The sequence below is a fragment of the Sebastes fasciatus genome, chromosome 14, assembly GCF_043250625.1.
Source record: "Sebastes fasciatus isolate fSebFas1 chromosome 14, fSebFas1.pri, whole genome shotgun sequence".
Taxonomy (NCBI): Eukaryota; Metazoa; Chordata; class Actinopteri; order Perciformes; family Sebastidae; genus Sebastes; species Sebastes fasciatus.
In genome coordinates this window covers 30,827,947-30,898,992 of record NC_133808.1, presented here as the reverse complement: position 1 = coordinate 30,898,992, position 71,046 = coordinate 30,827,947, and the positions used below count along the sequence as shown (strand labels likewise).

The 71,046-nt window shown below is 41.6% G+C and overlaps 4 protein-coding genes across 7 annotated transcripts; 2 read left to right on the top strand and 2 right to left on the bottom strand.

Annotated features, from left to right (window-relative positions):
- Positions 1-18,547: 18,547 nt before the first annotated feature.
- Positions 18,548-43,866, top strand: rnf17 (ring finger protein 17). Of its 2 annotated transcripts, none has more exons than XM_074657853.1 (38): positions 18,548-18,704; positions 20,653-20,765; positions 20,924-21,021; positions 21,155-21,239; positions 22,125-22,214; positions 22,360-22,463; positions 23,038-23,209; positions 23,394-23,470; positions 23,772-23,846; positions 24,553-24,842; positions 24,934-25,023; positions 25,697-25,855; positions 26,282-26,453; positions 26,805-26,946; positions 28,332-28,519; positions 28,627-28,756; positions 28,974-29,136; positions 30,502-30,617; positions 30,941-31,058; positions 31,340-31,478; positions 31,663-31,899; positions 32,140-32,287; positions 32,595-32,707; positions 34,856-34,946; positions 35,167-35,288; positions 35,614-35,800; positions 36,769-36,880; positions 36,994-37,157; positions 38,022-38,141; positions 38,247-38,327; positions 38,423-38,545; positions 38,636-38,692; positions 39,957-40,067; positions 40,233-40,356; positions 41,316-41,451; positions 41,666-41,852; positions 42,970-43,101; positions 43,700-43,866. In XM_074657853.1, the coding sequence occupies exons 1-37, from the start codon at positions 18,638-18,640 to the stop codon at positions 43,063-43,065; spliced, it is 4,797 nt and encodes a 1,598-aa protein (XP_074513954.1). In that variant the 5' UTR covers positions 18,548-18,637; the 3' UTR covers positions 43,066-43,101; positions 43,700-43,866. The 2 variants fall into 2 exon arrangements, with proteins under 2 accessions (XP_074513954.1, XP_074513953.1); XM_074657852.1 differs by having other exon boundaries at positions 43,633-43,866.
- On the bottom strand, positions 33,217-34,249 carry LOC141781906 (uncharacterized). The gene has a single exon (XM_074657876.1). The coding sequence runs from the start codon at positions 34,160-34,162 to the stop codon at positions 33,251-33,253; it is 912 nt and encodes a 303-aa protein (XP_074513977.1). The 5' UTR covers positions 34,163-34,249; the 3' UTR covers positions 33,217-33,250.
- Positions 43,867-43,941: 75 nt separating the features above from the next.
- cpap (centrosome assembly and centriole elongation protein) lies at positions 43,942-56,975 on the bottom strand. Of its 2 annotated transcripts, none has more exons than XM_074657858.1 (19): positions 56,841-56,975; positions 55,310-55,739; positions 54,314-54,440; positions 53,968-54,192; positions 53,716-53,839; positions 53,423-53,528; positions 51,544-52,284; positions 50,654-51,440; positions 50,238-50,370; positions 49,963-50,128; positions 49,620-49,751; positions 49,166-49,303; positions 48,910-49,000; positions 47,411-47,574; positions 47,165-47,257; positions 46,767-46,907; positions 46,012-46,096; positions 45,296-45,416; positions 43,942-44,527 (listed from the first exon to the last, which is right to left on the bottom strand). In XM_074657858.1, exons 2-19 carry the CDS (start codon positions 55,706-55,708, stop codon positions 44,335-44,337), a joined length of 3,966 nt encoding a protein of 1,321 aa, XP_074513959.1. In that variant the 5' UTR covers positions 55,709-55,739; positions 56,841-56,975; the 3' UTR covers positions 43,942-44,334. The 2 variants fall into 2 exon arrangements, with proteins under 2 accessions (XP_074513959.1, XP_074513958.1); XM_074657857.1 differs by having other exon boundaries at positions 55,310-55,695; positions 56,841-56,956.
- Positions 56,976-57,621: 646 nt separating this feature from the next.
- On the top strand, positions 57,622-70,092 carry ttf2 (transcription termination factor, RNA polymerase II). Of its 2 annotated transcripts, none has more exons than XM_074657861.1 (23): positions 57,622-57,767; positions 58,418-58,523; positions 59,021-59,107; positions 59,497-59,566; positions 60,010-60,906; positions 61,436-61,556; positions 61,715-61,897; positions 62,531-62,688; positions 62,864-62,945; positions 63,151-63,273; positions 63,379-63,529; positions 63,920-64,025; positions 64,186-64,370; positions 64,704-64,857; positions 64,989-65,080; positions 65,184-65,269; positions 65,368-65,507; positions 65,614-65,796; positions 66,393-66,451; positions 67,026-67,179; positions 67,424-67,506; positions 68,748-68,822; positions 68,956-70,092. In XM_074657861.1, exons 1-23 carry the CDS (start codon positions 57,740-57,742, stop codon positions 69,098-69,100), a joined length of 3,468 nt encoding a protein of 1,155 aa, XP_074513962.1. In that variant the 5' UTR covers positions 57,622-57,739; the 3' UTR covers positions 69,101-70,092. The 2 variants fall into 2 exon arrangements, with proteins under 2 accessions (XP_074513962.1, XP_074513961.1); XM_074657860.1 differs by having other exon boundaries at positions 65,365-65,507.
- Positions 70,093-71,046: the final 954 nt, after the last annotated feature.

The window sequence follows — 71,046 nt, the reverse complement described above, 5'->3', positions numbered from 1 at the left end:
ATGTATAACAGAGCGTTGCTATGTATAACAGACCGTTGCTATGTATAACAGACCGTTGCTATGTATAGCAGACCGTTGCTACATATAACAGACTGTTGCTATGTATAGTAGACCGTTACTATGTATAACAGACTGTTGCTATGTATAGTAGACCGTTACTATGTATAACAGAGCGTTGCTATGTATAACAGACTGTTGCTATGTATAGTAGACCGTTGCTATGAATAACAGACCGTTGCTATGTATAACAGAGCGTTGCTATTTATAACAGACCGTTGCTATGTATAACAGACTGTTGCTATGTATAGTAGACCGTTACTATGTATAACAGAGCGTTGCTATTTATAACAGACCGTTGCTATGTATAACAGACCGTTGCTATGTATAACAGACCGTTGCTTTTTGTGTCAAATAATTGATTTCTTCAGTAGGTAGCCGTGTAATAAGCGGGATAATGTACAGCTAGCAGGGCATTGTTGTGAAATGAAACCCCTTCAGGGGTGCCTTAAGCATCGGTATCTAACGCCGGCCGACGGCTGCGACAAAGCATCAGTATTTGACGCCTTGGGATTGAGAACGGACTGAAAGGAATGGAGGTGAAGGAAAGGAGCAAGCCTGGTTAAGAGGAAGGGAGTTAAAGGAGGAGGGAGGAAGAAAAGAGCAGAGTTCAAGGGAGGGTAAGACCAGGGGAGGTAAGGAGGAGGAAGAGGAAAAGCTAGTCCGGTTCTATTTTGGACTGAGACCCGGTGTGATCTCAGTTCGGTTCCAGCCAGCACCAGTCACCCCCGGTTAATCACCACCCGTCTGGACGCCGGCTGGCACTCAGAAAGGCCCGGAAGCAATCTGTGCCGGTCCACTGATCCGTCCACCCACAACTCCCCAACTTCTCCCCTCTCCACCCCCAAAGTCTGGGCAGCCCTCCGGGATGACTCGCCCATGTCAGACCTCATCTCGAGGTCTACATCCTGTGGCGTTTGCTCCGCCGTCGACTCACCTTAACATCACTACTGTTGCTCCGACGCGGTGCCGTGACTCGGCGGAATCCCTCTTTTCAACCCCGATCCATATCTCTGTATTTACAGCAGAGTTAAGCATTAAACGCACATGAGGGGTCAGCTCAGGAATGCCTATTGTGTTCCTGTTGATCAGGTGTGTTGTAATCCCGCGCTATCAACAATCAGACCCAGCTCTTGACGCTTGTTATCAACAGAGCTCACAGCCAAAGTCAACTCCTTTTGTGTGTGAAATTCCTCTCTGTGTGCAGCATGCCACTTGCATCATTACTGTACAAAGATCCTCCAGACAATGAGCGGGTGAAAGATGAAGTCATCTTTAATTTTGAAACATGCCAGGCATGCATCTGGGGTTTTATTGTCATCTTGAAATGGGGGATTAAGGAACGTGAGGCGTCGAGGAATGTGGTGGCGAAGGCACCGATCGGGGCAAAAGGAGTGTTTGTATTTCACTCTGTGAAACGAGTCATTCCCTGACCTACATTTAGCGAGACGGTACGAAGATCTGACGTTCCACACGGTAAAGCAAAGTAAAGACACACCAGGAAAAAGCCACACTGTGCTCAAATATTTACAGTCTGATTCAAACAGAGAGCTGGGGAGATTTTACGATAGCCACCACGCAGTGTTTTTCCAAAGCAACTCTTTTTTTTCCTGTTGTCTTTACAGGGTAAATATACTAAACCAGTCCAGTGATGTTGTACTGGTAGTTTGACAGGAATAAACCTTAATACACATTAATACTTAAGCCTCGTTAAATCTGTCTCTAAACCGTTTTCTTGGCACGTGCAACGTGATATCTGCAACATCTTCCTAAAGAAAAAGTTTATTTTATGAAGTTTACTTAAGTAAAGTTCAAGTATATATTCCCCATGTAGAATTTATGCAGTAAATATACTAATATTAATGTACTAGAAGTATACGTATAAGCGTACTGCTCTTCTTGGGACTAAATTGTCCCACTTTTTAGTGTATAAAAGTATACTTTAAAGTATACTTTAAAGTATACTTTAAAGTATACTTTAAGTGTAAGAATAGTAAACTTTGGCTACACAACTAGTTTACATTTAAGTCTTATTTTGTACTGCATCTATAATATACAGACATATACTTGTAGGTGTACTACTTCAATACTTCTTGGGACTAAATAAGCCCAGTTTTTAGTTTATTAAAGTATACTCTTTAAGTGTAAGTATTGTACTGATAGTTTACTAGTTTTATACTTCTAGCCCACTTTTTAGTTTATGAAAGTACACTTATACTCTCAGTAAACTACTAGTTTAATAGTTTTTATACTGCAAGTATACTTGTATATACTTGTAGCCCACTTTATAGTTTATTCAGTAAACTACTAGTAAAGTACTTTTCTTGATCAAAAGATTAAGTACAAGTATAAACCAAGTATACTTAGACTTTTCTCTACACTTGTCAGTATGAGCCAAGTATACTTAAGTATACTTTTGTTAAGTATATCTCTAATAAGAGGAACTATAAGATAAGAAGTATACTAATAGCTCACTTAGATAAACTTCTCTTTGGTAAGGGCATGCTGCAGGAATAAACCTTAATACGCATTAATACTTTAGGCTCATTAAATCTGTCTCTAAACAGTTTTCCTGGCACGTGCACGCTGATATCTGCAACATGTCCCGTTGTGACACAAGCTTTTAACAAAAGTCCAGTAATAGCGTTTACAGACAAGGCCGGGCCAAGACAAATACAAATCTATTCCTGGATCACGTGCACGTGCGAAAAAAACACCGACGTCATCCTTACATCCTTGGCCCCGTGCACTCTCTTTTCAGTGCACTTATAATCAACTCCATGTACTGTATGTCTCCCAACACCACCTGTTGCCGTAGTAACAGATAGTTTTACAGGATGATGCTGGCGGAGCGAGGCAGCAGGCGTGCACAGATAGAATGTGTTCCATGTGTGGATGTCGGTGGCGATGGTGGTGGTGGTGGTGTTGGTGGTGGCGGCGCCGCAGCGAGGGACGAGTCATTAGTGTCAGTGTAAACAGGGAGGGTGTGGGCCCGATGTTGCCCGGCTCATGCTTCTCCTCAGACTAACACACAGTGAAGGCTCTGGAAAGAAATGAAGGAGAATTCATGATGGATTAACTAATGCTAGAACTCCAGCTGATTTTGCACGCTGGACTCCATTAATCCAAAAATAACACGACGCCGCTGTCGAGGCTCCCCATCAGGTCCAAGGTCAACATCAAGAATCAAGTGGTTGTTCAGTAAACAGTGTTTGGTTAACCACGCTCAACAATACCGTCTCTTTTTTATATGTTTATATGGTTAGTATTAGGGATGCAAAACCGAACCATTGCAATGACGTACAAACCGAACCGTTGCACCACTATTAAACACAGACCTGCTAATTATCTGATGAGGTGCCAGAGTCATAGAAGAAGTAGTTATCTTCAGTTGAGCAGAGATGTTTGACAGGTTTTGATGCACATGAAATATATAATTTCAGTGTTTAATTGTACAGATCTTTTCATGTACTGATTATCCTGTGAAGCAACACGCTGTAAATGAGTCAGGAATGACTGACCTGACAGGCGTCTCATCAAACAGACAGCAGCGTCTGTTTACCCCACCGAGTATCTTTTCATTATACTGACATCCATCCCTCTGAGTCAAATGTACAAGTACTCACATGCTTCGCTATATGTGCATCGGTGCTTGTTGTCACACTGCAGAGCAATGTGCCTCCTCTTCGTCTGCGTGCTTCAGCACTAATAATGTAGCTAATGTCAACGTAGAGCCTCAAGCTGAGAGCTACACACTGGAGTTAACAAGAGGGGACGTCTAATGAGCCGTTATTATGAAGGCCCATTTATGGGAACATATGAAACGTGACTGGCAGCGAGCAGCAGCAGCTCTGGGAAGGGACAGACAGACAGACAGACAGAAAGACAGAGGGGGGAAGGAAGGTCAACTAAGAGCCTGGAGAAACCAGAGAGAAGAGATGGAAAAGAAAAAGAGAGGCGATGCAGAGAAATGTGAGGGCTCGTACAGCAGGCGGAGGGAAGATCTCTCTACTGTCTATTGAATAAAGGCCCCCCCTATAATAACTAATATGTAAAGAAGGATTATTGTAGCCTGGAAGGTGTTCTGTGCAAATGAATGCATCAGTTGTGAAAGCTGTCTGACGGCCTTCAGCAACATTTATCAACATCATGCAAACAAATTATTTCCTGGATAAGAAGATGTTTTAAATTCTCTGGCTGTAAATCACTCAGTCTTCAGTGACACCAAGTAAAAAGTGAGATCAGGTGTCACACACACACACACACACACACACACACACAAACACACACACACACACACACACACACAAACACACACACACACACACACACACACACACTGCTCCGATACATAACTGGAATTCTGTTGTTCTCCGCTGTCATCTCAAACATCCTTTTGTTTTTCAGCTCTCTTCCTCCTCCTCCTCCTCCTCTCTTCACTGGCAGACAGTGAGTCTCTATTATCACCCTCCTCTCTCTCTCTCTCTCTCTCTCTCTCTCTCTGTGCGTCACCGTAGACAGACAATGACAGCAATGCCATCAGCTGCCAAAACCAACAACCATAATTATAGCCCTCACAGCGTGCCGGGCCGTCCTCCTTGTCAGTCAGAGCCACAGTAAACCGTGACAGTGGCCGCAGAGGAACACCTGGGTGAATGTCTCGGAGGTGACGAAAGGCTAATGCGGTGGTGAAGTGTGGCGCCGTGCCACGAGCTCATCATGCACTCGTGGCCCTGTAATCTGGGGAAGCTGGAAGGAAATGAGTGACAGAATGACTTCCTGAAATGTTAGATCTGCAGTTACACAATCAGAAACGGAGTCGTCTCCTCTCACAGGGCGGGATGGGTCAGACGGTCTGAGCAGAAAGGATTCAGAGAGGATTGTTTTCACTGTTAATGTCTCTAAAACATTGGTGATGGAATATTAAAATACTTGAATAATAACAAATGCTCTCATCTGTGATTTTTGCACTTGTTTCCTCCAAATCTCCGTTAATCTCATAACGATAAAGCAACAAACATTGATAAAATGTTTTGCATATTTGTGCACTGATCTTCCGACCTGTCACTCATTCTCTTCTTTTTAATGAATGAACTCTTTCCAGGAACAGCTCACAGCTCACTTACAAAGGCATGTATAGTATGTAAAGCTATTATGTAAACATGACAGCTTGTTTTCCTCTTCTTTGCCCAATTTGTCTTTTTTGTCACTAACTTGTGACATAATTGTTAAAAGACAGTTCAAAGCTGACTGATGGAAGTGTGTCTCTTGTTTTCTAGTTCAACATGACTGAGGCACATTATGTCCAACCCAGTCGCACTGACATTGTATGTATTGATTTGTGTACATAGACACGACATTTCACAGAGTCAAACTTTCTTTTAATAAATCAACTTTCTTTAACTCGTCAGTGTCTTCCTTTGTGTGAGGAAAGGAGGACAGCAAATGCGTTTTTGAAAGGCTAAACGCCAACAAAATATGGATTGAAGCAGAATTCACAAATCATGTTGTGAACTTTGGGAATGATTACATCTACCTTTTTTGCAATAAATCTTTGACTTTTGGACTTTACAACGCTCTGGAGTTATTAGAAATGTTTGTTGGAAGTCAATTGGCCAAAATGGGTTTCCTCAGGAGGGTGGCTGGCGTCTCCCTTAGAGATAGGATGAGAAGCTCAGTCATCCGTGAGGGACTCGGAGTAGAGCCGTTGCTCCTTTGCGTTGAAAGAAGCCAGCTGAGGTGGTTCAGGAATCCAGTAAGGATGCCCCCCCCTGGTGTTCTAGGCACGACCAGCTGGGAGGAGGCCACGGGGAAGACCCAGGACTAGGTGGAGAGATTATATCTCCACACTGGCCTGGGAACGCCTCGGGATCCCCCAGTCAGAGCTGGTTAATGTGGCCCGGGAAAGGGAAGTTTGGGGTCCGCTGCTGGAGCTGTTGCCCCCCGCGACCCGACCCCGGATAAGCGGTTGAAGATGAGTGATGAGTGAGTGGCCCTTACAATGGCACGTAGACCAGGGTTGCAGCATCAGTCACACTAAATTTCTGACATTGTCATAATTTTTCCGATGCAGGCTCTCATAACTTTGTAATGTCATTTGGGGGAAAACCCAGTTATTAATCTCTGAGCCTGAAGGATCAGTACCGAGAAGCCTCTTTCACAATCCCCCCTCTGCACACACAATATATTTCATGCTGCCTGCGAGGAAGCCAGAGAAGACGCTGCTTTAAAATCCCTCCTGAGCCTTTTGGACTCGCTGCTCAGACACAACGCCAACTTTCCTTTCATTTGTCTCATCCGTCCTGGCTGAAAGTATCACTACACTCCTGCCTCTGGACCAGGTGTGTGTGTGTCACTGTAAATACTGTAAATCCCATCTTATTTAAACACAACATGCCTGATGATTAACAGTATCTGTGGTTTTACTTCACGGCAAAGCACATCTTAACACATAAATTGTGGTTTAAACAGCCTCCTCTGGTGAACCTGTCAGCTCACCACTCTACCGGGAAATGAATTAAGAACAGCTGATTCCTGCCAACGAGCCCAGGTGTTTGCCCCCCTGCAGTTCCCAGGGAAGACAGGTGAATCTGTGATTCAGGATTATGACGTGTGAGTGTTGATGTGGCTATGGGGAAAGAACCGGTCCCCATTTTTGAACTCCAGTAATCCAACAGCTCCAGCACGCATTGGTGCTTCTTCATTTGATACCTGTCGCTTTAAATAAATCAAGTTTTCACCGCCTTAAGATACATTTTTAGAACAATAACCAATCTGCAAACTAAATAGTTTCCTCTACTAAGTACGTGCATAAACTAGAATGGCACTCGGAGAGCGCAGACCTCCTTTCACCTAGTTTAATGTGAAAAAACACAGAATCTATAGGTGTGCAATAAGTACGCCTGTCTTGATTTCTTTGTGTCATTTGTACGCCATGTAGTCTGTACTGACTGCAGTGTAAACGCATCTGCGTATAAATGCTACGGTAAGAGTTAGCGATGTAGTATAAAAAGAGAGAAAGACCACACATTGAGGTAGACGGGTCCAACAATCACCGTACTTTTAACCAGGAGGCCGCTCTTGACCAGCATTTTGTTTTGTAAGTTATGTTAATGACGTTTGAAATGTGACGTTTGTCACGTGTTTCTGTAGTTCAGTCAGGACCACTTTAGTCAAAGAACTTTATTTACATGCAGTAATATATACATTTATATTTGGCGGTATGGCTCTGCTCTGGGATCTCCCTGCCCATCCACGCGCATACGTGGATCTACGAGCCTACGTGGTAGCATGAGACAAGGAGAGCACTCCTCCTTGCCCTTCCATGTGCACACATGGAAAGCCAAAGGCAGGGAGAGCAGCAGCAAAGACCCCCCCGGGTGCAGAACAGAGCCAGCATCAATAACACAGAATGATATTGGTTTAGTCACACACATTATTAAAGGAGGTGGTGGGGTGGAGGTGGGTTGCGAGCGGCTTTGTAGAAGAAGCAGCACAGGTGGCCAGGTTGAAGGAGCTTAAATAAGGCGCCCTGTATGAAATTTGCCAATGAATGCCTAGAAGGGAATCAGCTGATCTGTCAGATGATGCGTCAGCTGATTGGCCGGCCTAAGATCGGCCGCCATCAGCCGACAGCTGTCACATGAGCAGCGCTTGACTTCATGGCCTGCCTGAACTAACGCTACGCTCGATTTGTGTTATGTTGTTTCCGTGTGTTATGTGTTTCCATATTTTACGTAGTTTACATACTTTTTTTAAGCTCAACGATGACGTTTTCCCTTACCTTAACTAGGTGGTTTTCTTGCCTGAACCTAGCTGTGGATGTTTGCGTGGCGTACAAACGACATGCGGAAAGGCTAAAATGCGTTATCATGACGCAGAATATCCGTGTAATTCCTGTCAGATCGGGTTGGAATATTCAATATGTACTCCTCTGTGGTACTGCTGGAAACAGTTCTTTAGTCTAGAATCTAAATTATTCAATAAATACTTTAAAGGTGCAGTGTGCAGGATCTGGCGCCATCTAACGGTGAGGTTGCAGATTGCAACCAACTGAAACCTTTCCTGTGTGCCAAGCGTGTTGGAGAACTACGGTGGCTGACCCGTAAACATGAAAACGTGAATGTCCATGTCTAGAGCCAGTGTTTGGTTTGTCCGTTCTGGGCTACTGTAGAAACATGGCGTAATCCGTGAAGAGGATCTGCTCCCTATGTAGATATAAAGATAACAAAAACACAACGGTTCTTGTTTTCAGATGATTATACACTGAAGAAAACATACTTATTAATACGCACACTGCTCCTTTAAAATACCCTTCAATTAGGCCACATTTAAATAAAAGACAAACGTGAACATGAAGAACATGATTCCTCCTGCGTCATGGGGCGTTCCAACATAAAATCAGACGCATGTACATAAATCAAAGTTTCAGCTATAAACAACACTGTCATCATATTTCAGCTCACGGTGAAGGAAGACCTGAGTCTCTTTCTCTTTCTTCTGCCAAAGTTTTAAATTCCAGTTGAGTCACCCGAGCATCTGTTCCTCCGTCTGATTCATGCATTAATGATGAAGGTGGGAGAGCGGTTCAGCGCCTCGGTGGATGCCAGAGACCCGATGGTGGAGGAATGCGTCCCGGCCGAATCATGTCTCCTGACAGATGTCACCTCTTGACAAAAAGAAATCTGTCAGCGGTACGTTTTACCATCAGTCAGACGACACAGAAAGACATTCTGCTCTGCAGAGAGGAGACGTTTTTCCTTTTGTGTCTCAACGTGGACGTAATAACTCCTGCTGTGTCCATCAGCAGCTGGAATATTTCACTAATTACCAAGTTTATTTGTCTAAAGTCAAAATATCTCATAACATTTAATATAAGATACAATCACCTAACAAGTAGCATTTCAGCGAGATATATGTAGGGACTTGTTTTTGAGTATCCCGTTAAGTGAACAAATACTACTTTTGAACATTACAGGCTTATTATGACACAAAACTCCCTAAAAGCAGTGAAATATAGTTCAAAATGAGTTTACAAGCTAATTTCAAGATCTCTTTTTTATCTCTAAAGGCCTAAATATTACATCTGATTTCAAGAAATCTTACCAAGCTCATTTTTACTTTTTCCACTGGCAGATTTTTTTTTACTTGTTACAAGCAAAAACACCTTTTATTTGTTTGTTTGTTTATTTATTTGTTTGTTTGTTTATTTGTTTATTTATTTGTTTGTTTGTTTATTTGTTTGTTTGTTTGTTTATGTATTTATTTATTTATTTATTTTTTAAGTGTCTTTTTACAGTGTAGTTTCTCGAAGGTTTTCATTTAAAGGACCAGCGTTTAGGGGGATCTTTTGGCAGAAATGGAATATAATATTCATAACTATGTTTTCATTAGTGTATAATCACTTGAAACTAAGAATTGTTGTGTTCTCGTTAGCTTAGAATGAGTCCTTCATATCTACATAGGGAGCGGATCCTCTTCACGGAGTCCGCCATGTTACACCGCCATGTTTCTACAGAACGGACAAACCAAACTGGCTCTAGAGAGAGACTTCAACGTTTCCTGAAGGCCACCGTAGTTCTTGGAAAGGGAGGAGTGAGCGGTGGGATATTCAGTTGGTTGCAATCTGCAGCCTCACCACTAGATGCCACTAAATCCTACACACTGGTCCTACAAATAAATGTCTGTAAAGTCACTATCTATCACCGAATGAGGTATGGAGCCTTTATGGCCCACTGATGAAAGCGCTTGCATTTGCAGTTTTTTACGAACTGGGAGTCTGTGGTGACGATCTCTGGGAAGTGAGATCCAAAAACACAGCTGCAATTACCGCTTATCGCCATAAGGGCCGCCAAAGACAATGAAACAGAGATCACTGTAACTTTAATTTTGTCATATGGTGGCCATACAAAACGTATTACAAATTATCTTTCATATAATTCAGCATCTCAGATATGTTTCTCCTGAATGTATTCTTACAGTATGAATGTGTCCTACTTCTAAAAGACTGTGGGTGTGTGTTTGGGTCTTTGGGTCTTGTGATAAGGTAAATCAGCCAACACTAACTTTGCCTTCCCTCCTTCACCCCTTCCTATCGCCCACCCAGGAAGGACGAGGCTCTCACGGCCTCGGTCCAACCGCAGGGCAGCTGACAGGTAAGAAAAACACACACACACACACACACACACACACACACAAACACACTATCACACTTATACATGTTCTTTCTCACACACACGGTCAAAAGTGTCTCTCTTTCACACACACACTCCCACGTAGATCTGAGCCCTCTGTGCCGACCCCCACCTCGCCCTGAGAAATGTGCCATATCGATGCTGAGAAGCAGGTCAAGCATTCTGGAAGTGCAGCAAAGTGAGATAATTGCAACAGAGACTGCTCTCGGCTTACTATTAAAAACACCCCCAACTCCCCCCCCGAAACCACCCAGGCTCCGCCCCCTTTAGACGCAACCCTTCTCAACATACAAAACAACCTGCTCTTCCAAAGGCGGCGGCCTCTGGTGTAAAAGGCCGAGCGGCGGTGGTGGTGCTGAGCTGATCATTTTGAGGATGGACGGGTCACGAGATGCTAAGCGACAGAGCGATACGTGAGCCCCGGCTAACGAGCTGCCCGATTGGTCTGATCTCTCGCTCTCTCCCGATCCTTCCCCTTGATGTGGATCCGTGTGATGTTCGGCGGGTTTTAGGTCACAGAGCCGGTCTTAAAAACGTACAGAATGACTGGCACCTCGTCCTCTAACCGCCACCGCCACCTCCGCCCTCTGACTATGCCTTTGAGGGGATGAAGAGTTGAGTGTGCAAGGAAGTGTGACCAAGCACATGTGAATGAATGTGAATGTACGGGAGGATGTGAGTCAGGAGGGAGGGTGACTGAAGGTACAGAGGGTTCTTTGGGTTGTTTTTAATGAGGGCTTGTTGGAGCTACTGTGGCCTCTCTTTAGGTGGGATGTACGCTGCAGGCACCGGTTTGTTGTAGGATTAATTCCACAGACTCGGATGTACACAATCCTGAAATAAATACTACCTGTGTGACAGACCATTTCACATTTAATTCCCACGTATGTAAATACGTTACAGAGTTTATTGGGAACACAACTCTTCAAGTGTATAAAGCCTCGGTTATACTTTACAAAAGGACATGAGCTGACGTGGAATTGTGACGAGGAAACGTTTGGATCTTTTATACTCCGTGTCGGTTCTCCTCGTGGCAAACCATCATTCTCAAAGCTCCTTAAAGTTCTGTATTTTCTACGCCCATCCGCATCAACGTAGTTACAAAAATCAGGATGTGCACAGACAGGCAAAAACCTACTGCACAAAACCCCTGAAAAAGGGCCATGTCTGATGGCGTGACGTCTGTTTGGCCACGCGGACACTCGCAACTCTCGCGGGTACAGCAAGCATACATCATGCTTTAGTAAGGTCATATTTTGCCGCAGCCATCTTGACGCAGAAGGTTTGTGTGTGCTTAATGTTGTGAATCGTGGCGGTTAGGTTTGGACAACAAAACCACTTGGTTAGGGTTAGATAAAACGTCATGGTTTGACTTAAAATAGGTACGCATGTTATGGAACTTAAGCTACAGACATAGCGTCATGTGACGTTACGTTGATGTTGATGACGTTGATATTGATGACGTTGATGTTGATGACGTTGATGTTGATGACGTTGATGTTGATGACGTTGATGTCATGACGTCATCAGTCAAAATAACTTGGTTTCACACGGGACACCTGTCCAAGACAGCGTGTATTTGGACAGACTACAGTAGGTTAGAGAGACCTCAAAAGGCCCCGAGCCTTATAAATCACTCAGGGCTGTATATTGGAAATCTGTAACCTCTGGATATAATGGGTTCATTTTGAGTGAACAAATATGAAACATCCCCCCACCCCTCCCAATATCAACATCATTGTGCGTCACTTCACATTAAAAAAAGAGCAGTCCTGTGTGTGTTTGTGACAGCTGACCTGGATCTAATTATAACCTCCACTCTCAGGCAGACGTCCGCCAATCAACAACAAAACAGAGACGTAAAAAATGATGTAAAAATGTGTGAAACTATGTGAATGAAATTAAAGGAATTAGACTGAATTATACAGCCAGATGTTACTCTGGTTGTTATTGCCTCTTCATTCTCAGATGTGCTTCTTCTTTGTGTGACGGCAGGTCTTTCTCTGACCAGACAAAGAGATCAGGGAAGCTACAAAGCAACCGTTATTTGCCGTCGCCCCTGCTCTCTTAATGCTGCGACCAAGTGGCCTGCGGGCGGGGCAACCACTTAAAGCCAATCCATGAGTCTCCTGGGCCTCGCACGTCTCCTGACCTTTTCTTGTTTTTCTTCAACCTGAAAAGAGGGCAGAGGTTGTTACTGCACCATGCTCCCAAAGCTAGTGGGTCAGTGGGGCGTCTTCGGAGATTCAAAGGGAAATAAAAGGTTCCTTAAATGGAGAAAAACTAAATCCATGATGCTTCCTCGGAAGAAAATCTACGTGCTGACAATCGATTGGAGGAATCGGGTCCAAAATCAGCTTTATTCTTGTGTAATGTGTACCCGGCATTATGCAACAAAACTACTTAGTTGGTTTCGGAAAAGATCGCGGTTTGGGTTTAAATAACACTGGAAGTGGCGTAACTTAAGTGCGGAAGTTACGTAACAAATAAATCTACGCTGACTTCTTCTTTCACACAGGAAACCAGCAGCGGTCTGCTGGGTGAAAGCCTGGTGTTTTTTGACCCACCCATCCACCCGACCTCCTCCCTACACGGCGTTCTCTATACTTCTCGGTTCCTATTTCATTTTGTGCTGACCATAACAAAAAAAGTGTAATCCATGTCGATGTACACGAATCAATACATTACATTTCGTGTGATTATTTCACAAACAGCTGTGCGACTGGGCGGTGCGACCTTTTGGAGGGAAACAAAGGAACAGGAGGGAGGTTGTGTGTTTTTTTAATAAGACCTTTGAGGTCCACACAGATAGACGGCGTCCTATAGACATCATCCCCTGTCACCAGAGATCAGCCCCCGATAAGTGATTCAGGAAATAGCTGGATGATAACAATGAAGCGGACGGATGGTTGTACAATGTGAGACATCAGGAGGGAGCTAACGAGACCACGCTGCTTAATTAAGAGCATCGTTAAGTGACTTGATAAGGGTTATAGGGGTGGGGGGGGGTTATTGTTCCTACGGAAGCACGAGGGAAATCACCCGAGGATGGGAAGTGACCCACATTTGGGAAGATGGGGGGCGACCCCCCATTCCCCTAACCGGCACCCCCTCATCCCCCCCTGGGCGGCCTGCTGATTGGTTCATTACCCAGTAAACACGTCTACGACCCCCCACCCTGGTACACACGCACGCACACACACCCTGCCCCCCCTTCCAGTCGATCATCCGATGGCCAGATTCCTTCAGATTCATACATAACTCCACATTCGCTCCATCTGCTGGAATCCAGACGAGAAGATGGAGGGAATATTCTTTTGTTTGACAGAAAATTTAACAAAAACCTGTTGACAGACACGGAAAGAACAGATCTACAGTACTTTATCAATCTAAAGCAAGTTTTACAGGTTGTTTTCATTGATTAGATTCTTTTACACAAGCTGTAAATTAAAAAGAAAAACAGGTTCAAAGATGATTTTGTTCACAGAGGTGAAGTTAATTCATTCATTCATTCAGCCTTTAGAGATTTACGATGACATCTAGTCAATTACAAAAACAAAGAAAACAACAATGAGATATACAAACTAGGTCAATCAATTAAATATATAATCGTGATTAATCACATGATTGTCCATAGTTAATCACAGTTAATCTTGCATACAAAAGTACCGGAAAACAGACAAACAAAATCAAGTATAAAAAGATAATCCCCATAATAATAATAATAATAATAATAATAATAATAATAAATAAATAAATAACAATAATAAATACAAATATATATTATAATAATATAAAACTGACATTTAAACAAAAAAACAATAAAAGACAAGGTGGCGGTTTAGAGTAAACAAATTCTATAGCAAATGATGAAAACAAGCCGTACTGCAATCTCACAGCTGCTCACTTGTTATTTTCCTAATAAAGACAGACGCAATGTCAGATTCATTAGCAGTGTTAAACCTCCCTGGGCCAGAGTGTTAACTGATCTGGGATGTGTTTCTGCCTCCTATTAGCACACAGGTGTATTTTTATACCTGCAAGCATTGGGACACCCCTTACCAAGGTGGTCTACTTTCACCTCAGATCAACGCCAGCAGCTGTATTCATTCGGACACTTATGCAGAGGTGGGAGTTGTTCTGTTAAATCACATGTATCTCAAGTTGTATCTTTGGGGCTGCATCCTGCCAGCTCCAAAAGAACAGACCTCCCGTGATGCGCTGCACTTTCATCCCCCCATCCCTGCAGGGATTTGGTCTGAACGTTCTCTGAAGGTTAAAGTTTTGGTTCGAGTTGCATACTAGATGATTTTACCTTTACCATCTGATGTCTGTGCCTCTCTGCTCCCCATCGGTTGTCACTTCCTGTTACTGCTGCCTCGCTGGGTGGCTGGCCGTTGTCCTCCGGCGGCGGTGCTGCTGCTGCTGGAAGAGACGTGCTGCCATTAGATGGAGTCTCGCTATTGGTTCAAAAGGAAACAAAAGAATATATCACAACATACAAGAGGATTGTGATACATAAAAGAGATGATAAAACGGATAAGAACATACAAAAAGTAAAAACTAGGGCTGTCAATCTATTAAAATATTCAATCGGGACATTTTTTATCTGTTCTAAATGAACCTTAAAGGGAGATTTGTCAAGTATTTAATCCTCTTATCAACATAGGAGTGGACAAAAAATGCTGCTTTATGCAAAATATATGTATATATTTATTATTGTAAATCAATTAACAACACGACACAATGTCAGATATTGATCCAGAAACCCTCACAGGTACTGCATTTAGCATAAAACAATATGCTCCCATCATAACATGGCAAACTGCAGCCCAACAGGCAACAACAGCTGTCAGTGTGTCAGTGTGCTGACTTGACTATGACTTGCCCCAAACTGCATGTGATTATCATAAAGTGGGCATGTCTGTAAAGGGGAGACTCGTGGGTACCCATAGAACCCATTTACATTCACACATCTGGAGGTCAGAGGTCAAGGGACCCCTTTGAAAATGGCCATGACAGTTTTTCCTCGCCAAAATTTAGTGCAAGTTTGGAGCGTTATTTAACCTCCTTCAAGCTACAAGCTATGTTGCGTTAATGCGTTATTACCGCGTTAACTTTGACAGCCCTAGTAAAAACACAATAGGTTAAAAACATGGTTAAATGATGCAAGTTCATACTGTTAATTCCACACCAGACACTTAAATGAGGCTTTCCTTGCATACGTAAGCATCTAATATCTGTACACCATCACCTATAACCAGAGATCCAAAGACAAAGAGATGTCAAATTGGATATTTCCAACAAGTGGAGATGTTATGTGATGCCAGAGAGATGCATATTTACCGTTTTTCAGGCTGTCTCACATAGTATCTTTCAAAAAAAACAAAAAACATAAAGTGAATATTTGCACGTGAGGAGCTCTATAGGGTATAATTTTCCATGTGGCCTTTGTGAACCCATCATCTCACACAGCACCTGTGTGACTGCCTTAGTCTCTGTTGCCCCCAGGTGGCCACAGAAAAGAGTACACTGTTGAAAATAATGACATTATTAGCTGTTTTTACTGTCTCATTTCTATTTATGTTGCCATAACTGATATCAATACTCTCACCTAATGAAAACAACAGATTATGTCTTAGCTATAGATATTATTAGAAACAAACAACAGATGGACAAAATTGTATAATTGTTGGTATTTTTTTAATGAACTGCTTTTTTGGGGGTTGTCCCATATATTATTATTAATATGTAATTTAACACTGAACTTTGTAGTAACCTCAATACAATAAAGTGAATTTCATCAGTGATTAGTATGATGACAAAATGAGGGTCAGGTATATTTTTCAACAGATCAATCAATTAAATTAAATTAAATTAAATTAAATTAAATTAAATTAAATCAAATTAAATTAATTAATTCAATTTAATTTAATTTAATGTAATATTTTTAAACACATTCAGACACGCTTACCTGTTTCTCCTTCTATTTATTAATCATTTGACAGTTTATGTAGGAATACTGTTCTTGCAGACCAAGCTTATAAATAGCTGTGAAAGTTGGTGGAACAAGATAAGACCTACAAAGACTTCACATCTAGTGACACAATGCATGCCCATACTCATGCACACGTCACCAGCATGTCAATAGAGCTACAGGGAGAATATTACCTGATGCAATAAGGCAAGACACATTAAAGTGCATTTAAAGTAAATGACTGAGCTATTAAAGCCAGAAAGGCAACGTAATTAGTTTGGTAATTAAAACACATTATTCTTCATTAGTCAAGGTTAACTCTCATGTGAACTGGGCCCTGAACGCACCTTCCTGGTCACGCGACAAACACTGGCCTGTCTAGAAGGGGAACCAGCAAACTGGGAAAACTCTCGCGAGATTATTAAGGTTTGGCATTGATCTTGAATAGTTAAGATTAGGATAGGTCAGGGGTCAGCAACCTTTACTACCAAAAGAGCCATTTTAGGCAAAAAGTCGGAATCTGACAAGAATAAAGTCATAACTTTACGAGAAAAAAAGATAGATAGATAGATAGTAACTTTATTGATCCCGAGGGAAATTCAAGTCGTAATATTTCGAAAATAAAGTCATAACTTTACGAGAAAAAAAGTTGTAATATTAAGAGAATAAAATCATAACTTTACGAGAAAAAAAGTCGTAATATTAAGAGAATAAAATCATAACTTTACGAGAAAATAACACGTAAAATTACTAGAATAAAATCATAACTTTACGAGAAAAAAGTTGTAATATTAAGAGAATAAATCCATAACTTTACGAGAAAAAAAGTCGTAATATTAAGAGAATAAAATCATAACTTTACGAGAAAATAACACGTAAAATTACTAGAATAAAATCATAACTTTACGAGAAAAAAGTTGTAATATTAAGAGAATAAAACCATAACTTTACGAGAAAAAGTCGTAATATTAAGAGAATAAAATCATAACTTTACGAGAAAATAACACGTAAAATTACTAGAATAAAATCATAACTTTACGAGAAAAAAGTTGTAATATTAAGAGAATAAAACCATAACTTTACGAGAAAATAACACGTAAAATTACTAGAATAAAATCATAACTTTACGAGAAAAAAGTTGTAATATTAAGAGAATAAAACCATAACTTTACGAGAAAAAAAGTCGTAATATTAAGAGAATAAAATCATAACTTTACGAGAAAATAACACGTAAAATTACTAGAATAAAATCATAACTTTACGAGAAAAAAGTTGTAATATTAAGAGAATAAAACCATAACTTTACGAGAAAAAAAGTCGTAATATTAAGAGAATAAAATCATAACTTTACGAGAAAATAACACGTAAAATTACTAGAATAAAATCATAACTTTACGAGAAAAAAGTTGTAATATTAAGAGAATAAAACCATAACTTTACGAGAAAAAAAGTCGTAATATTAAGAGAATAAAATCATAACTTTACGAGAAAATAACACGTAAAATTACTAGAATAAAATCATAACTTTACGAGAAAAAAGTTGTAATATTAAGAGAATAAAACCATAACTTTACGAGAAAATAACACGTAAAATTACTAGAATAAAATCATAACTTTACGAGAAAAAAGTTGTAATATTAAGAGAATAAAACCATAACTTTACGAGAAAAAAAGTCGTAATATTAAGAGAATAAAATCATAACTTTACGAGAAAATAACACGTAAAATTACTAGAATAAAATCATAACTTTACGAGAAAAAAGTTGTAATATTAAGAGAATAAAACCATAACTTTACGAGAAAAAAAGTCGTAATATTAAGAGAATAAAATCATAACTTTACGAGAAAATAACACGTAAAATTACTAGAATAAAATCATAACTTTACGAGAAAAAAGTTGTAATATTAAGAGAATAAAACCATAACTTTACGAGAAAAAAAGTCGTAATATTAAGAGAATAAAATCATAACTTTACGAGAAAATAACACGTAAAATTACTAGAATAAAATCATAACTTTACGAGAAAAAAAGTCGGAATCTGACGAGAATAGAGTCATAATTTTACGAGAAAATAACACGTAAAATTACGACTTTTTTCTCGTTATATTACGACTTTATTCTCTAAATCTCAGATTTATTTTTCATACCGTCATACCATAGACCAACAACAATGATAAATCAAAATGAAAATGTAAACAAAAAAACAGTTATTCATTTCCATGTTTAAACATCCACAGGGAGCCACTGGAGAGGGACTGAAGAGCTGCAGGTTGCTGACCTCTGGGATAAGTCGTCGGGAAGCAAGTCTCGCGAGATTTTGCAGTTTGCGGGATCCCTTCTAGACACCTGCCGCACCTTGCCGGTTGAGAGGCAGAAACTCCCCAAAGAAAGACATTAAAGACATTAAAGATGGACCGAGGAGACAAGCCCAGCGCTGGGATCTGCAGGTTCTGTGGAGAAGCATTCACTCTGCCTGGTAGGACATTTACATCCATTTAAATACACTTTAACGCTCCGTTATATCGAGTTTTATGATCACTGAACTTACCGAAATACGTCCATGAACTTCTGATAGCATGCTAGGTGGTAGCAGCTAGCAGCCGTTACAGTCCAGGCAGGTGAGGGTCAGGGATTAGGGGTCAGGGGTCAAGGGTCAGGGTGAGCAGCTCATTCAAAGTCCTGAAGTCAGTAGCTGAAATAAAACGAGTTAAATACAATTAATAATCATATAAGCTATTGATTTGTTTCAACCTCGCTGGAGGTTGTTGATTTCCTCTGCGATGTGCTAAGCTAACGTTAGCTAACAGAACTTCAGCTCCACGCTGCATCGAGAACTTCACATTACAACATGGCATAGTACAGAACAGTTCACAACTACAAGGGAACAGACACGCCTGGGAATTGGTGTACCGTACATAAGAAAAAAAACACAAAAAAAAACTATTTTCCAGACTTTTTTTTTTTTCTTTTTTTGGACTTTTTTACAGGACATTTTTCAAACTTTTTTTTAACCGGATTTTTTTCGGACTTTTTTTTCGGACATTTTTCAGACTTTTTTTACCGGATAATTTAAAAAATAAATAAAAATATATACATTTGGAAAAATTAAACAGAAGACTAAATAAATAAGGGAATTAATACAATGATAAATGAATGAAGAAGCAAATTAAAACAGAAATATCAATTTATGTCACATTTTATCAATTAATTAATGGCTATATTTATTTTTAATATTTTTGCTGCATTTAATGACTTATTTATTGAGTCATTTATTTATTTATTAATTTATTTTAGATTTTGGCAGGTTCCGAAAAAAACAAAACTATTTTTCAGACTTTTTTTTTTATTTTACATTTTTCAGATTTTTTTTTTCATTTTTTGGACTTTTTTTTTTTTTTCCAGACTTTTTTAAATCGGACATTTTTCGGACTTTTTTTACCCGACATTTTTCAGACTTTTTTTTTTTTTTCATTTTTTGGACTTTTTTACCAGACATTTTTCAAACGTTTTTTTTTTTTTTAAGACTTTTTTTAATCGGACATTTTTCAGACTTTTTTTACCGGAAATTTTTCAGACTTTCTTTTTTTTTTTTTTAATCGGACATTTTTCAGACTTTTTTTTTTTTTTTTTTTCAGACTTTTTTTCCGGACATTTTTCAGATTTTTTTATCACACATTTAAAAAATAAATAAAAATATATACATTTGAAAATAATAAAAATAAATAAGGGAAAATTAAACAGAAGACTAAAAAATAAGGGAATTAATACAATGATAAATCAATAAAGAAGCAAATAAAAAAAAAAATCAATTTATGTCACATTTGATCAATTAATTAATGGCTATATTTATTTTTAATATTTTTGCTGCATTTAATAACTTATTTATTTATTTATTTATTGAGTCATTTATTTATTTATTCATTTATTTTAGATTTTGGCAGGTTCCGTCCTCCCTAGTTACCATCAACATCTTGAGTTTGTGCCTTTTCTTCTATTGAATATCTCACATGACTATACATTGCGTTAGCAGAACAGCTGAATTAAATTGTATAGAGTCAAGTTTGAATCAACACATCTCAGATTTTGACAAATGTGTCTATTGTTTTCGTATGGGATTATGGACCATCATTTTTTACACAACAATGCAGTACTAATAATAATCGATAACATGTCATACTCACAAATGAATTATACAACTACTAAACATGTGATGCATTGATAGTAGTATATATGCCAGCTTTTATGGCAGTGCAGTTCATTTAACATTCTTTTAGATTCTTATCATCTAATAGTTGCTGCAGAGCAGATGACAAGGTCAACCCCCTTATCAGTGCAAGAATTCATGTTTAGATTGTATTATTTCATTACCCTGATGTTGCATTATTCCTGCTTGTCTTTATTGTGTATTTCTTTTTCCTTTTCAGAGGATGAAGTAGACGGCAACCTCCCTCGAATGCTTTTATGTAGCCACATCTACTGCACATCTTGCCTGATGTCCATTCAATGTGACGGTGCCATTAGATGTCCAGAGTGTGAGGTAGGGCTGCACAATATGAGGAAAATATGCGATGTGCAATATCATTGTTCAATATTACGATGGCGACGCAGTTGTGCAGCTCTAAATTTGCAAGTTCAAGGCTGCAAATGTTTAAGTGGTAGGATGACAATGAAAAAAACAAAGCTCACTCTCTGCAGGTTGAGTCCACTCTTCCTGAAGCCGGGGTGTTTGGCCTGCAGGAAGATAGCAGAATCATTGGCCTCATCTACACTTCTAAAATGAACAAGATGAAAAGGTAAAATGTCATTTTGAATGTTCGATGAACCGCACTACTGACAGATCTGTAGTTTAACAAATCATCTCAACAACTTTGGCCTCCTCTTTGTGTAATCAGATTGCATAATATAAGTATTTGTAATCTCCTGAAGGTGTGGAAGATCAAAGAATCGCAAAAGGTACAACTTGTCACCATCAACAGACAGCAGCCACGCCAGTACCGAGGACGTAGAGCAGGTATGTTTGGGTGAACACAGGAGTGGCAGATGGGGAATTCTAGTTGTCATGTCAGCCCTAATGTTAATGTTTAAACTGCCTGTCTTAGGGCTGGGCGATATGTACCAAAAATCATATCTCGGTAGGCTGAATGGCGATTCACGATATACTGGATATCTCGGTATTTGCTACTAAGTGGGCTAAATGTTAAGTTGTAAGTCAAAGCCACATGTGAGAACACTTGTATTAAAACCAATATCATATCATATGACGTGGTTTAGCTACCTTTGAGACAAATAATTGAGGACTGCTTTAATTTAACAATATTACAGTGCTATTTTCAACCATTTATTGTTCTGGATTACTCATCTATAAAGTGTTACTTTTTTTGTTAAACAGACCAGATCTGTATTTGGACTAACTGACCACATGTTAAATGGTCACTATCTTGCCTGAAAACATATTAACACTTAATAAAATGACACATATGAATATCTTTAATCGCTCCGCAAGTAATCTGATATTCAATTATATTCAATATGTTTAATATGTCTAGGCCTCTATCTTTATATGTTTCATAGGCTATGCAGTGCTGTCTAAGAATATGCAGTATGTTGCTGTAGAAATAAAGCTTTGATTGAGGAATAAAAATGCATTTGGTATATGCAAAATTTGTATGTTTTTTTTAATTACAATTAATTATTAATGTTACCAATTGATTTAGGAAAGAGCTTACAATTTGCAACCCTAGCTCAAATTCTACTTTGAGCATTTGCATTGCTGCATGGTGACATAAATTTATTGTCCGCTCTTAAATCTGTGAATTGGACAGGAGGATAAAGGCTAAAGTTTTATGGTGAACATAAATGATTCAGATTAAAATGGATAAACTTCTGTTTTATTCAGCCAGCTGATATGGGCAAGATCAAGAAGGTGGTGGATGAGGCGTTGGCCCGGGCTGCAGAAAATCTTACCCTTCTGGACAACATCCATGAGGTGAAAGCTGCACTACACCAACAAAAACTGCATGCACTTTGTAGAACTCGACATTATTTTCAGAAAGGAAAAAGTAGATGAATAAAGAACTTTGTTCTGTGAGTGTTTTTCTGGAGTGTCCAATGTCTATGCTTCATCTGTGCAGACTCTGACGACCGGTCTGGCAGAACAGGTGAAGAGAGAGAGAGCTCGGCTGGAGGTTGAGATCAAGCAAGCTGCAGACAAAGCTTTACATGCTGTTCAAAAGTGGTACGGATATTGAGATGAAACCTGTGATACATACCGGTCTTTTCTTCTCTCTTCAGATTGTTTAAAGGGATAGTTCAGGTGTTTCTCAGTGTAGTTGTATGAGGTACTTCTCTATAGTCTAGTGTATTACCTACAGTAGATGGAGTGTGGAGAAACAGACCAGCATGGGAGCACAGCAATGTGCACAACACATTTTAGACGCCTACAAAAATCAGTTTAAGTGTACGCTATATTTAGAATATCTCACCGTCAGACAGCCCTTTCTGACGGGGAACTGAAGCTGTTATCTATGCTCTCTTCAAAGCCACCAGGCTCCATTGACAACCCTTTAAAACACCAAAGTCACACAATAACACAAACTAACTAACCGATCGAGGCAGCGGTAGACCAGCAACTCCCACGTTCTGCAAAGTAAAATGACTGTTTTTGTCAAAGGAGTCTGGTGGCTTTGAAGAGAGCATAGGTTATAACTCTTGAAAATCAAACAGAATAGTATCAGGTTAGTTCTCAGGTTTTCTGAAGAAAGTCTGTAAAGCGACATTTCTCTTGATGCCTGTCATTTCTTTGTCAACAGGAAGGATGTGCAGTTGAGTAAGCTGACACAACAACTGGATGCCCAATTCTCCACCAGCCAATCAGAGGTGTGCTGTGTCCAGAAGAGGATGAAGGCCCTGGAGATTGCCATGCAAATAGCCAGAGAAGTCCGCCGTGTCCCCTTCCTGGAGCAGTACTGCACCCTGGATAAGGTATGAAATGTTATGCTTATTTACATCCCAACAGATACTTCCAAGTAAATGCTGATTAACACTGGCTGCAGCTTTTACGTTCTTTTTTTCCAACAATTTTCTCCTTTTAAAGAAATAGAGTCAAACAAAATGATTAAAAATACCGTGGCTGCTTTTTATTATGCCGCTTGTTTGTGGGTGACAGGTTCTGGAGACGTTGCAGGCTCCTGTGGATAACCAGTCCCTCGATATGAAATGCATCACTATGGGCTCCGGTTTGAGGTTCGTCATTTGCAGTGTTTTATGATAGACTTTATGTGTTATTTCAACATTGCAACTGTATGTGCACGACACAAATAAACAGCAATAAAAAGTACAATATACTGTATACAACTGAAAAACAGTTTTCCTGCTGTATGAGCTACAGTAGCTAACAACTGGCAACATTAACACACAGACATTTGAAATATTCATGTACTTGCCACTGATCATTTCCCCTGCCCTTCAATTTCCTCTTAATGCATGAAGCATGGGAGGCTGTCCAACGTGACAGGCTTTGACTTCTACTCTATTTGTGTTGTAGCTGTGTTTTCCTGTTAGAAAGTCTGAACCAGAGTCTGACTTTGTCTCTGAAGATGGAAGTCGGCGACCCAAAGATGTGAGTCCTTAAATATCTTCCAATTAGGAGTGGGGCTGTGTATTGTATAAGTAAGGAGATATATTGTGATTTTTTAAAAATCTAATTTTAGGAAAACTGACATGGTATAAAGAACACACCATCATATGCATCAAATCTCAGAATTAATTTTGTTATGCAATCAGAACAGTGGGATCTGCATTTGCATTTATCACAGTCCCTGTAACATCATAGCACTACTTTGACAGGACACACACACTGAGAGGTTGCATCTCTTTGCAAATTAAATAAAGTATTGACTGAGTTCATCTTTGCATGTAAACTATTAATTAAAAAGCGGTAGTGTTTTTGAGAATCAATGCAGTATCACAAAATGAAATATCGCAATATTTTCTTACACCCCTAGTTAGGGGTGGGCGATATATCGAATAAACTCGATGTAATGCGAACATTGAGTACAAATTATGACTCGGAGGGCAGGGAGGTGCGTTGGTTTAACAGATTGTGTCACCAAACACACCTGTAACTCTTATCTCATTAAAAAGTAAGATTCACCTGGTGGTGTGGTTAATATATTTTTGATCGGTTAAATTATTAAAGTTAATTAACCGATTACCTAATTACATAAATATTATGTGTGAATGTTTTAAAATGACATTCTTCTTCTTTCATCTGGCTCTTGACTCATGTGGCGTCTGTGTTTTGTCCTCTTGCTGTTCTCTTTTAGCTTGTCCGAGTCTCCACCCAAAGGCCACCAGCCGAGCAGCTCCAACAGGAAGTCCCCCTGGCAGAGTGCAAAGGGCAGGAACAGAAACTGTGTCTCACCGCTGCTCCCCATCCTGCAGAAACCGGACCAGGAGAGCCCGGCAGCTAACAGTCCGTCATCCCGAGGCTCCTCTCCAAGCCCGACGCTTCGTTCCAACCGGTCCAACCGTTCTCGCCAAAGCTCCGCCTCAGACCCTGGATCTCCAGACGTGCTTGTCGAGGAGCTTTTAATCGAGGGACAAGAGAAGAACGGTGTGTTTGACTTTGATTTAAATAATGTCGGATCCAATCGGAACATTAAGTCTTTTATGATGGAGGTTAAACGCTTTGTGTCTTTCCTCAGCTCTCCCTCCCACCGGTCCTGAGCTGGCTAATGACAAATGGAGAATCCACAGGAGAAGGAAAAATCAGTCGTTTGTCAGTAGGAGGAATGGTAGGAAGAGTCAACTGTTTAATCCTATAGTTGTGTTGTATATTTATAACATGATACAACATTGGCCTGGATATAAGACAACCCACATTTTAAGACAGCCCCTTTCTTTGTCTAATTTTTACAGTCTCAAGATGTTCAGCTTCAAATCTTCTCACGTGACATTTTGTGACTTTCGACAGATTAATCTCAGTGGTGGTAAAACCCCTAATGTCTAGTTCACACTACACAACTTTAGCCCTGATTTTCTGCCCCAGATCTGAGGCAAATCGCCGTTGGCTCGCCGCTCATACATCGGCGCTCGAGCGTCTTGTGTGAACTGCTCAAAGACGAGAGCCAAGAGGCTCACGGACACATTTCAGATAACTAGCATGCTAAATATCTGGACCTGTCGGGGACTCGGGCCACGAGCTACAACCAATGAGAGCGCGAGACACGGGTTGAGGGTAAACCTCGGTGAGGAGGGGTCGCCTGTAACAACAGGAGCTTACTGTATGTGCTGCATTTACAACACGGAGCAAAGTTGTTGTTGCATCTAGAGGAATAAATAGTAAAAAAAGAGTGTGGAAACCTTTTGTCCTTTTTCTCTCTTATCTCTGCCTACTCCCTTGTTTCCTCTCACCCCTACTACTACCGCCTCCCTCCCTCTCTGATTCTCCTTGCTCCTCTCTCCTAGTCACCCAGTGGGTGGTGGTAAGCCATGTTGTGAATCCAAGTCACTTCTACGTCCGCTACGTGGCCGAGAAGAGGGAATTCGAGATCCTATCTAAGAAGATCAACCACATGTGCTGCAGAGACAGTTGTCGCTTCACTTCCAGAGACACAGTGGAGACCGGTGTGTGTGTGTGTGTCCTCATGAAGACAATAATAAATATATACATACATATTTGCATAAAGCAGCATATTTGCCCACTCCCATGTTGATAAGTGTATTAAATACTTTTCTTATCTCCCTTTAAGGTTCATTTTGATCAAATAAAAAATGTGTGATTAATCATGATTAACTATGGACAATCATGCAATTAATCGCGATTAAATATTTGAATCGATTGACAGACAGTTTATATTATAAACCATAATTAACCTTCTGGTTTCTTAAGGGTTCTGTCCTCGGGAGAACACTCTTAAAACTGTAAATTGAGCGCTATTATTATTAAAAAAAACTAATTGTGATAAAATTTTTGGCCATATCATCCAGCCCTGTTGTTTCCATATAGCAATGATGATTCAGCTGTCATTTCTACTCTGTGCTCCTCTCCAGGCTCCATGATCTTTGTGAAGTGGAGGGAGGGACTCTGGAGTCGGGCCACTGTGGTTGAAATCTTGCAGAACGGATGCGTGGAGGCGGTGAAATCCTGCCCAGTGACCCAGCTGGCCAACATCCGAGTCTTCTTCCTCGACTGTGGCCTCGGCAGAACCCTCACCATGCAGAGGTACACACATGAATAGACAGAAGGTTTACTGCGTTTCCACAGGTTGAAAATGGAGGCTTGCAGCTCGGGCAGGGACGGAAGCCATTTTAAAGACCCTGGACAGGTCTAGATCTGAATTTGAAATATATATCTGCATAATTTGCATATTTTTTTCCCATATAATCCAGAACCGTATCCCTTTCTGTACTGAATAACTGAAAGATGCAAGTCATTATATCATGTTATTGAAATATATCAGCAAAACATCTTAACATCTCAGCATTGCTTCAGTTTAAAGAGATCATTCCACCAATGTGTTTTGACTGATGCCTATTTCTTCTGAGCTCCACTCTTGTCTCTCACCTTCTCCAGTGAGGACGAGACCACTGAGTCTTCACTGAAGGCTGTGAACGGCCTCCTGAGGAAGGTGGGTGAGGAGCTGAAAGCGGAGCTGCGTTACTTTGTTCCTCAGGCCATCAGATGTTCACTCAAGGACCTGGTCCCCTACGACCTGGTAAGACCACTGAGACTTCTCTGATGAGGGACACAAGAAAAGCTCTCGAGTTTCAAACATTTCAGAAAACACATTAAGGAAAGCAAAAATTAGGGCTGTCAAAGTAAACACGATAATAACACAAATTCATTTTAACGTCACTCATTTCTTTAACGCAACTTGCGATTTTTAGGTTGCATGATCCTATTCATCATAATTTAGCTGGGTACTGTAGTTTTTTGTCAAACATTACTCAAAAAATGAATACATTTAGTATTAGTTGGGGACTATTTTTTACAACAATGGATCTCTATGACACAGAGGAATAACATATATAGAACTTTAGATAATACATTGTTGGTTTTGGTATTTTCATGAAATTTTCAGACTGAAAAAAAAGATCTGAAAAATGTCCGAAAAAAAAGTCTGAAAAATGTTGGACTTCTGAAAATAAAGATCTGAAAAATGTCGGACAAAAAAGTCAGAAAAATGTCCGAAAATAGAGATCTGAAAAATGTCGGACAAAAAAGTCTGAAACAAAAGATCTGAAAAATGTCCGAAAAAAAAGTCTGAAAATAAAGATCTGAAAAATGTCAGACAAAAAAGTCTGAAAAAAAAGATCTGAAAAATGTCAGAAAAAAATGTCCGAAAAAAAAGATCTGAAAAATGTCAGAAAAAAATGTCTGGAAAAAAAAGTCTGAAAAATGTCCGAAACAAAAGATCTGAAAAATGTCGGACAAAAAAGTCTGAAACAAAAGATCTGAAAAAAATGTCCAAAAAGAAAGTCTGAAAAAAAGATCTGAAAAATGTCGGACAAAAAAAGTCTGAAAATGTCGGACAGAAAAGTTTGAAAAAAAAGATCTGAAAAAAAGTTTGAAACAAAAGATCTGAAAAACAGAATATTGCCGGACTTATCCTTTAGGTTGGGATGCAAAGTTTCCACTAACAAGTAAGCTAAAACAAAAGACTGAAAAATGTCGGACAAAAAAGTCTGAAACAAAAGATCTGTCATTGTTTTGTTTAGGGCTGTCAAAGTTAACTCGATAATACTATGAAAACAAGATGTTTTTTTCTTATCTTGGTAAAAGTGCTCTTGGCTACTCTTAAAATGTTTTCTTACCTAACAACAAAATAAGAAAACATTGGTTTATCCCAGCATTGGTTCTAACAAAATAAATACAAATCGTGGATACTAAAAACAAAATAAGAGATTTGTTGGTATATTTCTTTCTGCTTGAGGTCTGTTGTTTCTTAAAAGGATGTATTTAATATTGCAGTGTTTTGTCTTTGATTTGTTTTGTGAAATGTAGTGTTATGGTGTTATGTGTTTTGCAAACGCAGCAGCAGCAGCAGTAGTAGTAGGAGGTGTGTTTACTGTGTGTGTGTGTGTGTGTGTGTTTGTTCAGACGAAGGGCTGGAGTAAAGAGGCTCGGGTTGAATTCGTCAGTGTGGTTGGCTCTGCAGCGGTGGAGATGAGGCCTTTGGGTCAGGACAGAGACTCTCTGTTGGTGGACCTGAGGAAAGCTCCCATGGACCAGTCCAGTGATCTGCCCATCTCTGTCAGAGAGTACCTTGTCTTCATTGAAGTGGCCAGGTACACATGTGCTAATTACCAGGAAGGATTATCACGTTATTGAATATATATAATTTCTGAATATGGAGCCCTGCTACTTAAGTCTAACTCTGGCTGTGCTCTTCCAGATATTATTCTCCAGTGAAGTTGGGCAGGAGGCCTCTGCTGTACTACCCTCCTAAATATCCCAAGATCAACACAGAGCTCAACGCTGTGGTGTCGCACATCAACGACCCTGCTGACTTCTACATCCAGCTGGTACTAAATATGCACTATAGTGTATTATTCCATCATTGCAAATATGTGAAATCGCTTGAAAAGCTGTTTGGTGTAATGTCGGCATTAGATTAACTAGAGACTAGAAATGTTAGCTTTTTACTAACTTCGTCCTTTTTATTGTCACTACATTTTTTTTATGTCTCTCTTTTTCTTTTTCATTCTTTGTCGATTCCCCCCCCTCCCTCTCTCCCACCAGGTTGATAACATGGAGTTTGTGTTGCTCTCAGCAAAGCTCCAGGATTGTTACGATGCGACGACAGTGACTGGAGAAGATGACCTCAACATCTACTGCCCCGTCATAGAACAGGCCTGTGTGGCTCGCTATGAGGACAAGTTGTGGTACAGAGCTCAGGTCATAGGTGAGAGAGAGAGAGAGAGTGTCACAGGATGGAATAAATGTCTGTTTTACCAGTGGGTATTTCTTTTTTTAAATTCTTTATATAACTGTACGTTAGCTGTGAGCTAGCCAGAAACGGATGCACCAACTGTGTCTGTCTCTTTGGGTGCAACCGAGTATAAACACGTGCAGCTCCAGTTGTGGTTTCACATCTTCCACCTGTCTTAGATTTCAAGATTTCATTGCATTTTTCAGAATCCCTTCAGTTTACAGTATACAATATAATATTCATTTACACTACATGTTAAACTTTATTTCCAGTTCCTGTAAAAACACTGACACGTCTTCCTAACATACAGCAAGTGAGCAAATACCGTCAAATGGAGCACGAGAGATTGAACCTGACCCCGTCAGGTGGTTTGTTTCACAGAACCCTCAGAAAAACCTTCGTTGGAAACTGTTTGGAAAAGTGCAGACACTTCCAAAAAATACTTGGCTGGTGATAGCATGAACCATCTGTTAATCAAAGGAAAGTGAAACATCGCCTTCAGTGCCGTCCCTTGCTCTTCTTTCAATGAAGAAATACTCTTGAGTTCTGATAGAACTGATGCTATTGCAGCTACGCTAACCTCTTCAGAAGCTGCCATTGCCTCTCTGTGTCGTCTCTCACTATGGTCTCGCCGTCTCACACACCTAAACCACGCCCGTAGCTGTAGTAGCTCCTCACAGGACGATGATTGGTCCGTGCTCTGGCGAGCTGGACACAAACGCTTCACTTGAAGTCTGACTAGATGGATATCGTGACATTTGATCCTGCAATTCTCGCGTGATCTCGTGACATCGCGAGAACCCAGCCGCCGTGCAAGGTTAACGAAAACAAAAAGAAAAATTGTCCAGATATACTACGAGCGATGTCACTCTCTGTTACAAAGAGAGAGTGATATTGATTGATGTCAGTTACTGTCGCCGTCAACTTTCATCAATGAAGATAGGTTGGAGGCGGAGCAGCTGCACGAAACTTGAGCATTTTTCAAACAAGCAACACGTCGCTCAGCCTGTTCGCTGACGCAAGGAGCAGAGTCTGGGACTGGGGCTACTTGCAAGCTAACGTTAGCTACTTGAATGTTTGCTATTAACCAACGAGCTAACTGTACATTTCAGCTGAAGATTGCTGACTTCAATCATATAAATTGACACGTGTTGAAGGTTAGAACATCTTCACTGGGAAACAATCTGATGTTCGCATCGCGTCCAGTTGGGAAGAGGTTTGAATGCTGTGGATGACTGACACTGCCGTCCCGATTTGTCGGCTGAAGGGTTACTTCACAAACTAACCAGAAGTGGAGCACACTAAAGTAACCGTGATGTGTTTCGTGTGTTTTTATAGGTCATCCGGGGGGCAGAAAAGTGGAGGTGCGGTACGTTGACTTTGGCAATAAGAAAATCTTGTCAGTCAGCGACTTGAGGAAGATCAAGGACGAGTTCTTTGCCCTTCCTTCCAGGGTGAGAACACAGCGTCTCACTCATCAACTGATATTTATTTCCTGTGCCATGCCGTGGAAAACAGGCATTTGACCATCCTAACTAAAAATCCTAAAGATTCTTGATAACATCTAGATACTGTAAGCTGCAATCAGGCTGTTCGTTTATTAAAGTTGGCAGAGATTAGTTCCTGGACATAGTTTAGCTTCCTGTACATGCTTAATAATAGTCCTCCAAAATCCTGTTTACATTGCATTATTTTATTTAGTCGTATGTTTATATTCTTTACATTCTTGAAGAGTGCTGGGTTAAGTCAACAGGAAGTGTCTCTTCTGCTCTTCCAGGCAATCCACTGCCGTTTGTCAGATGTGATTCCTGTGGATGGAGACACGTGGAGCGATGCCTGCAGCAACCGATTCATCAGCCTGGCTCACCAGAAACTGGTCACCATTGTGGCTACAGGTACTGTGTGCACGGCCGAAGAGTCTAGAAGCAAAGAGACGAAACTCTGGTGCTGTGTCGCCATGTTGGACCCACAGACCCAGAGGAACACAGGAACGAACAATTGACTTTCACTTCTTATCAATATACGTTGTTTGGCGTGGCTGTGTGTGAATTAGTAGTAACATGAAGTATTTGTGTGATTCTGACCTCTTTGTCTGTCAGATGCTAAGCTTGTATTTTTGATACTCCTGACTTTGTTTTTATCACCATATTTATTCTCTTCCTTGCACCCCTTCCAGTAAAAGTCCCTAAGTCTGAGCCTCTGCCGGTCAAACTGTTTGAAAGCGGCCTGAACGGACCGCTAGACGACATAGCTGAGCTGCTCGTCAAAGAGGAGCTGGCCTCCTTCAAAGAGGAGCGGGATTCCTCCAAAGAGGGGTGAGACTTCAACAATGTTACACTTCACCAGTGTTGTTGCAGTCAGATGTGATGAACCACATCTGAGGGCTAATAATGTAAATGGTGTAGGGGGGAAATGAATATCTGATTGGTAGTGTAATCTGCAGATACTTGGATGTCCTATGACCCACTCTCTCCTCCTCCTCCTCCTCCCCTTCTGCAGACTGAAGTCCACGGATGGTGGTGAGGAGTCTGCCATATGGGATTCTCCGCTTGAGCTCGGCTCGGTCACGGAGGGCGTTGATGACGCGGACCAAAATGTCCCCGAGGAGCCGCTGGAGTTTCAGCCTCAGCTTCACCTCCCCGATCAACTCAAAGACCTGAAAGTGAGAGTCAGCCACGTCAAGTCACCGAGCAGCTTCTACGTCCAGTTCTCCCAGTACGACTCTCAGCTCAAAAGGTCAGCAGTTAAAAACCAAAACCATGATTTTAAAACGAGCTATATGTGAGTAAAATTCTGACTGTCGATAAATGACTTTAAGCAGTTTATTAAGCAAAGATGACAAACTTTAGCTGGTTATGGCTTCTTAAATGTGAAGATTTGCTGATTCTCTCTTTTTTATATTGTTGTGAATTGAATGTCTTTAAATTCTTTGCAGTGATAGTAGGAAAAAAACAAACAATTCAAAGTCTGTTTCAGGGTGTGTGAGATGGTGAAGAAGGAGTCTGCGCTCATGGAGCCCCAGGATGTGGTGTGGAAGGCAGACATGTACTGTGCTGCTCACATTAACGGGGTTTGGGAGAGAGGACAGATCTGCTCTGATGTCACATCCAGCAACATTGCAGAGGTATAAAAACTGTTTCTCCCAAAGAAAGTAGAGTTTGTCTACCGTTACTTCACAGGAACATTTGAGTCCGTACGTCAGGGTTTTGGTATTTGTGTCCTCGTTTTACGATGATATGCTTCTGGGCTGCAATGTGAAAAGTCACAGGAATATTACCCATCGTACTGAAGAGAACGTTAGTTCATTCATTAAACGGTTTTATGACTTAAAGAGTCTTTGAATTGATAGCAGTGACTCTCTCTCTCTCTCTCTCTCTCTCTCTCTCTCTCTCTCTCTCTCTCTCTCTCTCTCTCTCTCTCTCGTGTACCAGGTGATGCGCTGTGACCACGGCAGCACAGCGAAGCTCCACGTCAGCAACCTGCACCCCCTGTCATCCTCCTTGACAGGCTCTCTGGCACTGGAGTGCACTCTCACAGACATCAGGTTACACACACACTGTATTTAAATATAGATATATATAGCTGTCAGTGTGCTGACTTGACTATGACTTGCCCCAAACTGCATGTGATTATCATAAAGTGGGCATGTCTGTAAAGGGGAGACTCGTGGGTACCCATAGAACCCATTTACATTCACATATCTTGAGGTCAGAGGTCAAGGGACCCCTTTGAACATGGCCATGACAGTTTTTTTCTCGCCAAAATTTAGCGCAAGTTTGGAGCGTTATTTAACCTCCTAGTAGTATTTGTATCTTCATTCTACCTTTAAAACTGAGCCTGCTACAACCGAAAAAACTAAACTTGCGTCAAAGAAATTTGCACTAACGCGTTAATTATCACGTTAACTTTGACAGCCCTATTTCATACGTCTAGTGTCGATGTAATTAGGACCCGAGCACCGACAACGTAGGTCCGAGGACTTATTGAACTTCAAATGATGATGATGATGATTATTTATTTATTTCATTATTTTCTTTATATATATATATATGCATATTACACTATATACATATATATGCATATTACTCTATAGGTCAATCGGGTCCTCGAGTTCAGTTCGGAGGCCCTGATTGAGCTCCTTCAGAGCTTGGAGCTTTCCTAGGCTGGTTTTGTGAGCCACTGTGAGATCCATCACCTCGTCCTGCAGGGTGTTATTTTCCTCTTGAAGAAGCGTAGTTTTCTCAACTTTTTTCTGTAAGGACCGCATTTGGACGAGAACCTCTTCCTGCAGGTTGTGGTTTTGCTCTTGAAGGAAGCGGTTTTCCTTCTGCAAGGTGTTATTTTCCTGTTGAAGCAGCGTAGTTTTCTCCGCTTGTTTCTGGAGGGACCCCGTTTGGACGAGCACCTGATCCTGCAGGGTGGTATTTTCATCCTGTAAGGTGCGGATGTCCTTCTGCAGGGTGCTGTCGTTCTCCTCCAGGAGCTTATTCAAGTCGTCCACTTGTTTCTGGAGGAACTCGTTTTGGTTGATCTGTCTGAACACTTCGGTGTTATTCTGGGTCAGCTTCTCCTGCAGGATGCGGTTCTCCTCTCGCAGGGTGCTGTTTTCACCCTGCAGGGTGCCGTTTTCCTCGTGAAGCAGAGTAGTATTCTCCACTTGTTGCTGGAGGGACCCCGTTTGGACGAGCAGCTGATCCTGTAAGGTGCTGTTTTCATCCTGCAGGTTGCTATTTTCCCACTGAAGAAGTGCAGTATTGTCCACTTGTTGCTGGAGGGACCCAGTTAGGAGCATCAGTCTGAGCACTTCATTCTTAAGGTGCTTCACCTGCTCCTCCTCACAACTCCGGTCGACCTCAAGTGAAGCGAGTTGCAGCTGAAGATAATAACTTTGATCTCTTTCAGCCTGGAGCTCTGCAGAGAGCTGTTGATAGCTGATCGCTGTGAGGTCCTCGTAGACTTGTTGCTGGTCCATTGTTCTTGTGTAGATGCAGTCTGTCATCGATGAACAGTTTGCCTCAATTGAAAATTCGCTCTCTCTGTCACAAAGGTGTGATCTCGAGTTCGATTCTCAGTTCAAATGGTTGGTTCATGTCTTGAGAGGCACATGTAAACTTCCCAAACTTTGGCTTTATGACATCACAAAACACTTGTAGCATTCGATGATGTCATCAAAGAACTTGTAGCATTCCATGATGTCATCAAAATCTCTTGGAGCATTCCATGTCATTAAATCTCTTGGAGCATTCCATGATGTCATCAAATCTCTTGGAGCATTCCATGATGTCATCAAATCTCTTGGAGCATTCCATGATGTCGTCAAATCACTGAACATTTTTTTATATACTTTTTTTAATGTACAGATGTTCATATACAGAAGTACTAACAGACATGGACAATTAAAAAAAAAAGTCACATATTACAACATCGTACATTACAATCAATTTACATTTGTCACATGTTCCATATGTTATTATAGCCTAAGTGTCTGACAGCATTATGGAAGGACCCTTCAGAGAAACACAGCGTTTTTCTTTACCTTTCACTTGATCCGGTCTGTTTGTTATTGCGTCCGAGTCCTGCTCAAGGAGCTCAAGCCTCGTTGTGAAATCTGAATATCTGGATACTAGAGAGTCAGTCTTTCATGGTTCACTTTTATTCTCACCTTGACTCCTTCTCCTTTTCTGTCTTTCAGGCCAGCAGGAGGCCGATCCACCTGGACGGCTACAGCCTGCGACTTGATCTCCTACTACCTGACCGGAGCCTCGGCTGTCGTGACCATCAAGGTCTTCCTCTCATCGTCATGCCCGCATTTCTTTCTCCCTTTCCTTTTGCTCAAGTTTCCTTTCTCTACATATCGTAGTTTGTAAAGACGAATCATTTCTTCGAGTCAATGTCTACAGCAGTGCTCTTGAATACTCTTTGCTCTCCACTATGCACCTCTTTTCTTTGTTGCTGCACTGACCTAGTTTCAGCGTGTGTCCCTCTCCTCTTCTTGTTGTCCAGGAGGTGACAGATGAGCGTCCATGTCCCGTCACGCTGTTCTGCTCCAATAAGATGGGACAGTTCGTCAGCATCGCAGACTTTCTGGTCAGCGAGGGCCTCGCCCTCAGGGAGAGAAAACCAAGGTGTGTGTGTGTGTGTGATTATTAGACTTTATCGGTCTTAAATAACATAAGCAACCTTTCTTTTATCTTTCTTCTCCATACTGTATATCTCTTCCTGGTAGACATGTTTTATCTACTTTTGATGATCATTATAATCTTCATTTTGACTGTTTTGCTAACGGCCGCAATGCTCAGATTTGTACAATATTTTAGAAGCTTGTCATTATCTGTTTGATAGCCAGTACTTTGTGCCGATAGTCAGTGGCTGATATTCTGTTTTTAATGTCCATCTATTGTTGGTGTGGACGCCTGTTTTTTTCTTAAGCGTGTTTCTATCCTCTTGCAGAGATGCTGTCGTTCAAACATCTAAAGAAAGTGATGCCCAGTCTCCAGCGAGCGAAACCCAGACTGATGGCTCTGATGCTGAGAAAAAAGAAACTCCCCCAACTCCTTCCGTCATCCCTCTCCCCGCCCCATCTTCCCTTGTCGCCACTCCAAAACCAGCCCCCCGCACCATCATGTCTGCTGAGAAGGTGATATCACAACACAAACACTCTCTGAGCAGGAAACCGTTTCTATCCACCTGGATTCTGTGTAAATACAAAAATACATGTTATGCTAAATGCAGTACCTGTGAGGGTTTCTGGACTATATCTGTCATTGTTTTGTGTTGGTAATTGATTTCCAATAATAAATATATACATACATTTACATAAAACAGCATATTTGTCCACTCCCATGTTGATAAGAGGATTAAATACTTGATAAATCTCCCTTTAAGGTACATTTAGAACAGATAAATAATGTGCGATTAATCACGATTAACTATTTTAATCGATTAACAGCCTTAATATTTACAAATCTGCATACGCTTCTTAACCTTTTTTTGTCCAAATTAAATATCAATGACATTCATAGAACCCATTTTCATTCAGATATCTGGAGGTCAGAGGTCAAGGGACCCCTTTTAAAACGGCCAGTTTTTCCTCGCCAAATTTTAGCGTAACTTTGGAGCGTTATTTAGCCTCCTCCCCGTTAAGCTAGCACGCCACGGTTGGTACCGATGGATGTCTTAAATTGTCTAGTTTCATATGATACCAGTTTTTTCGCTAGCTTTAAAACCGAGCCCGCTACAACCTCTGAAAGACAGTAATAACGATACTGCAGGTCTTAGAAGGTTAGACTACATTTGGGACTATTTATTTAGATCTTGCACTGTAACTTTACTATAATTTATAATTTGTGTGTTTTTCATATTTCCTTGGGTTTCTTTTATATATGATCTTGTCCTAATGCCTTTTATGTCTTATTTAAAGCTCTTTGAATTGTCTCATACGTATAAACCTGCCTTGCCTTGTAAAAGATTTGAGGGACATCATGAAGAGAACATTTTTCAGACTCTAAAGTATATAACAAAAACAAAAATACATATATATATATATAAATAGAAAAGTGTACGTGAATAAATATACTTGTGGTTGTGTTGTGTGTGTATGTGCAGGTGAAGACTCAGTTGTACGAGCCCCCAGAGCTGCCGTGCCTCGGTCACATCCAGATAAGTGTTTCTGCCATCGGAGAGGACGGCCTCATCTACACCAGAACACAGAACGCAGGTGCACATACGAGCACATCGTCACTGAGACGATGCTGAAATGATTCTGGTCAGAAAATAGAACGACAGATGAAACTAGGAGCTACATGAGTGTTTGTTTGCTGTGTGTGTCAGAGTGTCAGCTGGAGCAGCTCAGGGAGAGGATCCAGCAGAGCATGAGCACGTTGCCCAGACAGAAGCCCTACACCTGGAAGTCGGTCCTGGGCTGCGCCGTCATCGGACCTGACATGTTGTGGTATCGAGGACAGCTGCTGGAGGTGCTGGGAGGACACGTTAAGGTCAGGAAGACGCTCACTAAACAATCCTTTCCTAGTCGTCCTAGAAGAGACCTTTCATGAACCATTTAAACTAGATTCAACATCCAATAATGATTAAACAACAGACAAATGTATACTTATATATTTTATGTTACCTTGAGAGATGAAAGCCTTTTAAGAAGGCAAAGTTGGTAAGGTGGCTGTCTACACTTTTATCACTAAATACTCGTATATTATAAGGATGTCACGAGAACTTAGATACTTAGATACCGAGTTGATGCCAAAATACTTTGAACTCCGTGTTGAAATGTGCACGAGAGCTAGTTAACGTTAGCCGTTAGCTCCGTTCAGGACTGTGCTGCCTACCGGCTGATAACAGCTAACGCTCACTAGCTCGTTAAGGAGCTGCCATTGATTTACATTATGATGCATTCAGGCTCTATTCAGTAAAATATCATATTGGGCGACGGTTAATTCTAACGTTATCACGATGCGTTCAAATGTAATTTTGTAAAATGTAGTTTTTGGTGAGAAACTTGAATAAATCCAGATGTTTGAAGGAGATGTTTTCAATATAAAATAGATAATAGAGAGGGAGTTATGACCTGTTTAACTTCCTGACTAAAACCAGTATGCTAACGGTAATAAAGGAGTGGATGTTGAAGTACATGGTATTTATTGTTTTACTTTTCTTTTTTACCGTGGTATCCAATTGGGTATTGAAAATCGTGGAATTTCACTGGTATTGGTATTGTCTACTACATTTCTGGTATGGTGACATCCCGATACCGACCACATTATATGCTAAACTGCATATACAGTAAGCCTTTCCTCACAACTCTAATGTCTTTTCTGGTAAATGTTTGTGTGTGTGTGTGTTACCAGGTCCAGTATGTGGACTACGGCCTGGTGGAGAACATCCCAGTGGTCCATGTGTACCCGATGCTGCTGTGTGACGATGTTCCTCAGCTCTGTATGCCCTGCCAGCTGCACAGCATCAACCCTGTAAGAGTTAATGTGTGTTGTGTGTAGGTATATCCAGGTAAACCGTGTTGTATTTCTATGTTTAAATCCATGATTAGTGGAGTGATCTCCTCTCTGTGTCTTCAGGTTGGTGGGAGGTGGCAGCGGGACGCGGTGGCTTTGCTGAGGGAGGTGTTGCTGAACCGCTGTGTGGACATGCAAGTCATGGTAGAGCTACACTCAGTACCTTGTTGTAGTATCACACCTGAAGGAGCTGGCATCCCCTAATGTGTATATTGTGTATATTTGTGTGTGTGTGTTAGGAGCTGCCGGCGGACCGGAGGGGACCCCTCACCGTCGAGCTCTTCTTGGACGGCCTGAGCCTCAGCAGGATCCTGTGTCACCACGAACACGCCACTGTGGACCGGACCGTCTCCACACAGAAGGTCCGTCTGTGTGTTTGTGTTGGTTTACTGTTTCCCAAGATGAAGCAGTGCTGCCACAGTTCACTCAGGAATATGTGTGTTTCTCTGCAGGGACACTCGGTGATGTCTCCAGCCCTCCTCCTGGACGACTGGGACATCGACACCAAGGTACTAGAGTTAGAAGGAAGTTTAAGAACAGTCACTTGAATCCTTTGAACCAGATTTACAACCAGTATTTTGCTTTAACTTCTCATTATGAAGTAATCGTTGATTGCACAATGTAATGGCTGTAGAATAGTGACACTGTCGGTGTTCAGCGTTGCCAGATGTACGATAATTATCGTATTAGTACGACTGTAACTCACTTCATTTTGAACTGAGATTCATGAAATCTGTTTTGTTATAAACGTGAGAACTTGAACATGATACTATGCAGACGCATAGCAGCGACGCACAGCAGCGACGCACAGCAGCGACGCACAGCAGCGACGCACAGCAGCGACGCACACAGCAGCGACGCACAGCAGCGACGCACACAGCAGCGACGCACAGCAGCGACGCACAGCAGCGACGCACAGCAGCGACGCACAGCAGCGACGCACAGCAGCGACGCACAGCAGCGACGCACAGCAGCGACGCACAGCAGCGACGCATAGCAGTGACATACAGCAGCGGCCAAGCGTACATCCGGCCTTGCCTCATCTTCTTCTGTTAAGAGTGTTGCATTATGTCTAGTTCACACTACACGACTTTAGCATTGATTTTCCGCTCCCTGACAAAGGCCTGCCGATGCCTCGCAGACACATACCAGATATCTAACATGCTAAATATCTGGACCTGTCTGGGACTCCGGCCACGAGCTACAGCCAATGAGAGCGTGAGACACGAGTTGATGTGTATGTGCTGCATTTACAACACGGAGCAAAGTTGTTGTTGCACCTAGAGGAATAAATAGTAAAAAAGAGAGTGGAAACAAGCTATTTTTAAACACACGTGCCAACGACAACATCAGCAACGTGTCTCGGGTATGGTATCACGTCATTTACCGTGTATTTCGTGACAAAACGTAGTTTGGAGACGTCATCGGGGATTCCTCCTGGTGAATGATAGTGTAGTAGTGTGTGACCTCCTGTCGCCGGTCAGTCATGTAGTGTGAAATCCACAACGACTTAAAGACTCCCGATTACAAGACAGCAAGTTGTGCAGTGTGAACAGTGCAGTGATCTGATGACTTTGAAAGTTGTGTAGCGTGGACTTAGCTTTACCGCCATCTGCTGGACTGTCCCTTGCCCCGTCTGTTCCGGCGTTGCAACGGCATGTGTGGAAAGGTGCAAGATGTAAATGTTCCTGAATGTAGTATATGTGTGAATAGTGAAGATCACTAGCGGTAGCTGTGTGTGAAAGGGGCTTAAGACTGATGCTGTGTCTCCAGGATCTGAGGGGCCCAAAGGAGCCGATGCTGGGGCCCTTTATCTACCCAAACCTGCCACAGGAGGGGGAGCAGTTTCAAGTCAGGGTCAAGCACCTGTGGACCCCCAACGAGGTAACCACTAACCACAGATTCTCTATTTACCCATGAACGCACTGATGACAGGATAACGTTTAAATGATTACAGATGTCAGCTGTCAGCTATTAACTGGTGATAAATGAAGCTAAACAGATGTTTAAACTGATACTAAATGCTTTATCTGTCCATCTGTCCTGCAGCTGTTCCTGTGGCCTTTGGAGGGAACAGCTGACGTGGAGGTGGATGGAGAGACGCTGGACGAGGCTCTGACCCGGATCAATGCCAACCTCAGCGGTCTGCAGAGACTCACCAACTTCCCTCGGGGTAACATTTCACCGTGTTCACTGCCTGTGTTTCCACGGATGTTAAGAAGTTCCCATCATATCAGCGTTAGCTGGGCATTTATTTACAAAAATGAACAAGTGACAAACAGTCAGTTTTGGAAATGTATGTACATCTTATCTTAAATATTCTGATGCCAGATGGATCTTTGAATATCCTACTGTGATCTGAACCGTTTTTAATCTTTTCATCAAGTGTTCCAGTGGCTTTGCACCTTTTAGTAATGTGAATAAAATTAGTATTTTATCAGAAATTAGATATAGATAGATAGATAGATGGGTAGAATGATTATCAGAAAATACAGTCAAATGTTAGGAAGCATAAATGTAACCAGAGAGAGAATTAGTTGAGTTTCAGTACATGATGTGGAAATATCTGTTCATAATAATAATAATAATAATAATAATAAAGTTTATTTGTATACTCTTATCAAAACAAAGTGCTTTACAGCAAACACATAAAACACAACAATAAAATAAACATTAATGTTTGAATAACCAGGCACGAATAAAGGAAAAAAGAGACGTCAACAATGAAGCAAAAATCACAACTTGTTTTTATCTGACAAAATATTCTGCTTCATCCATATTTGTTGGCGTTTAGCCTTTCAAAAAACAACATTTTCACGGCACCGACGAGTTATATTCATCAAAGAAAGTTGATTTAATACAAAAAGACTAACTCATCTAATACACTGAATCCCTTTATTCAAATTAAGGATTTTGTTTGAGGATTTAAAAAATGTTTTGAGTGAAATATGATGACAAACGTTCAAAGCTTCATAAAAAAAAACCTCAATAGAAGCTTAGAATATAAAACAAATGACACGAAGTACAGAACTAATCGATAGCTAAGAATACAAATAAACCTCAAAATGAAAGGAGAAATGATCTTTGGATAAAGAGAAGTCTTCATGCTGACTTGTTGCTGGTGGTTTCCAGGCGGTCCGTGTCTGGCAGAGTACAGTGATGGGAAGTTCTACCGGGCCAAGCTGATCAAGTTCACCAGCGTGGAGCCCGTCATGATCCTGGTCCAACACGTGGACTTCGGCTCTGACGACACGCTGCCCACCAGCAAGTATGAACTTCACACACTTATTCAGATATCTATAATAAATTTCATTATTTAACCAACAACAGGACGACAACAGTCCTCAGGTCAGGACAGACTTTTAAATGACGTCATGTAAACGTGGTTATTAGAGAAGTCATTAGAGGCTTTCAACGTGTTTGTTGATCTACGGTTGCTATGGATACACTGATGTTGTTGTCGTTCTATCACTTCCTGTCAGGCTGCGTCAGATGTCGGCCGAGCTGCTGCGGTTTCCGTCGCGGGCGCTCAAGGTCAAAGTCTCCGGCTTCAAGGCTCCGAGTGTGAGCAGGCAGGAAGACGTGCTGCCGTACAGCCCCGGGTGGAGCGTGAGGGCGGCGATGGACATGATCGACATGCTGCACGGCAACATCACCGCCTCTGTTGTGGTAAGAAACGCATTTTGTGGCATCCTTTTACATGAACAATGAAGATCTTTAGTTTAGTCTAATGGATGTTCAATATGAAAATATGATGTAGAAACTACAGACACAGCTCTTGGGTGGACTTCTTCCGTCTCTTTACATGATAAATGAGGAAAGGGAGGTCACTCAGGTTTCTGTCCATCGCCATTCTGCGTGCTCCAAACCTCGCCTTCAATTGCCCAAAAGCACATTCAGTCACCATTCAGCCTCCACGTGTTTAATGTGTTCCTGCTTCGGCCTCCTGTGACTGGAACGTTTCTCAAATGTAAAGTAGGAATTAGTCCGGGCAGTGCTAGCAAAATGTAAAAAAGCCAGTAGTCCACCATCTGAGTTATTGTTTCTGGGGCTTGCTTTCTGGGGCTTGCTTTCACAAAGCAACAATGGGCATGAAATGAGGAGAGGACGCCATCATTTCCAAAACGCTCCGTTTTACATGTCCACGCCGATACTTATTACACCGCTTTGTTGAATACTCGATTGTGATTGGTCAATAACTGCGTCCTACTTTCTATTATTTCTTTATAGCAGACTGTTGCTATGTATAACAGACCGTTGCTATGGCCGCAGTTCTGATGTCGGACTCTGGCGGACCGTTTTTGTGTCAAATTACTGATTTCTGAAGTAGCCGAGTAATAAGTGGGATAATGTGGCATCGCCCTGTCGGGGTTTATTTCACAACAATGACCGATTGGCTGTATTTTATCTTTTATAAAGTAACCAGAGCTTTTAAAAATCTGTACCTTAGAAGGCGTTTTCAAAAATAGCCGTTTTTGTGACCCAAAACTCTGTTTGCGTGTGGACAGGGCCTGAGTGTCTTTCAGTGCTTCATCCTCTAAACACCACAGGGTGGCGACTGGAACACACAAGCTGCAAGTTACACTGCTTCTCTGAACTTATATATCACACAAGCGATCATCAAACATCCCATTTGCTTTTCAACTCGCTACTTCAGGCTGCGGCCGACACATGGCCTCTCTTTTGTTCCTGATATCTTAATATTGATTTTGGGACAATGACATGGCTGGATAGAGATTAATTAATGGTCGTATTGGTTTTTTTTTTCTTCTTGTTGTCTGTTCAGGCCCGGGAACCAGAGCTCACAGTGCTGCTGTACAATGAGGATGAAGAGTTGGTCCATCTTCCTCTGGTGAGCAGCGGACTGGCTGAGATCGAGTGAAGCCGAGCAGAGACGACCCTTCAGGGTTCAGTTCATGTAAGTTCTCAGCTTCATTTCAAAACGCTTTTTAAAGGTTTCTCTGAACTTGGATGTTATTTTTACGGAGTCTGATTTGTAAACATCACATTACGTAGATTTCGTTTCCAGACTTTTTATACACTAAACAATTGATCAGTTTAAGGGAAAGTTCGCCACCTTTTATGTGGACGTCCAGTCAGTGCTGATGGTAAATGTACATGTAGGCATGCCGTGTCGGCTCTGCCTACATGTACCAGGATGCATTGCACATGAGCAGCGAGTTTACCACGTCTGATAAATAAACCTTTATACATAATGTCAATGAGCCAGCCCACGTCTAGAATAAAAACTAAACTGATGTTTAAATTTTAATTTTAATTTGAAGCTAGTTTTAAAGTCTGGTGCAGGATCATTTAAAGTTAAACCATGATTTTGATCCTTGTTGGTGCAACCTAGCCTAAATGTTGTAAACAAGTGACACCAGCTGAGTCTTTAGGACCTAAAACAACGAGCTGCTGTTAATAAACTCCCCGTCTCGTCTTCCTCCAGGTTTACTGGCGGACGTCCTGTTTTCTCTTGATTTCCCTCCTTTGTGCTGTTTGACTGCTGATTTTAGTTTTTACATGTTCACAGTGATCCTGTACGGCAGCGTTTTATTTGAAGTTTGTTGTGTTTCAGTGAGCCGTGTTGACGTGGCACTTTGTTTTCTAGTTATTTGACTCGTGTGAGACGGCCGTGTCTGTGTGATGAAGGTGCAGATTAAAACCTTCCAATGCTGTCAAACCTTTCTGACGTGTTTTCTTTAAGTCAATAATATTATAAAATGTCCAAACCTCAAAAACAAAGATTCATGATTCTAAAAAAAACACATACATTTTTATTTTACAAAAAATATACAGTCAGCTAAGAAAATAAATATGTATTTAACATTTATACAAATTAAAATAGTTGTAAACAAACACTTAAAACCAAAAACACTCCACTCTGAAGCAGTTGTGTTCAGCAGGCCTTCACTGAATGATGTAAACATTTAGATTCATAAGACTGATCATAAGCCCATAAATATCCTGTTACAAACAAAAGACTTAATAACGGAGTTCATCGCAAAACTTCAGACACAAAACATATTCTGTACATCATTAAAAGGTTCCTTCTGGTGTTCCTGTTAAGAAAACGTGTTGAGTAAAACTGAGGTAAATAAATGTGTAAGTCTCTGGGGATGGTATCCGTACTGAGACGGCGTGTCCCTCCCTACGCTCCGCTGTCCAGGACGACGTTTCCGTCTTTGTCTTTGACCCGGAGCCGTCCGTTGGGGTAGCGGGTTTCCTGCCTGCCGTCGCTGTAGACCGTCTTCACGGTGCCGTCGGGATACTCCCTCCTCTTGTAGTCAGCCGTGTGGATCTCCTTCTGGCCCGTGTTGAACAGGATCTCCTTGGTGCCGTCCCTGAAAGACGCAGCGAGCGTTCACACCCAGTTAGTGCTCATTTAAGGTGGAATTTGAAATGGAGACAAACTTGTGTCACAACGGAGGAAATACTCCAATCTGTTGTCTAGAGCTGCAACGAGTATTCCATTAATTCATTAGAAAAATAGCTGCCAACTATTTTCAGGATCGCTTTCGCCTTCCTTCGTCATTGCTCAAGCAAGTCCCGTATGTCTGTACCATTCTCGGGAGGGAATTTCCTCACATTTGGCACAAACGTCCACTTGGACTCGAGGATGAACTGAATCGATTTCGGAGGTCAAAGATCACCGTGACCTCACAAAACATGTTTTTGGCCGTAACTCAAGAATTCATATGCCAATTATGGCAATTTCACACAAATGTCTAACAGGATAAAATGATGACAACTGTAGTTTTATGTAACTTGTAAATACAGTTGGAGTAGAAGTATGAAGTACCTCAATATTGTACTCAACGGTAAATTTTTTGTTATATTTGAAATTAAATTATAATTTAAAATTCTCTTTACATCCTGACAGCAATCAATAAATCAAATACTCTGACAAAACAAAATCTGGTATCTGTGGTTGCTAGCTTGGATCATTTTAAAATCAAATTCTCCCGCCTGCAGGAAGTGTCAACACTGGACAACAGTGAGCATTTTTAAACAGAAACTGTGTTGTTGTAATGTTTCTTCCTCACTTGATGTAAAGTTTTCCTCGCAGACTGAATTAGTTGAATTAGTACCAACAGAAGCAGTTTCCTTACGGGTTGACTTGTATGATGGTGCCGTCCGTCAGCACGCTCTCCTCCCGGCCGTTGGGGAAAAGGTTCTTGACCGTCTGGTCTGGGAAGGTGATTTCTTTACGGCCGTCTGGGAAATGTTTCTCTGGAGCGGAAATAAAATAAACCAACGTATTAATGTACAGAACAGTGTAATAATAAACAAGCTGGTTAAAGGCGTTGACAGCCTGGGACAACATTTTCATTTTATTATTTATTTTTCAATGTACTCTTTGTAGAAATTAAGCAAGTACGCATATCATTTTTTTTATTTATCTGCCAACTGGATTAAAATAAAATCAGCAGTCTGTCAAAATCCAGTGGTGGAATGCAACTAAGTACATTTACTTTTACACTTTTGAGGTACTTGTACTTTAGTAGTTTAATTTTATGCTACTTTCTACTTCTACTCCACTACATCTTAATATTGGCAAATATTGTGCATTTATTTGACAGCTACAGTTATTTTGCAGTTTCAGATTATCAAAATATAAATCAAATAAATTATGATTATATTTTATTATACATTAAGTTGCACAGCAGTTTATAAAGTAGATGAAATGAGCCCCACCTTTACTATCTGCATCATTAAAGTGATCATCACACACTGATACATCAATAAACTATAATCAAATATGCTCCAACTGTTTTGATAACGGATTGATTTCACTGATGATGTGCTCTCAGTGAGAGCCTCTCACCGGTCTGGTTGTTGGGGAAGTGCAGGACCTCGATGCCGTCTGGGTAGGTGATGTGAGTCGTCTGGGCGTCGGCGTAGAAGTAGATCTGAACACAAAGAGCAGAGCCGTGATGAGAGAGTTACCGGGAGGTGAATTCAGATTTATGACATTAAACTGTGAGCTCTCAAGGTACACAAAGAAAAATCAACTCTTCTGTTATTAGAGAAGCTTAAAGTAAGTTCAACTGTCCACGTCAATGTCACAGCCAAGACTTTTCATATGTAACTTCACAGTGTGAGCAACCTTCCTCACTTTAACAGTGAAAACAAGTTTATTTCTACATTAATTAAGTCTTCAAAAGTTCATAATCATCCTCACTAGAATACAGTCCATGTAAGACAATATAATCTCCTTTCTAAGACTTCAGATTCCTGCTGTCCTTTACAAGAACAGATTTACCTTTTGCTACAAAGATGGTATGAAAAATGATAACTAACAATTTGCTCAGTTTTAGTATTCCACATGGAGCATATCTGTGTTGAAATCCCAGCAGAGCAGGTAGATGGTGTTCACATTTAAGCCCAGCTGGGTGAAGGAGAAAACAACAAGAGACCTCGAAGGTTGAATCATTACATCATAAACTATTTATGAGTTGCAGTATTCCGTGTGTGCGGGTTGCCTCTCGTTTTCCTGTGTTCAAATCTCAACCAAGGAAGTCTGACTGGAAAAAGTTAGTCAAAAGCGTCTGCCACATGAATTTAATGTAAACGTCTCACCACTCTCTGGTCGGCTGCGACCTCTTTGGTGTCTCCGTTGAAAAAGGTGACTTTGACCGTCAGGCCGTCGGCTGAAACCTCCTTCTTGGTCCCGTTGTTAAAGACGATGAGGCGATCGCCACCGGCCAGAACCTTCTCTATCTGGAAAGATCACAACATCAGCTCCATCAGCAAAAAAACAACTACAAAACAACTTCTCCATACTAACACCAACTGGTGTGGCTTTGGTGAATCTGAACTAACCCTTTAAAACACCAAAGTCCCACAATAACACTAACTAACTAACCGATCAAGGCAGTGGTAGAGCAGCAACTCCTGTGTTCTGAGAGGTAAAATTACTCTTTTTTTTCCAATGGAGTCTGGTGGCTTTGAAGAGAGCATAGATAACTGTTTCTCACCCTCCCATCAGGGTGTGTGATGACCTCCTGAGCTGATTCTGGCTCTTCGGCTTCGCTGCACTCTTTTGGTTCTTTTGGCAGAGAATCTCTTTTCTACGATGAGAAGATGATAGAAAACAACAAATTATTAAACAGTGGTAGACAGCAGCATGTCCACGACCCTGAACAGGACGAGAAGGTAAAGAACATGGATGATTGGTGGATCTGTTGAGAGGAGAGAGCAGCACTAACGTAAGCGTCTCTTACCGGAGAGCAGCTGTGTGAGTGTTCTTGGTTTGGCGGTCTGTCCTGGATCTTGCTGGCAGGTGTTGAACTCTCCTCTGTCCTCCTGCCAGACAGCGAGGAAGAGGAGGAGGAAGATGAAGAAAAGACTGGCGCTGATGGCCTCCTCAGGCTGCTTTTTATCCCGCCTGACAATCGACCCAAAGCAGAAACATTTTAAAAACAAATCTCGACCTTTCTCAGATATTAAAATGTTCAAGGTTGATTCAATTAATTGTGGAGACTAAAATTGGGGATGTTGGATTACAACTAATTAGTTTTGCAGCCTGCAGGACTCAGGGGGGTTTTGTGAGTCCAGTAACTTTTTCTTCTTTTCTGGTCTCAGACCAGCTCCTGAGGGAAATCTCTGTCTCTTTAGCTGTCAAATGATCCACTATGTTCACCAGCTAGTCCTTCACTTAGTCTGTGGTGCTGATCAGTAGTGTACAGTGGGTTTATCTCAGCTTTGCCTGCTGCGGCTGAAAACGACACTGAAAGCAATGAGAGTGAGCCAAAACAGTAAAGTTACGGACTGAAAGTCACTATAAAGCTCCATTAACCAATACATTTAAGCGGGCGTGGGTTGAATGCAGGTAAACAGTCCGTGTGGAGAGCAAAGGAGGCGGAACACATTGCCGAAATGCCGGCTATCGTCTGACGATTAAGCTTTTTATTAGCTAAAAAATAAACTTAACGCAGGGTAAATTGGCTACTTGTGGAGCTGCAACGATTAATCAATTAGTTGTCAACTATTTTGATAATCGAGTTGAGTAATTTTCAAGAAAAAAAAATGTCAAAATTCTCTGATTGCAGCGTCTTAAATGTGAATATTTTCTGGTTTCTTAACTCCTCTATGACAGTAAACTGAATATCTTTGAGTTGTGGACAAAACAAGACATTTGAGGACGTCATCTTGGACTTTGGGGAACACTGATCCACATTTTTCACAATTTTCTGACATTTTATAGAGAACTAATCAATTAATCAAGAAAATAATCAACAGATTAATAGACGATGAAAATACAGTAGTTGCAGCCCTAGCTACTTGTGAAAAGATCCAGTCGTCTCCCCAGAGGCTGAATCGTTGTCAGACCTACGGTAGAGCTGATTGTGTGATCCTTCGTTAATATAAAAAAAATACTGATTATAGTTGCTTAAAAGTCAGATCTTTGGGGCAAAACAACCAAATGTGAGTCTGGTTACATATCTGGTGGATTAATGAGCCCCACAGTAACACCACATAAATGGTTTAGTGATCCAAGGTAGAGTACTGTCCTGTATATCACGCTTTGAAAAGAATTTGCTGTTTGAAAAACCTCCGTAGTACCGTATATTTCCATCAATGCTTGATTGATTTCATCCTCAAAACAAAGCACCGTTATGAGGTTACGAGTCTGCAAAAACCTGTAGCTGTAAAACCCATGTGCCAGATATCTATACATGGTGCTGATTTTGTTTTCAGTAGTAGGAATCTCCCACCGTACCTGTAGCACTCTGACTGATCTCTCTGGAGCTCCTTCTAGCAGCGCTGCTCTCTGGAGGACTGATGCTGCTTCTTCTGGTGTCAAGAGGACTCTGGAAACACATTTCAATATTATACCACGGTAAGTAAAACACACACATTGTCCAAGTCAAACTGATTTAAAATATATAATTCAATGTTATATTTGTGATCCTACAATTGAAAAAAGTGATCTTTGACAATATATAACCAATAACAACTAGTATAAACATGCTTACAGCGAATTTCACTCCTTTGGTCACAGATGTCCCGTTGTTCTCACATATTTTGGGAGCGTCTTTCGTTTCGTTGTCCTTCTCTGCAGGGACGGGGTTTTTCTTCCAGGCACTGAGGCGCAGCTTTTCCAACATACGGATCTGAAATTAACAGAGAAATTGGACTTTAAACATATTTAAATGGCTGCAACTACGACTAAATCATGACAGCAAAATAACACGAGTGTTATTATTCAGAGACTCAAAGATTATTTAACTATTACACTTTAGCTACAAGCATTCAGCAAAGATAAACACGTTTTTTAAAACAAATTTCATCCGATCACAATGCAAGGCTGACCACCTCAGGATGTGGTCTGGCTTTCTGCATTTACACCTGGCATTAACATGTGTTTCTCCTTATCCAGATACAGATGTGTGTGAATGGGGTAAAAGGGGTCAGAGGTCAGGTGGGTACCTCGTCCCGGAGAGAGCCGTTCTCCTGGCTGAGGGAGTCGATCTGCTGCCTCAGCCGGCTGTGAGTCGACGCCCAGCGACTCTCCCTCCCCCTCAGCTCCTCCTGCAGCGAGCCCAGCTGCTGCTTCAACACCTGGCCGGGACCACAGGGACAGATTAATATTAATATCCTCCTTTTGTGCTGCTCAACAGGTCAGTTGTCAACTGACCTGTTGACTTGTTAGCAGACAGTTGCTTATTTACACATCCAGCAAACGTTGAAGTTTTAAGGAATGTGCATGTAAAGTTCATAAAAAGTCAACCTAACTATCCTGAGACCGGACATGATTGACGTGTGAATTCACCTGGATTTCCTCTCGCTCCTTCTTGTCGGGGATGGCTCTGGCGGCCGACGCGTGCTTCTCAAACAGTTTGCGCTCCTTCTGCAACTTCCTGTTCTCCTCTTTCTTGTACTCCTCAAACTTGGCCAGCTCCTCCGCTCTCCTCTGCTCAAACTCCAAACGCTCTTTCCTACAAAGTAGACATAAAGTTAACAAGTGAAGGAGGAGGAACAGTGTAGAACAGGAAATCCAACGCTGTGGAAGGTAATTGAAAGGGTAAACATTAAGGGATGCATCACCTGAGATGTTCCTGATTTTTCTCGTTCTCCTGTCTCAGTTTAGCGAGGGCGGCGTTCTCCTTCTTAAATCTCTCGATCTCGATCTCCAGTTCCACCAGTCTCTCCCTCAGCTGTCTAGACTGGACCTGCTGGCCTGGACACGAGGACACAAACACACATAAACTAAACACCAATGGAACTGTCTCTGTGACCAAAATCACACTTAAAACTAAAACTGCTGATCTGTAACCTTTTCTATTGGAGCTGCCTGCACCAATATGGAATTTCAGGGGCCGATAATTATCTGTTAATCAAATGCCAATCAAATTCATGTGTGAACAGCGTTGAAGATGTGCTTCCTGTCTGACTGTAAATAGTGAAAAAAAAAGTACTGAGTCAGGTTATGATGTTTAAAAGACCACAGGTGTTAATCTCACCTGTCTCCTCCTCTGACTTTTTGGACTCAGGAGCAACAGAAGCAGCAGGAGGAGGAGGGAGAGGTGCAGTCTGGGCCTTTGGCTTCAGTGAGGGGAACAACCTGGTCATGAGCTGTGAGGCAGGAGGAGGAGGAAGAAGATCCGAACCCTTATCCAGCTCCACTACTTTGCTCGCTGCCACCTTCCTCAACAGAATCCGCGGTGGTGGAGAGATCCCATTGGCTGGACTAACTCCTCTACTGTCATTGGCCGTGCCGACCGCGGTGTCCTCCAGGTCGTTCCACGTGTCGTCGTCGTCAAACACAACTCCACCCTGCTGCCCGTCTCTGTCCTCTATCAGAGTGGACTCGTCAGCGTTGCTGAGCACGCCGTCGCTCTCCCCGCCGTCGTCGCCTCGTGTCACATCTGAATCCCTGCAACTGTCCTCGTCCTGATACGACCGCTTGTCGTACGGCGGGTTGGACTGTGCGGGAAAGCAAAGGCTGCTGGGAAACGAAGCTGGTTTGACCGCCACTTCCTGGTCTTCAGATTCAGAGCTGCCACAGGATGAAACATCAGAGATCTCCTGTCCGTCCTGCTCCTCGATGCTCGCCTTGTTCTGGAGGGCGTCGTCTCTCATCTTCACCACGACCACTTCTGAGTTCACGGAGCTGCTTTTACACGCCAAGCCACCGCTACTGTCAACACCGCTGCACCTCTGACTGACACCTCTGGGTGGTGACTTGATGGGGGTGGAGGAGAGCCGCCGCGGGTGGAGCCCCCTGTAATGCTGGTCCATCTGGAGAACCTGCAAGTACAGAACAGAGTCTTTGAAACCACACAGTCAACAGGTCAAATATAGTTCCACACAATCAGGTCTGTCATATTTGAATAAAGGTTGAATAAAGCACCTTTATGACAAAGGAGGAGTTGGAGGAGAAGGACAGCTCCTCGGCCGCTTGCTCCAGCAGCTCAAACTCTCCCAGCTCCATGTTCTCCACCTGCAGGTCACAATCCCAGCGCCCGAGCTTCTCCTGGAACGACAACTCAAACGACTCCTGTGGAACTCCGTCTGCCGTTTCCACTCTTGAACCACAACTTGTCTCTCTAGCAGCATCGTGTTCAGCCTTCTCTGGTCCTCTTAACACACCCACCTGTTTGGTTACAGGGTTTGGCTGCGTGTTCGGACCGGTGTTCTTCACAGTCTGAGCCGACTGACCCACTTTCCTATTATTCTGCTCCTTTACTTGCCAAAGGTGATGTTTGGTTTGTCTCCCCTCTGGGTCAGTTTGAATGGACTCCGGTCCATCTGTGTTCTGTCTTTGATGACTACCCAAAACCTTCATCCGTGCTGCCTTACTCTCAACTCTGATGTCCCGAGGTGGCGAGATGAGACCTCTCAGTCGGTTTTCCTTGTTGAGCGTGGCGGTTTTACGCTGGACGGGAAGCCGCTGCTGGACGCCACCTCTCTGGATAGCTGTAGGCTCTGAGTTGCTGCGGGAGATTACTCTGGCCTGTCGCGGTGGTTTTAGGTCCTTCTTCACCCCCATTTTTGGTAGCGAGGCTTTGCGATTGTTGGTAAATCTCGAGAGGCCGTCACCTCGCTTCAGGAAGGCCCTCTTAGGAGGGACAGCTTCAGCTCCATCTTGGCTCTGTGAATGTCAGGACACACAATGAAGGTAATGTGAATTTGGATGTTTGTTGCAGCACTTAAAACAACTTGGTATTGTAGCAACTCTAAAGCCTGATGCAGTGTTCACACTACGAGTGACTGACGTCTGACACTTACAGTGAGAGGGGATGAAGTAGCAAAAATGAAATGATAAAAATGGAGGTGATGAAATTGCATGTGAATTGAAAAATGGAGCCGTAAATATGGATGTGAAATGAAAAATAAAGGGATAATTATCAAGTGATTTGATTAATTTAAAAGCTGATTTGACTAAAACAGTCGTGAGATGATGAAAACAGAGCCATGTTTCATCATTTTCACCATCTTACATTCATATTCATTATTCACAACACCCAACTGACATTTATTGTTTATAGCACACAATTGTTGTTACTTCCACCCTATCAAAAAAAAAAAAAAAAAACACATCCACTCAGCGAACCGCAATCTCGACTTTGTGCAGACATTCGCCTGCACTGTAGTCAGTGGGCGTGGTTTTTGATTGACATTTTGGGAGGAAGTAACAACAATCACGACTGTTTTAATCAAATCAGATTTAAATTAATCAAATCACTTGATAACGTATCACTCCATTTTTTATTTCACATCCATTTTTACGGCTCTATTTCTCAATTCACATGCATTTTTATCAAGTAATATTTGTTACCTCCACGCCTCATAGACACTTGTCGCTGCGTGATACGCTACAAATTAAAGTTGAGCTGGCTTCAACTTTTTTCAGCGCTCCAATGACGCAGCGAGTGTCAACCAATCATATTTTTTGTTTCACCCCACAATTCCTGTTCCGTTACATCTAAAACAAATGGAAGAAAAACATATTCTTACATCAACGAGCGCTTGAGCAACACTTCAACGGCGACTCAGCGACAATAACGCTGGCCGTTTAGTTGCTTTTGTCACTCGTAGTGTAAACATAAGATATCAAAGCTTCCTTGAATGCAACAATATAGGAGAGGCTCTGCTTGCAACTACATTACCATCTGATCAGAATAACACAGTCAGTCCCCTGCTTTTAAAAACACTGTCCACTGTGTTTTCATACTGACTAATGATTTACTTTTCCTGTTCCTAAGGAGACCCTCGTTATATTCTCTGACCTGCTGTTGCCGGGCAGACCTCAGCCTCTGCTCCTCCAACCTCAGCTGCTCCTCCAACAGCTCCTCAAACGTCTTCTTCTGACCCCCGATACCCGACTTTATAGGTCTGGAGAGGGACAGACACACACACGGTAAACGTATGTACACAGGAAAGTTTGTCAACATATACACTCATAGAAAACAGTAAATATAGGAGCCACACTGGTATGTTCCTGCTGTATGACTGGCTGGGTTTATCTCTTCCTGAGATTCTAATTTTAACACTGAATAAAATATTAGGTTATAGGATTTACCTGTCGTGGAAGACTTTATCTTCTTCTCTGCTGTCGTCTTCAGTCAAAGCCCCACCATTACTTGGTATTAACGTGTCATCATGCTCATGAAAATGGCTAGTATCTTCTCTGGAGTTCCACGTGCCTGTAGGAAACACACACAGTTAGAAGTGATCTATCTTCACAATCATGTCATGAAAGTAAAGGTAGACTTGTGCTGGCTGCTGTACTCCAAATGCAAATACAAAAACTGTAAAAAAACATTTCTCTCACCCTCTTCCTCATCGTCCACCTCCTGACAATCTTGACCTCTCGGTAGCCGCTCCGGACTTTGTGCAGGTGAGGGCTCTCGTTCCTGTCGGAGGACACAGGTGGAGCCCTGTGAGGCCCCACGGCAGTTTATGGAGGGGCTGTATGGGCTCTCTGTGTAACGACAGGCTCTCTGCAGCGAGTTGTCCTCCCATCCTGCTCCTGACAGCCCTGAACTCTCTGTGTCATCTGTAAGATACATTACAGGAGAAATTATATACACATAAAGAAGCTGGAAGCAAATACACTCTCCAACCTATATATTTTATATCTTAAATGAAGCAGTTATTTTGGTCATTATCTTGTTTACCTTCTGTGCGGTGCTGGGATCCGTTCATCATTCCCAGCAGCCTCTGCTGCTCCTCCTGGAGGCGAAGCAGCTCCTCCAGCTGATGAGCTTTTAGCTGCTCCTGCATGTGCTGCTGCCATTTCCTCAACTGCACAAACACACAGTATTATATCTTAATTAGCCATGTAGGTATCACTCTTATCCAGTGTCTCACTGTGTTTTTCAGTCGGCTTAAACACATTTCAACTAGACACTCGGCTTTATATTACCTCACTGGTCACAGTGACCTCACACACTGACACTAATTCCACCTCAGTGCTTGCCAACACGACTGTACACTGTCTGCACATACTGTTAGTTAACATATTAAAAGTGCTGACTGAATTGCATGCACAGTCTGTTGCACACGCTAACCGTCACTATTTGAGTCCTCGCCGACATAAATAGTCTTCGAGGAAAAAATACTAATAATAGCATCGAGAGGTAAAGAGTGTGTGGGAGTGTGTGGGATGAGTCTGGGGGGTATTAAGTAGACAGGAAGCAGCGATATAATCATCATTTAAGTCCTCACAAAGTGCTAGAAATTCACTCCTTCAGGATATCAACTAATGTCCTAACATTTGTAATGAATGTGTTGTTGCAGGACTATTTCCATTTGGTTTAATATGATGAGATGGTAAAACTAAAGGACCTTCTCCCAGTATCAGAATATATCACTATCTGTTTAGGTATGGAAGATCAGCACTTAAATTGTAAAGCATGGTAGAGGGAAGAGCGGTCATTTTCAGCTGGCATGGTCAGGTATTTCAGATATTATTCTGGGAGAAATCTGACTCAGAATTTAAACTCTTTGTTGTGTTCATTTTGACAACCAGATTGATTATTCTGATTGAGAACAATAAACAAAACTAATGATATTATTACAGTGACAGGCAATTAATATGTGTCCCAGCCTTGGCAGAAAAACAATATCAATTGTAGGAGACAACCAGATTCTGAATAATGTCCTTACTGTACCTGTTCTAGCTTCATCCTTATGGGCACATCCTGTGATTTGCTCGCCATCTCATCCAAACTGTCCAACTCTCCATCTAGATTCCTCGGAGCCACAGAGGAGGACAGACCGCTCACTGGCCTGTCAGTCCCGGCCTTCTCTCCTCCAGGCGACCGGGCAAACCCATCCACACCGAGGCAACAGCTGCTGTCTACAGAGCCGGGCAGAGGGGCGAAGTCGGAGGCGAAGGAGTCGTCTGGCTCCAGAGAAGGGGATGATCCCACGGCAGTGGAGTTGTACCGCAACGAGCCAGCCAAGTCAGGGCAGCCCGGGCTGAGGATCACCCCGGCTCTTGTGCTACTTGGCAACCAGCGTGCCAGGAAGTCTGCCTGGGAGTGCTGCAGCCCGGCTGGAGATGACATGGTGACACCACTCTGTCTCAGGCAGGACTCGCTAATCCGGGATTTGAGTAACGGGTTTAGGTGACAGGTTAATCACACCGTGATTAAACACCGGACAACACGCTCCAGATGAGGCCCAGGTCCAAGAAAACTAGCTATATATAAATTAGTAACTGGGTTACGTTGAAATAACATTAGCTAGGACAGGGGTCGGCAACCATCACTATCAAAAGAGCCATCTGTCTGGAGCCGCAAAACATTTGATCATTGTGATGAAGGTAACACAGTTTATAGTCTGAGTATATAGTATATAAGTGTAATGCAGTGAGGGCCAAAGAGACAATGTACTACGGAGTATTAGGGCCACATTGAGGGGAAACAAAATCTGAGATTTACAGAATAAAGTCACAATATTACGAGAAAAAAGTCATAACTTTATGAGAAGAAAAAGAAAATAACTCGTAAAATTATTACTTTATAATATTGACTTTATTCTCATATGACTTTTTTTTCTCATAAACTTTTGACTTTATTATCGTAATATTATGACTTTATTCTCGTAATATTACAACTTTTTTTCTCATAAACTTTTTACTTTATTCTTGTAATATTATGACTTTATTCTCATAAACTTGTGAATTTATTCTCATAATATTATGAATTTATTCTCATAATATTACAACTTTTTTTCTCATAAACTTGTGACTTTATTCTCATAATATTATGAATTTATTCTCATAATATTACAACTTTTTTTCTCATAAACTTGTGACTTTATTCTCATAATATTATGACTTTATTCTAATAAACTTGTGACTTTATTCTCATAACTCTGCTATAGGGTTACCTAGTCAGCATGTCACGACATCAGTGTCACGTTTAACTGACTGTTTATTTGGTTAGCAACGAACTAACAGCTGAAAACATGAGACTGAATCACTAACAGACAACATGACGTCATCTCTCAGCTCAGATCAGATCACAGTTTGATGGAGCTCTTCAGTGCGTTTAAAGGCTCCCCGGTGATATCTGACTGTTGTTAGACGGCTACTTCACATACTACAAAAAGTTATTAAACACGTAGTTTACACTGTAGTAACGAGGCAGAAACATCAACAACATTAATAAAGGTGTGAATAAACGCGTTATTTACCTGTAACATAGACGAACGTCCGTGTAACCGGAGTGAAAACCTGCGTTTTAGAAACATAACAGACAGGAGATTCGAAGCCTGCCGCCATTATCAAAACAAAGCCCGCGAGAGTAAAAGAACGACTACAAACCAGGTGTTGCATTATGGGTAATGCAGTTTTACTGTTTTGTTTTTTTAAACGCTTTTACATTATTTGTTTTATTTGGCTTTTTGTTTCATATAACGACTGTACTAGTTAGACTACGCATCAACTACTCGTTTTTAGAATATTAAAAATTAAATTAAATTTAAAAAATCAATAAATAGTGAGTTGTATGCGGTTTAACGGTGCTTTTTACGTCGACTTTTACACTGATATTTACACACCGGATGTACTTTCTGACTGCTGTGATTGGTCGATACGAAAATGCTAACTTTTATGTTCAGATTTTATGTAATATCCACAGTAAGTCTCAATAAGTTAATGATAGTTAATTGTTTGTTATAAAATATATTTAGAATATTAAAAATTAAATTTCTGTCTAATAAAAAAAATAATAAAACTAGCGAATTGTATCCGGTTTAACGGTGCTTCGCAAAATGTATTTCACAATAAAAGTTATCAAGAGAATAACATCTCGCGTAACGTTGAGTTTTCATTTTGTATGCTGAATTTCTTAATTAGTCTACGTCACATTCTATATACGTTCTTTTATCTTTACTTTAATGGCAAACATACCTGATTTGTAGTAACTAATCTTTACGTTAACTTTTATACTGATATTTACACACCGGATGTGCTGTCAGAGTGCTGTGATTGGTCGATACGAAAATACTAACTTGCATGTTCAAGACAACTGAAACTGACTGGCTGTGTTTCAGTGTTTCAGTGCTTCAGTGCTTCAGTGCTTCAGGACACAATGGAGAAGATTTTATGTGATGTCCACGGTAAGCATCAATAATTCAATGATGCTTAATTGTTTTTTTATAAAAATCTAATGTTAAATATTGTGTTTAGTGGCCAGAATTCATCTTTACAGTGTTTGTAATGTGCATGACAGGGCAAGCTAGCTAACTTCCAGTGAAAGAGAAAGATTAGCTAGGACATTGGCACATGTCCTAGGACATTGTTTATGGTGTTTATGGTGTTAATGTCATGGACAATAACAAAGATGACTTTCTGGTGAATAACATTCTCATTTTTGGAAAATTTTATTTGCACAAATCCAAGTATATGAAAGTGAAACCTATAAGTTTAATGTGTTTCATTCTGAGTTTCTTTCTGACATAAAAGCTCTTAAAGTCATGAAAAACAAAAATGCATTGAAACGTCTTAGTATAATAGAAGAATATGAATTACAGGTATACAGCCCCATAGCCCTTCATTTAATTTATTATTATTTTCATGTATAATTTTACATATTTGTTTGTTCTTGTTCTGTATGCACCTTGTCCTTTTACTCTAATGCAATGATCTATGAGCCATGTTGGTTGTAAATCTGAATTTGTTCAATTAAAAAAACAAAAAAACCTGTATGATCAGCTACTAAACTGTATGATTTGGTAATAATAACTCTACTCTCTATGTCCCCATACAGGCAGCCTGTGTATGCTAAAAACAGGTGTTCGAGATGGACCAACTAAAGGCAAAAGCTTCTACGTCTGCGTTGACAAACAAGGCTGTGATTTCAGTCATGAGGCCAGGTAAACATGTCCTCACTGATCCCCCTCTGTGTCTGACAACTTAGAGAGGATTTGGGAAGGCTTTGGCGAGAGTGGATCCAAGTACCCACCACTGCTGTGATATGATTATTAATCCTTATTATTGTGAAATAAATCTACAGTTTCATCAATTAAAAAAAAGCCTTGGGAATACTGTAGTCCAACCCAGAAGGGTCCAAAGATGTAGCACCTTAAAGTGGAGCTGCATGAGATGAGACCTCTTATATTCAGTTATATACAGTTTGCTTGCTCATTTAGTCTTAACTATCTTTTAGGCATGGCTTTCATGGTATTAATATCCCAATCATTATCAATTATTCCACTCATATCAACCATTACTTCATACATAATAATAATAATGGCACAATTGTATGGCAAATTATAGATTCCATTTCCAACTTTTGTGGTTAGGAGAGATTTTGCACAGAATGGTATTCCTGTTTTTTAATTTGCATTGTTATTATTATCATCTCCTCCAGCGTCTCACCATCCCACTGCCTCCAACATGAAGATTCAATGGTGGACCTCCAAGCTCTCAGCTACAGTCTACAGCAGCAGAGCCACAGGTTGGTTTCATGGTCCAAAACAAGAAATGCAAAGTCCTTACTGTCGATCTTAAAGCTTTCAGAAAATGAACAGTAGCAAGACTGACATAGTCCTGATAAATCCAGATATTTGAACTTGCCAGTCTAACGCAGACTTTCAGTAAGTGTTTAAAATGCTGAACTTATTTCTGAGTGTCACAATCATATCGGAGTTTCTAACATGGGAGTAATGGACACAATATGCTTTTTTTATTGGCGCAAATGGTCCCCATCTGTAGATAATATGCACTGATAGCAAATCATTTTGTGGACCCCCTGACAGAGTGCCATGGACCCCACTTTGAGAATCACAGCTCTAAGTGACTTCACATCTTTGGACCTTTGACTCAAAGTGCATTCTCCTTTTCCAGGTTGTACTACAGGTGTATCGCGGGTAAAAAAGCTGGCCAGAGGTGGTGTGGAAACTTGCCCTGGACTGCAGTAAGATAGCACCCGTCACAGATTACACCATACACACCCTTAGTCTCCTCTAGCACAGGGTTGTCTTCTTCTTTGCCTTGTAAACGCACTGTGGGCATACAAGCCCTGTATTTTGTTATTTTTTGCCAACCAACCTGTTCATGTCTGAGTGAAGTGTGTTTTAACCATGAAAGCAATATTTTTGATCTAATGAAGATCTATATTTTTAACATAACGCTGCTTCCTGGGTGTGTATCCCTTAACGGCGTGACTATATGACTATAGAGATATAACTGGACATATATAAAATGTACACTTAAGTCACTGACCATACAATGACAGCATCCTCAGTTTGAGTCCAGCCAGGAATCTCTGTTGCATGTCACCCCCCATCAGTCTTTCCGCTGTCTGTCCGCTACCCGTTTTTTAAAATGTCTGTCGTCCGACGTCCTCCATCATTGCAGCCGCCGGAGAAAGAAAAGAGAAACCCTCTGTCGGACACCCAGCTACAGCCCTCCTGCCTGCCGCCGGTCCGGAACCCCTTTAAAGCCCCCGACAAGACAGACAAGGACTCTGAGTGGAGAAGGATGCAGCGTGGTGGAGGTGATGAGAAAAGAAGCAAGGAGAAAGACAGCGAGGCGAGTCACAAGGCCGAGGGACGAGAAGGTTATCAGAAAGAAAATGTGGAGAGCGTCGGTGCAGGAGCGGAGGAAGAAGAAGAGGAGACAGGGAGTTCAGCGGTTTCTTACCGAGGTAAACAACTTCCACCGGGGATGAAGTTAAAGAAGAGAGTTTCACATGAGGAGAGAAACAGTCCCAAAGCCGGCAGTGTGGAGAACACAACGGATAAGGGGCAAGACAAGACTAAAGAGAACCACACCGAGAAGGGCGGAGTAGAAAAAAGGATTTCTACCTCCAGTGTCCAGGCTGTTCCTCCAGAGAAAGTGAGTCAAACCTCACAGGATCCTCACAAGGACTCGCCCCAGCGACCAACCCTGGTGGAACAAACTGACCCTGCTGTAAAAGAGAGCGTCTCTAAATCTGCACCAAGTAGTAGCAACCCGACTTTCAGAGATAACACCAGAAACCCCACATTTACCAAACCAACACACTCAGACTACCGTCAAACTGGTGATGATGAGGATGAGGATGGAGATGATGATGATGAGGAGGATGATGATGATGATGATGTAGTGGTGGTTTCAGTGAAACCGGCCACTCAGAAAACTCCTCCTGTCTCTGCTGTTCAAAAGCCCCTGACCACCTTCGCTGGGTTCCAGCCAGCGTCTAAGGTCAAAGGTCAGCAGGGCGATCCCAGAGTGCTGCACAGCGTGCTCACCGCTCAGCTCCAGCAGAAGAAGGTGAGTAACTGTGACAGGAATGATACGCATAGATAAGCCGTAGATAGCTGATGATAGATGATAGATGCACCTTTTTATGGTACCGATTAGAGCACAGAATTCTGATCAAGATATCTACCTCTAACGTACACTACCGTTCAAAAGTTTAGAATCTGCTGCCCCAAAAGCTTCATTATAGTCAGATGTCTGAGAGGAACACTCCGTGTTTGAATGGTGTTTCATGCTTTCAGCTTGTAGAAAGTCCTCTTTACAAATACGTTATGAAGGGTTTGTTTTTGTACATGGAGAACAAGTTGGTACAACTGAGAGGGCAGAAAGAGACGTTGATCCCTCTGAGCAACACTTGAATCAGAATAGAAGAAATCAGCAGTCGTTGGTAAAAGAAACAGGAAGCTGAGCATCAACATGTGAGCAGATTTAACCAGGAACAGGTTCCTGTTTCCGTCTAGTAGTAGGGTTAGTTTATCTTCTCTGTGTGTCCATGTTTATCCGTCTATCCAGTCTCACCCGTCTGTTTCCTCCCGGTAAGGCGACTCTGTCTGCGGTGAACTTGGCGGCTCTGCCAGATAAAGGGGAGCGGTTGAGGACTCAGGTGAAAGAGCTGGAGGACACGCTGGACTCTCTGAGCATCACTGCTGCTTCTCAGCCCGGTAACTCCCCCCACTGTTCAGGAGGAATAATAATAACAATATATTATTTTTTAAAGATGCCGCTGCATTCTACTGCTGTTAGTGGAGATGAATGTGTGATGACAAATGTCACGAAGTGAAGAACAAAGAGAAAATGAAAAGCTGGTTTTACCTTTCAGGGTCCCAGGGTGGAGGTACCAGCGGTGCTGCCGGTCCAGTTATCAGCCAGTTTAACCCATTCGGCCGGCCGGGCGGCACCATCCTGCTCCCCGCCCCCCCAGCCCCGGGTCCCTCCAGAGACCAGGCCTCCAGCAGCTCCCTGGGGCTCCAGATGAGCCAGGGACACAGCCAGATGTATGGAGGTAGGCTGAACGAGGACGTGGAAAACATTTCTCTAATTGTTTGGGGTTTTTCTTTTTACTTTATCAGTTTTATTTGAAGTATTCAAACTTGTGTATTTGAATCTATCTGAAATCTATGATGGCGTATCAGGGCCCTTGTAGGTAAAAAAATAAATAATTATACGGAGCCGGAGGAGGGGGGTAATATCCTGAGAAAAAACTCTAAATTCAGAGATTAAGGTCGTACATTTATGAGAAAAAACTCTCATATTCTCTGAGATTAAAGTGGTGGATTTATCAGAAAAAAATTTGATTTATCAGGAAAAAAAAGATATTTTTCTGAGATTATAAAGTCAAAAATCTGCGAGAAAAAAAGTCAGAAATTGTGCAAAACCGTGGCAACGCCAGCCGTCGTCTGAATTTTGTTGGTCCTAAAGAAATGTTCTTATGGTGAGGATAGTCCTGAAAGATATTTATACACGTTTTCTGTCATGTTCTGTCATGGCGTCTGTGGTTTGATGAGTTTGATCCAACAATCACAAATGTAAGACTTTATAATCTCAGATAATATCAGAGTTTTTTCTTAGAATATTATTCCGGATTTATTTAATCTTTCATGCGAACACCCTGACTCTCCGTCCCTCGTGTTTCCAGCTAACCCACAGGTCCAGTCCTTCTACGGAGGCAGGATGACGTCGGACCGTCTGCTGGCGGTGAAAAATGCCACCTGCGAGACCATCGACCATCTCCACAAATCCATGGAGTCGTGCCCCGACACTGAGGCCGAGACTGCAGACCCCAAGGGCATCAAGGTTACACCCTCCTTCAGTTTCTCATCAGTCCTTTACTCAGAATATCTGACAGCACTAATGAGAGTCTGACAACAACGTCAACGTCAGGGAGTGATTTATTCATTGTTGTCCTCTTTTGATTGGTTTACTATTATGTGACTCTAATAACATAGTCCTCTTGTGATTGGTTGGTCAGGTGACGCTCCTGGCCCATCAGAGGAGAGCTCTGACCTGGCTGCTCTGGAGAGAAAACCAAAATCCCTGTGGAGGAATTCTGGGCATGTTCACCTTTACATGATGTTTATTAAAGAGGTTCCAGTGAAGACTGATGAGAAACCTCGATAACGTTTTTGTTTTTAAGTGTAATGTGATCAGAACGTTACAAACCGTTTACCTCCAGTGAACGGGGAACTTCTTAACAAGGTGTCAGAGAAGCTTCAAATCATAACTGTTTTTTCTTCTTCTTGTTCTTTCTGGATCCAGCGGATGACATGGGTCTGGGGAAAACCCTGACCATGATAGCTCTCATTCTGTACACGAAGATCAAGAATAAAGAGGAAGAGAAGAAGGAAAAGAAGAAGCCGGAGGACTGGGTCTCCAAAGCTGGTAACTTAAACCTTTTTATATTTAGATGAGATGATACCTCCTTTATCTTGTCTCAATAATACTCAACATAAAGAGTTCTGATCAGTTTGTGTATTGATCCTCCAGACTCCAGCCTGGTGGTCTCTAAAGGCACCCTGATCATCTGTCCCGCCTCGCTGATCCACCACTGGACGAGGGAGATCGAACGACACGTGAAGACGGGCAGGCTGACGGTGTACCTGTACCACGGCCCCAACCGAGAGAAGAGTGCCAGAGTGTGAGGAACCGTGCACACATTCACACTCACACATCACTGCACTCTCTAAAGCTAAAGGTGCAGCAGTCACGTGGTTCGTCCTCTCCCACTCATGTAAACCTGTCGTTTACCTGAGTCATGTTCAATAAATGGTTTTTGGTTTGCTTAGAAAATCGAGACGACCTCTAGTAAACGGTCTTGAACCGGTTGTTTTGTTCCGCACCAAAGTATGATTACTGCGTTCACAACCGCCCAAACGAACCACATCAGGGGTTGAACCGCACCAGAGTTTGATTAAAACAGATTAAATGTTGTGAAAGCGCCCTGAGACATCAACTTCCAGTCCAGTTTAGAGGATTGTTGAAGCACACACAGCCAGACTGAATGAAGTGTCCTCTGTCCGTCCTTCAGGTTGGCAGATTATGATGTGGTGGTGACCACGTACAGTTTGGTCTCTAAGGAGATCCCAGTCCAGAAGGAGGACGCACAGATGCCCAGCAAAGATGATACTGCTGTGGTGAGTAATATATATTAATTATGACATAAAGCATGACGTGATTACTTGTAAGATGTGAATACAGACATACAGTAGCTACACTGAACGTGCTAGCAGCTGATTCCAAAGACTGAAATACTATCAGACACATGTAGACTTCATCCCGCGTTGTCTTCCTCAGACGCCACGCTCTGCTCCTCTTCTGCGGGTGACCTGGGCCCGGGTGGTTCTGGACGAAGCCCACAACATCAAAAATCCCAAAGTGCAGACGTCCATGGCCGTCTGTCAGCTGAGGGCCGGCGCCCGCTGGGCCGTCACCGGTACGCCCATCCAGAACAACCTGCTGGACATGTACTCGCTGCTCAAGTAAGAACACCGAGTTAATGTATAAAACTCCTCCGGGACGTCCTGTGACCGCCGAACAGCGTCAGAGAAACACTGATTTTTAACGCGAAGCTGCTTTATTCAGCGTTTTTTACCGGTTTTAATCAGCGGGTCCGTTTGGTTTGGAGAGGAGGAGACCTCTGTGGTCAAAACCTCCTGAATGATGAACACTGAAGGAATCCTAACTGGGAGAAGCTGACTGACATGAAGACAACAACTCCCATGATCCCACGCTGCTTTCACCAAACGCTGTCTTTTGTTATTGTTTTGGTTGAGAGGGTTTCTGTTCATCCACCTTCTGTCTTTGTCCTTCAGGTTTCTGCGTTGTTCTCCGTTTGACGAGTACAAAGTGTGGAAAGCTCAGGTGGACAACGGCTCGAATAGAGGCCGAGAGAGACTCAACATCCTGACGAGGACTCTGCTGCTCCGACGGACCAAAGACCAGCGGGACTCCAAAGGAATACCTCTGGTAGGAAAACCTCTATCCTTATGAAAACATGACATTGTCAAGGCCACAGCCTTTGTCTTTGATTTTGTATTTGTATTCAAACATCAACACACACTCTCCATCCTGTCTGAATAAAATATTGAATGCTTCAGGTGTCTCTTCCTGATCGGACCTGCGAGGTGCATCAACTCAAACTGTCCCAGGATGAAAAGGCGGTGTATGATGTGGTCTTTGCCCAATCCAGGTAACACAACAACTTGAACTGAAAACACATCCCATATCCTTTTATAGTCTTTTATATTGTTCTTTTTTGACACTAGAATGATGATCTTTCTCTTTTCCTCCAGATCTACTCTGCAGAACTACCTGAAGAGACACGAAGGAAAAGATGTGAAAACGGGAAACGCTTCCACTTCCAATCCCTTTGACAAAGGTGAGATATCAGCTGGTTGTTTTTCAAGTCTGCCTTGTAAATCAAACTCTTACTAATAGTGGTGTATCTAAAGTGTGTATGTGTTCCCTCCCCAGTAGCCCAAGAGTTCGGTATGTCCCAGGCGGACCCTGCTGTGTCGAGTTCCCAGCAGCCCCAGCAGGCGTCCAGCACCGTCCACATCCTGTCCCTGCTGCTGCGCCTCCGGCAGTGCTGCTGTCACCTGTCACTTCTCAAGAAGGTACGTACTGTACACACTCGCTCTGACGAGGCTCAACAGTTTTATCTTTAATCAAAACAGCAGCACAGTAACAAGCTCTGATTTCCTTCTTCCTCTCTCTGCTCAGACTCTCGACACGTCGGAGCTGCAGGGTGACGGCATCGTGTTGTCTCTGGAGGAGCAGCTCAACGCTCTGTCGCTCTCCTTCGGCCCCTCGTCATCATCGGACCCTCACCCCACCGACACCGTGGCACTTAACGGCACCCGCTTCCCCTCACGGCTGTTTGAGGACGCCAGTGAGAGCACCAAGGTGGGCGACCGTTCACTGCTCAGCATCCTAAAGTCACAAAAAGGTCACGGGTTATTTCAGTTTTAGCTTTCTCTGCTACACAGTTTAGAAAAGTCTAAAAAAAACACACCACAAGTGAACAAGCAGGACATCCAGTTTGTATGCAACACAAATAAACAGGTCAATCGACCTATAGTGCCGCTTTCTCAATCCTTTAAAAAGGACTTAAATTCCCCCGTACAGTAATAGTCAGCTCTGACCGTTTCAGGTCCTTCTGTCCATTATTCCAGGAAGAAGGAGCAGCGTATTTAAAAGCTTTTTTAGCCTAACTCCGTTTTAACCTTTGGGACCAACATCTGTAGAACATTGTGAGAGCGCAGGCCATCTTGATTGCGGGTTGTGCACATGTATGTACACAGATACAAACTCCAAGGAGTGATTTATATATAAGAGCCAACCAATGTAGAATTGGCAGAGATTAAAATCTGTTTTTGTCAAGAGGACACGGGGAAATATACAACATGCACGGTGAGAAAACTTTGATATGTTGGAACAACAAGTCCATGTTTATTATTACAAAAACAACAAATGAACTAATTCAACTTTCATTTTTCCAGATTGCTGCTATTATCTCTGAGCTGGAGGCAATCAGACAGCAGAGTGACGATCAGAAAAGGTAAGTAGTTATATTCTCAATCTGCTTCAGTTTGAGTTATTGTTTTATTCTTTCAGCAAAAATCAACCCATTCTTTTGGCAGACAAATGCAGCTGCCAAATAATGCCACCGGCAAATCAATCTCCAAACCAGATCCACTCAGAAGCAGATAGAGTTAAGGGGTTTTCATGTAAATGAAATGTGGTGGAAACACACCTTTTCTCACCCTAATGTTTCCAAGTGGTGTTATTGTTGGCGCCGCTGTCGTGAAGACAACCGGATCGGTCTTAACGCAGATGGCATCATTATTCTACACCCTATACATGGTGTAATCAACATTTACTTCATAATAATAATAAGTTAAAGCAAAAACAAATTGTCAATTCCCATTTTAAATTTTTAGGACCGTCTTTAAGGACCTCATCTGCTGAGGAAGATTATCTGTCCTTGTGATACATATTCACTTTCCTCACGCACCTCTTTGAAAGGACTATACATTAAACTGAGCTGTAAACTACCAACATCTGTTCACTGCAGTTCACCACATTAAATGTCCCCATCATCATCATGGTGTCTCCTCTCTGGGGATGTGTAGCGTGATCGTGTCCCAGTGGACCAGCATGCTCAAGATTGTGGCCGTTCATCTGCGTCGGATGGGCCTGAGATACGGCGTCATCGACGGGACCGTCAACCCCAAACGCCGCATGGACCTGGTGGAGGAGTTCAACACTAACCCTGACGGACCGCAGGTAAAGCTCACCCCAGACTCTACCTCAACCTGTTACTGCTTTAAATGAATTAGGTATGAACACTAGACTACAGTTAAACCTTTCACAAATATTCTCTTTTGCTGGTTAAGGTTTGTGTACATCAGAAATGTTCATGGAAGAAGGTTTCCACAGTTCTGCTCAGAATACATTTTCAGAACTGGCTGTAGACTAGTGTTGTGAGTAAATGTATATATATATATATATTTATGGTTTTCTGCCGAAGGTGATGCTGGTGTCTCTTTGTGCTGGAGGGGTTGGACTCAATCTCATCGGTGGGAATCACCTCTTTCTCATGGACATGCACTGGTGAGACTCACACAACAAAACCACAACAGTATTTAACAGCTGATGTTTGCTTCCCTCTGCTGGATGCAGCCAAAATAGTCAAAACTACAGTGTTGAAGCCAGCGCTCTAGATTGAAAGCCTGATATAATAGAGTGCATGATTTTATGCTGTAATGGCTGTGGGATCAAAAATTGTGGTTTTAATGGGGACATTTTTGTCCATAAGGGGTGTCTGTATTTTGGCGACACGGTTTATTATAGACGTTGCCAAAATGTATGCCATATACGTTAACACATCACGGACAGAAGACACAGGGGAGACCGTAGCTCCGGTCTCCAGGGACGGAGTCTCTGCTGTACTCTGCTCCTCTGCTCCTCTGCCTGTCTTCACTCACACACCGCGCTCGTTCTCACTCACTCTTTCGCTCCACCTCTCACGTGCATGCGCGCACACTCCACACTGCAGAAGAGTTAGTTTAGCTCTGAGAATATCTAGTGAATGTTCAGTGGACGTTTGTGCAGAAATAACTGCTGCAGCTCCTCCAGACCAACAGAGGTTTCCCGTGTCTTGTGAAGTGACGGGGCTCCGCAGAGAGAAACGTTATCATCTCCGACCAAAACTCCGGTGTCTCCCCTGTTCCCTCCGGCCGCGGTCGGGAGGCTGAGGCGGGAAAAGTCAACACTAGGATCAGCATTGATTCATGGAGAGACCTTCGTCTGGTCAGCTAACATTACTGCCAAGCAGATGAAATATAGAGTGATATTGTGCTTTTAGGTGACGTGTGTCGTCTCACTGTTTTGAGTGATGCTCGTTCATGTCTATGTAGAGCGAGCACAAGCGCCAGCAACAGGACGCTGACTTTCGTTGACTTAACGGCCACAGATGTCGCTGTTAACAAACAATTCTGATTCTTACAAACAGTCCCTTTAAGAAATGAAATACTGCTACATCTGGTTGCATTTTGCCAGCGTGCTTTTCTGGCTATTCTGACCCACAATGTGCAGAGGCTATATGAGCAAGAGGGTCAAAGTTCCAGGCGCCATGTTATGGTGAAGTAGTGCTACAGTATGTCCCAACTGAATGCATCCTGCATGCAACAGTACGTACTTTGTAAGGGCAGCTGCAGTACGTCGTACTAAAAGTAAAAAGAAAAAGTATGCGATTTGGGTCATCACAAATGGATTAATGTGAGATAATCTTTGACATGTTCAGCGTAAGAATGGTTGAGTGTTTGACCTCTAACCCCTGAATACTCTGACAGGAACCCAGCCTTGGAGGATCAGGCCTGTGACCGGATCTACAGAGTGGGACAAAGTAAAGATGTCACCATCCACAGGTAACGAATCAGCGGGACATCCCATATGCGTGTTTGCATATTATTATTTACATCATACAACACTGTTGCTAAAGGGGCAGTATTGAGACAAAGTATGTAATGAATTAAGAGTTTTGTGTTTGTGTGTTTCCAGGTTTGTGTGTGACGGCACGGTGGAGGAGAAGATCTCCACGCTGCAGGCGAGGAAGAAGCAGCTGGCCCAGAACGTGCTGTCGGGAACGGGAAGCACCTTCACCAAACTCTCCCTGGCTGATCTCCGGATCATTTTTGGTGTCTGAGATGGGAGAGAACCAGACAGCTGTTCATACTCATATTCAGGAAATAACAATAAATGACCTAACTCTAAGATGCTAGAGAGCTTATTTTCCACCGTGTAATGACGGGTTTCTTTACAAAATGTTATTGAACTTAATGTACCTTAACATTTTATTTCAGACTTTCCTTTACTTCAACTATTTGTCCCTAATTTCAGAACTGCTATTAGCATCTCTTTACTCATGTTATAGATACATGTTGTTTTAACTGATGATTTATTTTAACAGCATTCATTCTGAAACTAATATGTTACTCCAATGCAAAACTGTTTACTTTAAAGACCATCAGTTTCTCTTATTTTATTTATTTTTTAAGAGGCACATGAAGCTGTTTATAGAAGAGGAAAGCTTGAGTATCTTAGTTTTTATTAATTTTTTTGCTCTTTAGCCGTTAAGAAGCGGTTTCCTCTGACAGCCACTGCAGCACTGTTGTGGAGTTACACTAAACAGCATGATCATTTTAGAAATATTTGAGGAATTTGTAGCTGGATGAAACAGAATCTGCAGTATCTTTACTTAAAATGTTGTATCACAAGACAATCAGGTGATGTGCTCTTTTTTGTGTGTGGCAAATAATTATGTAATATTTTTAATTGTATGTCTTTCAATTTCTTATTATCTTATTATGTTAACTCACAGGGACACTCTGTCAAAGTTATATTCATTTCTGATTTATGCTGGCTCATTATTGGTGTGAGGCAAATATTTCTTTCTATTTGTGTGTCACCCGCTGGAGTTTATTTCCTTTAAATATGTTTTTAAATCCCTTTAAGTAAATATTTTAATAAATGCAGATGACTCATTTCATGTGACTGCTTGCTGTATAAAGTCATTTGAATAGTAACTTTTGATTTATCAATTCAAAATGTTGGGAAATCATGTCAAAGTGTACTTTAATTTGCTCCGGCTTGTTTGGGTTTGATGATTAAATCAGAACAATTTACTGCTTCCAAAAATGTGTTGTTCATTTTGTGCTATTTAAGATAAACAAGAGATATTAAAAAAAAATGTGCATATCCTTATATTTGAACATTAAGATTGTATTTATTTGAAACATATTTTGAACACTAATAATGATCATATATATAATTGCATATGCTCTGTGTATATAATACATTCTGGCCACATAAACAGTTTAATTTAATGGGACAAAACTGCACATTTTGAGTTAGTTGTATGTGTTTAAAACATAACAGTATGTGGGAGATTATATAATTTATACAATTTCATTTCATTTCAAAATTTATTTCGAACATGTAGAATACAAAAGAAAGAAAAAGAATGATCGTACCAACAAGTGGACAGTCAGAAACAAGTAATATTTATATACAATGAAAAGAGTCAGAAAAATAAATTGTCAACACTTGATGCCTTGATTTACATATTCGAAAAGGAGTGAGAAGTATAAACTTATTTAATTTAATTATTAATTATTAACCAGCTTCCTTATTGAGCCATACATATACTCTAATTACATTTTCCTAAATTTGTCTAACTATAATTATTATTAGAATAGAATAGAATAGAAAGCTTTATTGTCATCGTATTAAATACAACGAGATTCACAGTTGCCACTTCTGGTCAGTGTTTTAAAACAAATACTTGACAAGACTAAACGAGGCAGATAAAACATATAACAGGTAAAACACACAGTTATAAAGCAAATAAGACAGGTAAAGTAGATGTAATAAATAAATATAAACAGAGGTGTTACACTAGAAGTACAAAATATAAAAATAGATGTAATGTAAACAGAGGTAATTGTAAAATAGGTAGGGTAGATGTAATAAATTAAATGTAAAGAAAGGTAGTTGCACTTGAGATGTATATTGCATCAACGATATATTGCACAGACAAATGTATTTCACATTTAGTGTATTAATATTGCACAGATTTATTGTTATTATTTA

Coding starts and splice junctions, on each gene's coding strand:
- rnf17 (XM_074657853.1), top strand. CDS start 18,638: ATGGACCGAGGAGACAAGCCCAGCGCTGGGATCTGCAGGTTCTGTGGA. Junction 26,947..28,331: donor ACCTGGTCCCCTACGACCTG/GTAAGACCACTG, acceptor GTGTTTGTTCAG/ACGAAGGGCTGGAGTAAAGA. Junction 32,288..32,594: donor CATCCAGCAACATTGCAGAG/GTATAAAAACTG, acceptor CTCGTGTACCAG/GTGATGCGCTGTGACCACGG.
- LOC141781906 (XM_074657876.1), bottom strand. CDS start 34,162: ATGACAGACTGCATCTACACAAGAACAATGGACCAGCAACAAGTCTAC.
- cpap (XM_074657857.1), bottom strand. CDS start 56,928: ATGGCGGCAGGCTTCGAATCTCCTGTCTGTTATGTTTCTAAAACGCAG. Junction 49,001..49,165: donor CCAAAGGAGTGAAATTCGCT/GTAAGCATGTTT, acceptor ATGTGTTTCCAG/AGTCCTCTTGACACCAGAAG. Junction 46,097..46,766: donor TCGCAGCCGACCAGAGAGTG/GTGAGACGTTTA, acceptor CTTTGTGTTCAG/ATCTACTTCTACGCCGACGC.
- ttf2 (XM_074657860.1), top strand. CDS start 57,740: ATGGAGAAGATTTTATGTGATGTCCACG. Junction 64,858..64,988: donor ACTCCAAAGGAATACCTCTG/GTAGGAAAACCT, acceptor TGAATGCTTCAG/GTGTCTCTTCCTGATCGGAC. Junction 66,452..67,025: donor CAGAGTGACGATCAGAAAAG/GTAAGTAGTTAT, acceptor GGGGATGTGTAG/CGTGATCGTGTCCCAGTGGA.